The sequence below is a fragment of the Cynocephalus volans genome, chromosome 8, assembly GCF_027409185.1.
Source record: "Cynocephalus volans isolate mCynVol1 chromosome 8, mCynVol1.pri, whole genome shotgun sequence".
NCBI lineage: Eukaryota > Metazoa > Chordata > Mammalia > Dermoptera > Cynocephalidae > Cynocephalus > Cynocephalus volans.
In genome coordinates this window covers 86,499,901-86,571,989 of record NC_084467.1, presented here as the reverse complement: position 1 = coordinate 86,571,989, position 72,089 = coordinate 86,499,901, and positions in this window count along the sequence as shown.

The window sequence follows — 72,089 nt, the reverse complement described above, 5'->3', positions numbered from 1 at the left end:
TAAAATATGTACTGTTTTTATTCCCGTTTTACAAGTGAGGAAACTGAGGCACAATTGAGTTTAATAATTTGCCTCATGTCACACAGTCAGCAAGTGGTGGAGCTGGGATTTGTAGTCACTAGTGTGAGTATGAAGGCATGTGCTTAATCACTATCTTAAACTGATGGGCTTCGGAGACAGAGGCGAGGGCTAGTTTACTTAGCCTATACGTAAAACTCACCTTTAATGGGCAACTCGATTTTCCATGGAACATTTGGTCAAAGATGAAACCTTAAATACATCATTTTCCATATTGGGCAATGGTAGCTGATTCTTTAGTCTTGTGATTATTTTTAGTATAGAATGATTTTAAAAAAGCATAGTCTTGAATAAACAACCTATTTTTCGTTTGATACAGATGAGCCATCAACCAAACAATATCATTAATCCCTTTAATATATCTATCACCATCACTTTCTCTAGAATTGTTTTGTTCTTTGTCAATGAGAAACATGAAATAAAACAATTATGTCATAAGAAATCATGCAAAGAATTCACCGACATTTTCAGTTTTTATTTTAGGTCTTTTGTTGCTGCTGTTAAGATCTCCAATCATATAGATTTTAGTTAGATCCACAATTTCATTAAGCCACAATAGCTTACATAAGGGAGGATTTGAAAAGGAGTAGAAATAGTTGTAAAAAGACTCCTAAAGTAAAGGCAGTTTTAATAAGACATTTTTCATTAAAAACAAGACTATTTAAGAAAGTCAACCAAAGGGGAAAAATGATAGAAATTTGTGGATTAGACATTTTAGTTATTAACCTTCAAACTTCCAGACAATAAGGCAGAAAGCAAGTTATCTCTTGAAGAAACCGCTCTGGGAAAAGGAAAAACAGGATTTTGAGTTTGACGGTACAACCTTGTACCAGCACCGTTTTCTTCTCCTGCTGGTTCAAGGAGTTCTAAGCACCCTTCTGTAAATCATCATCCCACATCTATTTATTATCTTCCAGCTCAGTGCACAATACTATCTGTTACACATGGATACCAGCAGTAATTCCCTGGGGGGTGGGGGTGGGGGGCTCTTGTGTAAGAGACAGCGAGCTCTGCACTCATCTGTGTTCTGAGTTTCATCCTGCAAGGGAGTTTCTGTTCATGCTGTAGTCAACATCAGCATCCATTAACGCAAAGGTAGTATGTTTCTAGCATTTATTCCTCTGTACTTATGCAATGTGATGTTAGCCACCCAGTGCCATATGGATACAGAAAAGTGTCTGACTGCCTTAGAGCAGCATAAGGTTGAAGAGATTATTTTTACTTTTTTTCTTGCTGTTAGAATGGGCAATTTAATAGGACTTTGGTAACCTGTATAACAAGATACTTGCATACACAGTAGCACTGTTTCTGTTCAGTGGAGAGTTAAAATAAAATGAATCCCACATCCCTGCCAGAATGCTACAAAAATGTTGGCTTCTATTGCAGAAGAGGAAATCAGACCCTGTAGAACAAAAATTAAGAATTTTAAATGTATACTATATTGCAGTGATTCTCTACATAAACTCTAAGAATCTCTTAAAAAGCTTTAAAAAATACAGATGCCCCACCCCATCCTCTAGAGATTCTGATTAAATTATTCTGGGCAGGACCCAGGCGCTTTCATTTTTTTAAAAGCTCCTCAGATAATTCGAATTTGCAGATAGGATTGAGAACAACTGGTATGGGAGAAAACCCTCAGAGCCCAATTGTTCGTTTAGTCCTAGCACAATCATTAACTACTTATGAGACTTTGGTTAAGTGCATCATTTTTCATTTGCTCCATGGTTTCATCCATCATACAGAGTTGTCATAACGATTAATTAAACCTCATAAATGAAACTACTTTGATAAATATAAAATGCTACACAAATATAAAATGAAAAAGGAATGAAAAAAATCTCGGAAATCAAAGAATCCTGAGGTCTATTGCCAATTCTGACATGATTTTTTGACTTGGGGTATTTGTCTAATATCTAGTATATTCTTTTACTTTTTTTTTTTTTTGGCAGGTGGACGATACAGGGATTGAACCCCAGACCTCGGTGTTATCAGAACCACACTCTAACCAACTGAGCTAACTGGACTTCATTTAAAATCGTAATCTCAGTTTCCTTACCTGTAAAACGGAAACAATATATTCAACTTGTAGCTGGCAGAAGAGACATAAATGCCCCTATTTTATAGTAGTGTGAGGATTAAAAGACAGTGTTTTTCAGGTACAATTTCAATCCATTTTAGTTTTGTTCCCCTTCCTCCACGATCTCTGTGAGGATCAAATGAATTGATGTATGTGAAAACACATTATAGCTATAATTTATTATCATTATGCTGTTATTATTATGTTTTCATTATGCCTCATTTTATTCAGCTGTAAAGTGAGAGTATTGAAACATCCTTCAAGCACTAAAAATCTGTGATTCTTAAAAAATGAGAATTGGTTCAGGGTGCGTGTGCGTGTGTGTGTGTGGAATTCCAGAAAGCATTAATGCAAAGAAATTTCCAGGCTGTCTTAGCTAGTGTTCATGCTTCATGACTGCATTCTTTCCTCTGAGAGAACTCACAGAAGAATTCTGAAGAATTTACAAACAAGAATCCCTTTCTGTTCTGGAAGTGTAGGTGCACCTTGACTTCTGCTGGTTTTAACTGAGCTGGGTCAGAGATCTAACTCTGTTTCAAGCCAGAAGTCTACAGGAGCAAGCTTAGGGACTATACGCCGCTCTGTAGAATAGCCTGCAGATGCCCAATTCATATTTCTGTCCTGTCTGACTCACTTAGAAATAGTGAGCCTCCTCACACAGTCCCCATGGCCAAATTTCTGATGCTAGGTTTGGGGGAGGGAAACGCATTCCTGCATTGGTGATTGGGAAGTAGGAAAATACTACATTCTGTTAGTAGGCGTATACCTGTGTAGCTTCCGTATCTATTGTGTGAATCTTTAAACTTGTTGTTTCCTTTTAGGATATAAATATGCTCAGGTTTCTTCAATCTTAAAACAAAAACAAAATGAAAATAGAAATTAAAAATCCTTCCTTCCAACCAATGTTTTTTTCTAGCTGCTGTGCGACTTCTCTTCTTGCTTTCATAACCGGTACGCTTAAAGAACTGTCTGTGCCTGCTACCAACATTTCATCTTTCCTGATTCATTTTTAAATCCCCTGTATCTGGGCTTTGTCTCTACCTTTGGCCAAGGTCGGCAATGGCCTCCTAGGTGTTAATTTCAAATATCAGTTCTTCCTTTTTATGATATCTCTGACCACCATGGCACCTCTAATCCTATCAACCTCTCTTCTTATCTCACACTTTTTCCCCCATCGAGATTAAAATACTGTTCACTCCAGTTTTTCCTCTTCCTCTCTGCCCTGTCCTTGGCTTTCTTTCAGGCTCATTTTGTGCCATTTGGTTCTTATATGTTGATTTCCCAGGAGCCCTCCCTTTTCTTCTGATAACTCCACACACAATTTCTGGAGGGACTCACCCCCTTGCATGTTAGAAGCGACTACCTGTCCCCAGATTTCTAGAAAGCAGCCTGAGTGAGACAAATCTAAACATGTTACTTTCTTAGGAAGCACAATCTCAGAGAAGCATGGATAAGCAAAAAGAGAAATGAGCAAGGGAAGGAGTGAGAACAAATACAAGGGAATAGCTGGCTGCAGCTTTGTGAAAAACTCACCTGAGTTCTCACAGTTTACTTCAAAAAGGCTGTATAAAATCCTATATGTCAGAACAGTCTGTGAAGTGCAGGGAAGGGGAACTTAAACCCCGGCTCCCCTCTCACACTGGCCAAAGCCCCCACCACAGGGTGCCAGCATCTCCGCACTGCATTGTGCCAGCCAGCCGTTTTGGGTAGTTACCAGGTATCTTAGTTTTCTATGTTTGCTGAAACAAATTATTGCAAGTTTGGTGGCTTAAACAATACAAATTTCTCCTACAGTTCTGTAAGTTAGAAGTCTAACACATCTCACTGGATCAAAATCAGCACGTCATCAGGGCTGGATTCATTTCTGGAGGCTCTTGAGAAGAACCCATTTTATTGCCTTTTCCAGCTTCTAGAGGCTGCCCACATTCCTTGGCTTGTGGTTCCCTCTTCAAAGTCAGCTGCAGTGGGTCCTTCTCAATGTGAGTCCTTCTCACTCTGACCTCCTATCTGCCTCCCTCTTTTACCTCTATAGACTCTTGTGATTAGGTTGGGCTCATCCAGATAGTCCAGGATAATTAGCAACCTTAATTCCCCTTTGCCATGTAAGGTAACTTTCATAGTTCTGGGAATAGCGCATGAACCTCTTTGGAAGGGAGAAGCATTATTCTGCCTTCCAGACCAGAAAGCCAGATTTCAAGGTGTAGAGGCAGCCTCCACATTAGGAACCACAGGACCTGGATATGAACCAGGTACTCTCCCTTTCTTGGTCTGCAGCCCACATCCCAGGGAACCAGGTCAGAGGAGCCTATACCTGTTCATGGGCCCATGACATCCAGTTCTTTGCAGGCAATGTGGGAAATCTGATTAGGAGGGAAGAGTCACTATATGAGGAGTGAGGCACTGCTGGTCCTGCCTGTGAGTGACATAAGGGATGAAGAGCAGCCACTGTAGTAGATCCAGCTGCCTGATCAGGCAAAACACGATCATTGCCACGATGACCTGGTCTTTACCGTAATGTGGAGATCAATAATCTCTATGAAGTTTATGGAAACCTCTCTCTGCAGCTTATAACAATGTGGTTGATGCCAGATTGATTTTCCTGGGGCAGAGGGGTGGAGTTGGGGTCCAGAACCACAGATTCAGCAATCCTTGGGGGTACAGAAAGTGTGATTAGCACTTATTTAAATCCAGACAACTCCCAAATTTACGCTTACTGTTCAGCCTCTCTTCTGGGTTCCAAACTACCTACAGGATATTTTAAGGCAGATGTCTCATATTCTCTTCAAATTCAATATGTGCAACATTAAATTCAACATCTTCTCCACTCTTCCACCTGTTCCTCCTACAGTATTTCACTTTTCTGCAAGTGGCACTTTCATCAACCTAAGAACCCAAATTAGAAAACTAATAGTCACCCCTGACTCCTCCCTCTGCCCCATCACCTACCCATTCTTCACATCCTGAGGTTACCTGATTCCAACCCCTTTCATATTCTCACCATTCCTGCCTTCATTTGGTTTTTATTTTCTCTTAACTTTTCTCCATTCTTCCAGCCATCATCTTTCCAATCCATGCTTCTCTCAGTATCCAGAATTATCCTTCTTAAATAAAAATCTGATCAAGTAATCCCTTTGCATACAAATCCTTCAGTAACTTACTAATGCCTTCAGGATAAGGTTGGAAATCCCTAGCATGGCATTCAAGGCCCTTCATGATCTGGACTTGACTTCCACATCAGTTGTACCTGTTCATTCCTTTTAAACCTTGAGTTTTAGTCACATTGAGCTACTTGTACTTTCCCCAATGCGTTATGTTGTGTCATGGCATTTTTCCTCTGTACATGCTGTTTGCACTGCCTGGAATATTCCCCTGTCCCAACTTCTTCTTCTCCTGGTTTATGCCTAATCCTCTTTCAAGACTTGGATAATCTTTCCCAAGAAAAATTCCTCACTCAGCCCCCTTCCTGCAATATTGACTCAGCACCCTTGTTTGCTCTCTTTACATGCTAACATCGCACTTGCCACACACTCTGTTATGACTTTTTTCTTTGGGACTCATTTTCCTGCTAGATTATGAATAATTCTGAGAACAGAAACACCACAGATTATGTACCTTTGGTCCTCTAGTACCCAATGCAATGACTGGCATGTAGAAGATATTTCATGAACGTTTGCTAAATAAAAAATGATCTGGGTGGTAACAGCGTACACTACTGCTTTCAGTGTCAGACAGATCAAGTTACTTAATACATTGTTATTATTATATTAGAAGTCTAGAAAGGATTCTTTTATAGGTAAATGGCTCTTGGTTAGAGCTGTTACATATGTTGCAGGATGTATAAATCTCGTAGGCTAAGAGGAAATTATGTTGCCTAAGTTATAATTTATTTGAGGAATATTTGTTCATTTTTAAGGGGCTAGCAAGCAAGCAACCCATTATTAAAATTTTGAATGTGAAAGTCACTTTGCAGGTTTCAGAAGATGCTTCATCTATGTCAACTGGAAAGGAGGGAAGAAGATTTGTGGTGGCCCTATGGCCAGTGAAACAGTGGCTCTAAATGGATTCACAGAACGACAGACTACAGCAGTTAAGGGAGCCCCAAACCAAACTATCCAGGGGATGAATATATTGAGTGCATTATTTCACTATGCACGATATCTCTATTCTATAATATATAACTTTGAACTCAACACAAAAATGCTTACTGCATGAAACTGTTGGACACCAATATGGAAGGAGAAAGGGACTGGCAAAGGAAGGTGTGTGATGCCTCATCAGATTAGCAGGTATTAATTTGGCTTGGTAAAGTACATAAATAAGAGACTTCTCAGGTTTTATTAAGAAAGAATTAAGAAAATATGATTTTAAAAACCATAGGTGTGATGGTTAATTTTGTGTCAATTTGATGGTGCTGGAAGGGATGCCCAAATAGCTGGTAAAACATCATTTCTGGATGTGTCTGCGAGGGTGTTTCCAGAAGAGATTAGCATTTGAATTGGTAAACTGAGTAAAGAAGATATACTGTCACCAGTGTGGGTAGGCATCATTCACTCCACTGAGGAATTGAACAGAACCAAAAAGGGAGAGGAAGGGTAAACTTGCTCTCTCTGTTTCAGCTGGGACATCCATCTTCTCCTGCCTTCAGACAACAGAGTTCCTGCTTCCCAGGCCTTTAGAATCAAACACAGGTGTCCCTGTGACCAGGATCCCATTTCCTTTCCCGCATTTGCTGCTGCTGTTTCAGGACACTTCCTCCTACTAAGAACTAACATTTATTGTGCTATTATTATGTTGATCCAGGCAATGAGCTAAGCCTATTAATCTTCACAACAAGCAGATGTGATAGGGACTGTTTTACTCCTGTGGTGCAGATGAGGAAACTATATCCTCTGAGAGATTAAGTAACTTTACCACAATGAGATTTGCAGTAAGTAGCAGGGCTAGGACTTCATCACAGACCCTAAACTCCAGAACTCACATATGACCCAACATACGATTCCTGTAGCCAGATCACATTGTGGTTAAACGCAATCAGGGAACCTAGGTTCTAATCCCTGCTCATTTAGGTCAAGCTAAAGAACTTTGCTTTGGTCACTGGGACTCGGTTTCCCCATCTATTAAAAGGGTGGAGTTTAATTTTGTTGTTCACTGTAGTCCCTTCTGATTTGTGTTTTGGTGATTCTGTCATACGTGTCAAACTGAGCTTTACAAACTCAATGGGAAAAGGAATCATTGTATATTTTTGACAGGCAAAAACTCATTTGCGAAAGATAAAAGGAAAAAAAGAGCGAGAGAGAGCTATCTACCAGGGAAGTTACTGGGAAAGTACAAGGTCACACACCTTCTACTAAGAATCCAAATGACCCTTTGTATCAGAATATTTAGAATGAATTTGCTGTCACTTTTTAAACCAGTTCATTACGGAAACAGTTTATAAAATTATTCTTCTTTTGTTCACCCTCTTGGGTTTTGATCCTTTACTGCTTTTGCCAGTTAGATAAAAAAGTTACTTTCCAGAGCTACTCAGGCACATCTGTCTGAAGAAGCAGAGGGAATCCACTTTGTAGCTCATTTCTCTGAAGATGAGGGCTCCCCAGCTAAGGAAGATACTAAACACACTATATTTTCAGGAATACATTCAGGAAAAATATGATTTCGAGAGAAAGAAGCCTTTGTCACACAGTATGCTTCTTCCTGATCACCCTAGTTACAAGATCATGATTGTAAATATTATCCAGGCAACCTCCAGACGTAAAAATGTGTGTGTGTGTGTGTGTGTGTGTGTGTGCGCACATGTAAGGAAGAATTAAGTGTATCTGTAAAAGGGTCCCTTTCCAATGAAGGTCTCTTAATTTTGCAATTAATGAAAAGTAAGGAGCCCTGGCTTCAAGCTCTGACTTTCCGTCCGAGCTGAACTAACTCCACAGCCTCTGGTAAGACTCATCTTTCTGAGTCTCTGTTTTATTAACTACAAAATGAGTAGTGGGACAAAAATGATCTCTTAAGTTCCTCGTAGTGCTAACATTCTGTAATTCTGATTTTTGCTAAGGCTTCAGACTTTGAACTTATTCTGCTAACCACACATTGCCACAAATGTCTCTTTTGTTAAGTCAGTTTCAAAAGCTCAGAATTTCATGCTCAATGAAAAACATATGGAAGGAGGGGGAAAAAACCTTTTATTTCTTTCTCAAGTTTAAAGATGAGAAACTAGACTACAGATGGTTGTCTTGGGAAAACTGCAGTGCGCTCACACTGCTCTGGCTTGGAACCCTCTTCTCTAGGGTCAGAAGCAGACCAGCTTTGAGGGACTGTCAATTGCCTGCCTACATTTTATCTGAGTTAGATTTGAATGAAAAAATTGCCAATAAAACCCAGAAAGTTTTTTTTTTTTTTTAAGAAATCAGCAAATTGCTATAACTAAAAGATTGTTTGGGCTCTGAATCAACTTTATTTCTTGTCTTTTTGCTCTTTTGAAAATAAAAATATCTCATTTCCAGCTCATAAAGTAGCATTAGTTCTTATTATTCCATACATAACAAGTCAACTGGTAATTCATACAAATTAAATTAGTGATTTTACATTAAATTTACTGATGACAAACTATAGGATTCAGCAGTTTTGCTCAGATAACCTTTAAAATGTATTAATTTCACCCCATGATTTACATAAGGCTTTATTTCCCACTGCTATAACTTCATTCTCCAAAGCAGAAATGCTCCATGGCTTTTCAATTTGTTACCTAATCAGCACAATATATTCCTCTTTTTCTTCCTTTTATATTTTCTCCTAAATCTGAGACTTCAATATTTGAAGAAATTGTACCAAGAAATCTCACCTGACTTTTCTATTTCTGTGAACCTTTAAGGGAATAAACAGAGAAAAATTATTCCATTGAACTAGGGGTACTGCTTGCAAACACAGTGGTCTTAAGATGATTGCATTGAAATAATTTTTTTTTTCAGATCATTGTACTTGGACATTACAAAAACATTTCCACAAATCCACCTAAAGCTCCTAGTATCAATATGTCAAAATTTCTGGAAACTACACCAGTGACAAAGAATGGAGTGAAAAGCAGTTTCCTAAGGTGATTCCGATGAGGTGTACTGTGTGACAAAAGCTGCTCTCTACTTCCTAAATGCCCCCATCCTGACTCCAGAGTGAGGAAGTAAATTCTCTCCAGGCTTGCCTTCTTCATCAAAAATGCTTATCTCACAGGAAGAAAAAATGGTGGTGAGGATCTAGGAATTCCCAACGTACCCAATACAGGAGCCCAGTGTTCTCTGTTGGGGGTACAGAAGATTTGACTGAACCAAGGGGGTTGACATGGGGGTGCGGGGAAGAGTTTGAGAAGAAATGGAGGTGCACTTGAAGTTTTATACTGAGCAGAGAAGAACGCTGTAGAGGAAGTAAGAAGAGGTTTTGCTATGTGAGTAGAAATATCCCATTTCTAATGTGTATTGGAAATTTGACACAAAAGAACCCTACAGGGGAACTTTTCTTCGAGGGCTAACATGTTTTCTTTGGGGAAGCATGTTTTGATGTGTCAAAACAAAATGGAAGGACAAATATGACAGTAATAACAACAGCCTTAAGGAGACTCAGTAGTCTAGAAGGATGAAATAATATTTAATAAAAAGTCATTCACTTTAAGTCACCATATTCTTTTGATAGCATTGTATTCATTATATCTATGCTTTGCCATGTTTGAGTCCTTCTGACATTGAATCTGTACTACAAATTTCATTCATAACAAAATAGGATATACCATGATAGAAGCTATAAAACATTACCTATATATTACTAAACATTTCTCATTTATGTATGTTTCTTATCAAATGCAATTTCTTATGTAAATGTTTAAATTTTCCTTGTACACTGTTTTATAAACAATCTCCTTACCTTTACCTTAACATTTATTTTTATGATAGAGGCTCAGGTTTTATTTATTTGTTGATATTGTGTGACATTTAAGCTTGACTTCGTTTACTAAGTCTTTTTGTAGTTCACATTTTCTGGTTTGGTAGCTATTCTGAATAAATGTTAGAAACGATGCTTTTTCATTTCCCATTTTCCAAATAAACTCTCTTGGCTGATTATTAGCCTTTCCTCATTTATTCACATTGTATTTTGCCCTCTCACATTTCCATTATGACTAAACAGAGAAACAAAGATTGCAAATTTGTCTTAAGTTGACTAGAAGCTATATACTTCATGAAACCGGTGACTTTGTCCCCAGGTCCCCAATATCCTCACTGTATCCCTATTTCTAGAACTCTGTCTGGCACAGAGTAGACAGTTAAAAATATTTTTGAAGGAATTAATTATTAAAAACACTCTCAAGATGAGTTGACCATGAGTCTTCCCAAGGCTAGCTCAGGAATGGTGCCAGCCTAAATGGTCTTTACCCAGATAAACCTGGTGGGGTTTTTGCCAACCAGAGCTGAAAGCAGTCTGATTAATCCTATTCCAAAAGGGAAGCTAGAGATCAGAGTCATTGTAACATATAATTTTCCCAAGAGTGTGGATTGAGTGTTAGTTCTTAGCCTTTTCCTCTATGTTACATCCTGCTTTTATTAATTGGGAATGTACCATTAATTTCTCAGGCATGGAAACATTAGCAGCTGTATCCTATGGTTTCACTGATCACAATGTGAATAAAAAGAAAAATCTAAAGAGCAAGATCACAAGATCGTGCCTTATTTTTGAACCAAACAAGTAATTTTTAAATTTTTACTGAGAAAGCAGAAAATGCCAGGGAAGTACAGTATTTGTGAAAAGAATTAGAAATAAGCTACCAGATCATTACTTCAAGATTGCATGGTAGATTAGCCCAGGTGATCTGGATATTTATTGCACTGAAAAAACAACATATATATCAGTTGAACTGTACAACATCATTCTTTATACATATATATATGACTCATGTTCAGCATTTGAAATATTTGCTTTTTAAAGTTACATATTTTAATTTGATATTCAATTGCTCAATACAAATAAGGATATATGTACATCACTAAAGTATTTGCATTTTATTGAAACTCTCTTTTATGCAGTTCATGTGCGTTTGATCTCTAGAATGTCTGACTTACCTTTTGGAGCTATCTCTATGAGGTTGCATTAGTTTGTTATTATAATTGAAGCCAATGCTTAAATTTATTACATCATAAAGAAGCACTGTTTTTCTTTTCTTTTTTCTTTCCTTTTTTGGAGATTCAGACCACAGTCTAGTAGTGCTTAAGGAAATTGATTCACAAACAAGAATCCTACATATTGTTTCAGTCTCTTCCTTTGGCATTTTACATAGTGTTAGTTAACCACCTATGCAGTCTGTCCTTAGTACTTATATTTGGAGAATCTGTCTATTAAGTAAATTCCAGGAGTCAAGTCAGGGGAGTTTTGTGACAAGTTTCTTGTTGAAACCAGCACAACCAATTCTTACTATAACACAAAAAGTTTTCTAAAACGTACAGATTAACTGTACCCTACCAGTTTCAAATGTGCCAGGTAATTATCTGTATATTTATGAGTAGAAGCATTCCTTTCTGCACAATTTGCAATGTTCCAATCTCTAAAATCATGCTATTGACTTTTCTGTGATGGTCATATACAACTTTGAGTCAAAAACTATATGTTGGAGAAAGGACCATAGCCAGAAGAAAAGCACGAGCCCATTCTATACCACATTTCAGGGCATTCCAAATCATGGGAAAGATATTATAAGGATGGATCACATGTAATAACATTTATTTGTGTAAATTTTTGTCTCTGCTTTTAGACTGGTAGTTAGACCCAAGTCATTCATCTGTGTATCCCCATTATTTAGCACATGTCTGGCACATGGTAGGTACTTGATAAATGTTTGCCCAGTTGTCAAAAAGAATTGATTATTACCTGGGATTCAGAGCACTTGGAGACAGGTTATAAAGGGAGGGAGATAAGTAAGTGCTGATATATATATATATCAATGTGTTTTAGAAATAGAGCAAGTGTTGTTTCCCTTTGTTAAGCACTCCTACTTATCCTTCAAGGTCCAAATTGTTACCCTGGACCTGTTTTCTAAAGTAGAGGTCCCAGGAAGAAATAATAATTTCCTCTTTTATGATGTCCCTGTCATGTGTATTTTCCCTGATTATGGCCATTATGCAGCTACTTATTTCAGTCTTTCTCTCTTTCTCCACTGGTATTACTTAGGGTTTGGGATTATGTTATTCATTCACCTTCATGGTACTATTTTGCCAATCACACAGGAGACTTACAGAAAATTTGATTTACTTATTGAACAGGTCATGAAATTTGATTTCATCAGAATCAAATTTTGTTTTCTAGTCTGTATGCTGTAGTCCAAGGGTCAGCAAGCATTTTCTGTAAAAGGCCAAATAGTAAATATTTTAGCATTTGTGGGCCATATGGCCTCTTGCAATTACTCAACTCTGCCATTGTATCACAAAAGCATCCATAAACAATATCTAAATGGATGGGCTTGGCTTTGGGCCAATAAAACTGGGCAATAAAAACTTTGGGCAGTGGACTGGTTTAGTCTGTAGTTTGTCAATTCCTGCTGTAGTCTGTTCTCACTCTACTCTTTGTCCTCACTTTTCTTTCTTCCCATACTGTGTTTCCCTAATCTACAATGAGTACTGGTCCTCATTCTGCCCTTCTTTTTCATCTGAAAAATATCCATCTTAAGTATTAAGACTCAGCTCAATCAGAATCTTCTTATGACGTATGTCTTGATTTCCTTAAGAAGCATTGACCATTCTCTCGTTGGGCTCCCACCACAGTTTCATTATAGGATGGATCATATCTAATGACATTCATTTGTGTAAATTTCTGTCTCTGCTTTTAGATGGGTGGTTAGAATCAAGTTATTCATCTGGGTATCCCCATTACCTAGCACATGCTTGGCACACTGTAGGTACTTGATAGATATTTGCCAAATTGTCACAAATGATCGATTATTACCTGGGATTCAGAGCACTTAGAGACAAGGTATAAAGCACGAATCTGTGATTTCAAATAGGTGGTACACTTTTTCTTTTATATTTGCTTGCAAAGTCAACAACTTGCTCTTAATGTAACCAATTATGCCATGAAGCAGCCAGCATTTCAGTCTCTTCCATTAGGATAGAAATCACATACTTTCATTGAAAAAATATGCAATTGGGATAAAGTGAATTCCAAGTCTGAGGGATAGATAGCAATTAGCAAAATCAGTGTCTGGGGCACTGCCTGCGTGTAATTGGACTCATGGACTATTGCCTGTAACAACTGCAATAATGATACGTAGCACTTGCCTTGTTCAAGCTGCTTTGTGCAAAATAATCCATTAGAGCTTGCTTAGAGATCCAGCAGCAACACACTACACACCCCTAAGTCAACTGCGAGTTGTTGCCCATGCTGAATTGTATTGCTCTTGATAGACTGCATTTTTCGATATCCTTCTTCCCACATCTGTGGCCCTATCTCTTAACAACAGAAGGGCTATGCAGGGTTTATTTTCCTAGTCAGAAATGGTATTTTTTCAGCATAGTCAGGCCTGCAAATCTCAGGAAACTTGAGTCTGTGAAAAAGAGTTGAGTTTCTTCTCTCCATTAGCTTCTCCTTTCTATTAGGTTTTTCTTAAGTACTGATGAGAAATTATAGTGCAATTCTGGCTGGGCCTTTACCATGGTAATGGAATAGATTTTAAAAGCTATGCCAAGTACTAGCACTTTAGCACTGTTAGGCAAAGATCTGGAAGGATCTTTCAAGTCTGATTTAAGCTAACACCCACTTCTGAGCTCCTCAGAAATGGCGTTTATTTCTAGTTTCCACTACCACTTGCATTCAGGTGCCTCTTAATCTATGTCTACAGTCCTAATTACTCTCTCAACACCAGACCCCAAATTTGGACAATACCATAGAGAAACCAGTTCAGAGCTGGTTTTGTCTTCTCTGTCCAAAGCCAACCTACATCTTTAAGATGTTACTGTGGAAAAAGCCAACTCTGTCACTCACTAGCCAGAAAACACCTCCTATGTCCATTCATTTCTCCGTGAGACTTCCCATTCCTGCTTAAATAAACCCACTATCCTTCTAAGGGAGAGACAGTATCGTATTCATTAAGGGTGGACTCTCTGGAGCCAGCTGGATTGGATTGGGTTTGCCAGATAAAATACAGAATGCCCAGTTAAATTTGAGCTTTAGACAAGCAGTAAGTAATTTTTCATCTAAGTATGTCCCTAAAATTGCAGGAAACATACTTACACTAAGAAATTATTCACCATTTATCTGAAATTCAAATTTAACTAGGTGTCCTGTATTTTTACTTGCTAAATTTTACAATTCTAGATTCTGCCACTAATCATCTAACCTTGGCAAGTTTCTTAGCCCTTCTGTTGAACGGGTATTATAATAGTACCTTCCCAAGGTACTTAACAGTATAACATGTTAGAACAGTGCCTAGTGCATAGTGAGTGTTTAATAAGCACTAGCTAATTTTATTATTCTGATCACCTTGACAGGGAATCAGCATGCTTTTTCCTTAAAGGGAAAGATAGTAAACATTTTACACTTTGCAGGCCATATGGTCTCTGCTGCAGCTACTTGACCTTGATGTTATAGTGGGAACGCAGCCATTGATATACCTACACAAATGGACATTATCATGTTGCAATAAAAATTTATTTACTAAAATAGTCAGTGGGCTGGATTTGATTGGTGGGCTATAGTTTCCTTGGATCTAGATTAAAAGCCTGTGGTAATCTACTATTCCTTATGGCTTTCATCTACTTACATGAAAATATGATTGCACCCATCCCCTTTTATTGTAACAGGTCCCATTTAAAAGAAACTTCTGATGGGTTGCTATCACTGACCTATTTAATATTTCTAGAACTGCCTAATATTTATAGAGTATGCCTTATTTTTAAAGTGCCTCATATGAATATATATAGTGAGATTCTAATGATGTATGTATGTGTATGTATGATATATATATGTACATGTATGATATATATGTGCATATTGTGTATTTAATTTTCACAACAGTATCATGAAGTAAGTTAGTATAAATTTCTTCATGATATTCTCTGATTCTTTTTTTTTTATAGATTCTACTTTTCTTCTATGCATTATCTCTCACCTTCTCCCACAGTCCCCTGCAAGTCTCCTATGTTGGAATCTACTTCGAAATTTTGCTGTTCCTTGAACATTCCCCTACCTTTCATCTTTATGGTTTCTGTGTATTCTTCTTTTATCATGATATGCCTTCTTTCCCTCTCTCCTTGTCAACAGACTGCATATTTATATAATTAGTATAAACTTAGAAAGATCAAGTTGCTAAAAAAACCTAGAGGTTGTCTCTATCCTCATTTTATAATTGTGTGTGTGAGTGTATGTATATGCACGTATATTGTGTTTGTGTGTATATTCCAACTAGTTTGCATCTGTCTCTTTATCCACTTTGAAGTCACATCACTTCTTTGTCCAGTGCTTGGGAAATAAGACACCAATGTGCTCACGATCCAATTTGGCATCATGTTTCTCCATATCACTCTGATTGCTGTTGTCATTGAGTGATTGTGGCTCAGCACACTAATGGCTCTGCAGCAAAGAAAGCTTAAAACCAGAAAAGAAGTGGGTTCTTTAAAGAAAAATTTACAACAGTTGAGAAATTAGAAGCCCTCTCTTATTATTGTATTGCTCCCCTTTCATCTTTAGCCTTCTGATGTTTTCTTTTCATTTCCTTCTTGATGTCCTGAATGTTTTACCAGACATTTTAATGAGACATGGCTAGGTCCAGCCCTAGCCAATAATTAACTCCTTCCCCTCTGTCAGACTGTGAGCATATTCAGATATTACTAGCCTCTAGGAGTTTAAGTGTGGGACTTAAGAAAGTGTTTATCACCTGCACAATTTCTAGGGTAAGTTGCTTCTAAATCAGCAGTGAAGAATTCCACCTACGAAGTCAACTTCAGATAGATTGTGGGGGTGGGGAAAGAGAAAAGCCAGAAGATAGAGACTCAAATACAAAGAATTTTTTGGCAAGCTTGGAAGAAGTGCTATGTGACTTAAAAAGAAGACGTGGATGAGGAGAAGATTGCCACAACAATTACCACAAAGAGCAGGAGACATTTAGTTCCAAAGTCTCAAGTGAGACAAGGATTGAAAATATTAGTCTATAATCCTCTCCATCAGAAAGTAAATTTCATGAAGTGGAATATGGAGTAGATAAAGTTCAAACTTCCAATATAGAAATCCTATTTTTCCTCCAGAAATATATGTTAAGAATTTGACAGGTTTTGCCAAATGCGTATGCATGTTCTGTATCTCTGCTACAGCGCTCAGAAATCATTGATTACATGACATTTTGAAATGGTTCAATTAGGCAGCTCAAAATGTCTGCGACATGAATTATACAAATACTGCTGAGAGAGTCTCCATTTTGGTTTTAAAGCTTTGCCAACTATATTCCTCTTGCTTCTTTCAAATGGCTGTACTTTAGCTTGCAAAGTACATCACTCTTGCTCATAAACATACCTTAATGAAATCTTCAGAGCATTTTGCCATTACCTACAATTTGTAATACTAGGGTCTCAGAATACTTAAGCAGCAAAGAAGCCAATTGCCTTCCTCTGCTCAAGAGAAAGTTTAGAAGGAGAGAAGCCATCATAGGGCCAGATTCCACCACTTCACCCATATTCTAAGGCCCTTTTCTGCAAGGGAATAGCTGAGAAAGGTTCCACTGAATATAACAGATTACTAAGCCAAAGGGCTCAGAGCAACAGAACAAGAAGCTTAACAGTTCCCAAGGGTCTAAAATCAAAGGCATCCCTACAAGTCACAAGCACCCTACTGCAGCAGCTTGCCCTGGCAACAGGAACGGCAGCATTGAAGACACGTGGTTCCCTGAGGGGGGCTCGGCCCCTGCCTCCTGCTACTCCTCTTCCTTCTCAGCCCAGTGTGTTGGAACTTTATTGATGTTTAGTTTCCCAGCTTCCCTTTCCCCTTCCTATCAGCACTTCCATTTCTTTGGTGGGTAGTATCCTCTTTCTATTGGACAAATTCCAGTGTAACTGAAATCAGGTGTCCTGTCCAGTCGTGCCTTAACCTGAAGGCAGCCACTTGACCCAGTCAATGGTCCTGTCTTACACTGTGAAACATGAGTGCACAACACATGCATGAAAGCGGTAGTGGAGTCCGTTCATCACACACCTGAGCAGCAGTCCTTGGTCATGATCTGCTATGAGAACAATGTCAGCTTCACAGCCTCCGGAAACACTATGGTGCCTGCAATCCATTCCCAAGCCTGGTTTCTAGCCTTCCTATAGATTCCGTTAACTTCCAATATCCCTCAAAAATATTCCCATTTGCTTGAGTTAGGCAGAATCAGTTTCTCCTGCTGCAACCAAAGAAACCAACTGGCAAGTTCAAGTTGGTGGTAAGAAATTGCTGAGAAGTGTTTACCATACTCTCAGGAAAACTGTGTGTGTGCGTATGTGCCTATGTGCATGTGTACATGATGAAGAAAAAACTGGGTACAGGGTCATTTTCACCTGGAAGTTACAGAAACTGATACACGGAGGTGAAAGGTTTTTTTCATGCTATGCGCCACCTGTGCGTTTCTATGCTTCCTCAGTAAATTAGAAGAAAAAAGTCATCGGAGTTGTGCTTCATCATGTGATGTCGCCTCCTCTCTCTTTGAAGCACCACCAGAGGCTGGTAGCAGAATATTCCTGGTTCTTACTTTGTTCTTAGGACAAAGTAATAGTAACTAGAAGCATAGTCGGAGCTTGTAACTTGCCACTAACTAAGGCTAAGGAAGATGAACCCTTGTCAGTGGTTGCTGCTGTATCCTCAGGCACCTGCATTTCAATACTCTCCTTCCTTATGCCCGTCGTCCACACATCTCCCCAGCGTTGGAGTGCTGGGGTTCCACTGGGGAGGTGCTTTCATTAAAAATTCACTTTCACAGGCCAAACTAAAATTCAAAAGAAAATGAATTTCTGAATTTAAGCACCTTCTTTTAATTGTTTTCTACATCTCTTCCTCTCTAACAGTGTGATTATAGAAGTTTTCTACTTTACATGGCATTCTTTTTTCTGGAAGAAAAGAAATTGCTTAAGAAAGGAAAATATTTAGGAACTTTAAATTTCTTTTATTTCTTTTCTTTTTTTAATTGAAATATAATTGATTATACATATTTGTTGGCTACACATTTGACTATCGGTATTTGTGTACAATATGTAATGATCAAATCAGGATAGTTGGCATATTCATCATTACGAAATATATTCATTACCACTAATTGCTGTATAATTCTCAGCATAATTCAATACTTCTAGAAATGAGGGTGAAAATATTAAAAATAAATGAAAGCTCCCTAATGTGGCATTTGATTGCAATTCAAAGAACACTTGGAAAATTCTTGCCTGTGTTAGATTTAAAGTGAAAAATGGGAGGTGGGGGAGGAGCTAATCATGAATTTTTTAATGTAAAAGTGAAACAAATCTCTGCTCAGTTAGAATTAAAAGAACAGCTTAAGAAATGACCTTAATATAACTTGCAGAAACATACAACAAATACATTATTCCTCAGGAAATTACTTAGAAAATATTGGTTCTTCTCACTGAGCCCCATTTTCAAAGATTTCTATAGTTATTTCAAGGAAGAAAGAGTAATAGGTTACTCACTGCACCAAATGGATCCCTAAACACATGCCCATGCTAGACTTTGGCATATGAATTATTTCAGTACCATTCTGAATTCTTTAACATGGGGCATGGTGTTGTATGAGGGTATTTCAAAAAGCTTGTGGAAAAATAGAATTAAGAGATAATATGAATCTTTCCATGAACTTTTTGAAGTACCTTCAATTATGTTTATATATCAAATATAATAATGATTTTAAATATACAAGAGCAAACTGGTGTACATAAATACTTTTCTTAAAATGAAATTTTCTGAAGTTTTTCTACCATGTGCCCTATTATTTTTTTGTTGTTTGGAGGTTTCACCCAAACTCCCGGGGAACCCTAAACTTTAACCTATGTGAGATGTGATAGTAGGCATAAGAAACGGGGAGAAAAAAGTTCACTGAACATGAATAGAGAGGTGACCACTGTCTAGATCACTCTTGCTCTGGCCCCAGCTAGTGGGAAGAAACAAGCTGCTGTGTTAAGGTGACAGTGGCTAACCTGTCAAGACAAGAGGAAGTTATGCTTACATGAGCCTCAGTTCAACAATGATTACTATTTCTAAGGGAAAAGAAGAGCAATTATACAGGCAAAATATTTTCTATGATGTTTTCCTCATAAGCTCATCAGGGAATGCATTTTGAGCATTAATTACTCTATTAACCATTTTCATTTGAAAGTTCCTAAAAATGAATTTCACCCTATATTTACAGAAGGTGGAAGCTAAAAAGGAACAACACCTTACTCTTATTTTGGAGATTTAATTTACATGCACACACACACACACACACAGAGCGCACCAGGTTCTAATAAATAGTCCTCTCTCACCCATTCCTCCTTCTTCCTCCCCATTTCTTGTCCTCCTCCTTTTCCTCTTTCTCCTCCTTCTTTCTATTACTCTTTGATTCTCTCTCCATACCTGAATGCTGGATAATTGACAAATAAGTATACAGGTGGGGTATGAAAAAGGGAGCAAGTCAATTGATAAAAGACAGAGTTCATGGAGAAAGACAGCAGCCCTTTCACTTGTGTCTCGTGAGGATCGTTGTGTATACAGTGAGTTCCACACCTTTTACACACAACATTGTTCTTAAATTACCTTTTTTGGTTAGTCTAGGTTGCCAGGTTAAATTGTAAATTAATTATGCTAGTAAATCACTACATAGGCACCTTCTATATATTTTAAAACATCTAATTGGTGATAACTAACTAGCACATACTGACCGCATACTCAATGGTTGATTGATGATTGATAGTCCTATCAATGGACCAGGAGAAAGACTAATAGATTTATGGGTTAAAAAAGAAACTTTATGATAGAAGGTCAAAGTTCAAGAATATTGCATTTTAGGAGAACAAGCTTTTTATTCATTCATTCATTCATACAACAAAGAGCTATTGAACTTACTACATTTCATTTTAAATATTGGATCCTAGAGTAAGATAGTGGTGAAGAAACATCCATTATCTGTATTAGGGTAAATCCTGGAAATTTACCCTCTGTGGTTGTATTAAAAGGACTCCTGACTTAGAACATGCCTTATCCAGGACAGTGTGAACCCAGAAGCAAGAAACTGTCAGGTGTATTATCCGAGACAGTCATTCACTAGCTAGACTGGGGACAGCTAGCCACAGGAGAAGCATTGTACATCTCAAGAGAGTCACGATTGGAAAGGACACCATGGCAACCCCCATCGAAATCACAAAAATTTCCATAAGAGAGTTAATAACAAAACATCAGCCAAGTCCAGAGAATATGAAGTCATCTTAGGAAGATTCCTCTGTCAAAGGAAAAACAGAGCTGGACAATAGGTAAAGTGGTAAAAACAGGTTGTATTCAGGACTATTGCAATAAGAGAAAAGAGACCTCAATATAGAATTGGTCTTAATTCCACTGGATAAGTGAGAATTTATAGCCAAGGAACAGGGTGGGGGTCAGTGGATGGAAAATTACTAAGGGGAAACATAGGGGTAAGGGGAGATTCTGGCTAAACTGACCTAACAGGATTCTTATTGAAGACAGTCCAGGGTGAACAGACTCCACCTGGAGGATGATGAGGATGAGGAACCCAATTAGATATTGAGGGTTATCAGATATGGAGATGGGGGCTTCTGGCTAAAATGACTTAGAAGGTTCTTGCTAAAACTGGATTTTACAAGGAAATGCACAGATGGACCTAGGAGAAGTTTCAGACAGGAGCCTGACTAAAGTTGGGTCAAGCAAAGAATCTTTGTCATCTCTCAATAATATGGTATTTTCCTGCTCCCCACTCCAGATCCATGCTAGAGGAGAGCCAGCTAGTGACAAGGGGCTGGGGTGAGTGAGAACCAGTGAGAAGGCCAACTCTCTTCCCAGAAGGCCTGCAACCTACCTTAGCTGTCCCGGCTGGAAGATAGAGGGGTTAAGACTGAAGTGTTAAGTATATTGGAGAGATAATCTGGCTGGGGAAGTTGAATGATGGAACAGGGCATATGCAGCTTAGCCTTTTCCACAAAATTTTGTGATCAGCATGCCTGCAGAAAGCATGTCCCCTGGTCTGCTTGATGCCCCTGCCTCTGCAGATGTAGGAAGGCCTGAAGTTTTCTAGAGCCAACTGTGACTAGTTGAGATATCAGCCTTATTCTGAGATTGGCTATTGGGAGGTTTTTTGTTGCCTTGAATTTGAGCTACATTCTCCAGTATCTGCTTTATCAGTGATAAAGCTGATAATTTTATTTCTGCCTGCTTTCCCCTCTGTCTACCTCAGAACGCTATTAAATAGAAGGTAGTTTATGTATTAGCTCACTAAAAATTCAATAGAAAGAAAGAAAAAGCAATCATTTTCTCTATAGACTGACTTTTTGCTGCTGTATAAAAGGTGAGGAAATTATACGTGGTCACCTTATTTTTATTCTTATCATAGCTATAATTCATTCTTATCAGAGCTATAATTGCCTGTTCCAGGTACTGTGTTAAGCACTTTAAGAACAATATTTGACCTATTCCTATAATAGACTTGAAAAGTTTGTAGATAAGCAAGCTCAGGCTTATGTCTAAACATTCATTCATTCATTCACTCAACATGTATTTACTGAGTACTGGTACAAAATAAAAAAGGAAACAGGATCTGCCCTCATGTAGTGCAGAGTTTATTTGAGAGACATACATTAATCAATTATTCATATAAAAAATTTAAAATTGTGACTGTAATTAGAGGCATACCAGAGATAGTGTACGATACGTACAATGAGAAAATGGCAACTAAACTGGGCTCTTAAGCATGCATGATAATTATTAAAGGAGGTATATGCATATTGTGGTTAGCTATGAGTGTGGGAGTTTCAGGAGAGGCTAGAATTCCAGAAAGAGTTAACAGCATGTACAAAGGCCCTGTGGTATAAGGAAGTGTGGAGAGGACAAAAGATACTTTAAAATGGCCAGTATGGCTGGAGGAAAGAGGGAGAATAGAAGCAAGGCTAGACACATTCAGAGGCCATACAGTGTTTTCAGGTTCATTAAAGCATTTTTACTTCATTAAAAGGAATCAAAGTTTCAGAGGTTGGGAGGTCCAAAGTTCGGAGAACACATTTGGTAAAGACTTCGTGGTGGTGACAGTAACCCAGGCGTCTCACTTGGCAGAAAATAGTGGAGCAGGGAGAGACTAACCTCTCATGTGTTCTCCTTTTAAAGCCCTTAGAACCACACCCCAACCACCATTATTAATCCATTCACTAGGCATGGTCCTACAGTCTAATTACCTCTTCAAAGCCCCTCCTTTCAATTATTGTAATAGGATTTCCCATGTTCAGCAATTGCAGTGGGGTTTAAGCTTCAATGAAGTTGGCAGGAGGGTGAGGGAGCATCTAGTCTACAGCAGAAGGTTTCGGAGTGTTGGTACAATGATACTTGGTTTGACTGAACCTGGGACAGTGGATCAGAGATAAATCAGAATGGGTGCTTTTTATCAGTCAAGGAACTGTTGTCAGCATCCAGGTGAGAGGAACTGGTGAATATAGTAGAAAGATGTGTATAAATTTGAAAGCTATGTAGGAGATAGAATGGATTAGATATGAAGTGTGAGGGAGACCAAGCCATGAAGGATGGCACTTACATATCAGGATAGGGTGACTGTCTAAGAGTCAAGAGACTGGTGTGTCTCTTTACAAGTCCAAATTCTTTTTCATTATAAGACAACAGAACAGAGTTTCACTTAGAAAGAATCCAGTAATCTGTTTGACCAGGTTTACAACAGATTCTTTCCTTCATGTTTAGAATAAATGTCCACCTTTAAAAATTACAGCCAGAGCATTTCCTTTAAGAATTTCCCAAAATATGTGTTGCTGAAAAATCAATACAAAATTGTCCTGAGGTACAGTTAGACACCTCGTCAAAATCATATGATTTCTCTGAGTTGCAGACATTTGTTCCCATGATAATTAAATATTTCTATGATAGCTACATATATTTTTGAAGTTGGTGGACAGAGCTATTTAATGTGGCTATAATTTTGAATATTTGATGGGTTTTTTCACATTAACCAAAGTTCTAGAAGCTTATTATTGACTGTGAAAGGTAAGAAACAAAGAAAAGGTGTAATTAGCCAAAGGCTGGTTTTTATTTGGTGGATCCTATTTTTGCATCTTCTTTTCTCACATTGCAGATCCCTAAGACAGATATAACTCTACCAAAATACCTATTGTGCTTTGCAGCTGTGTGATGGACGCTTTCCTAGTTATGGATTCACAAATACCATGTCTTAGCTTAGCTAACAAGGCTTTTTTTCTTAAATGAGGCAGAATAGTTAAGTGAAAGCCCGTTAATTTGAGCATGAGCACTCCATTTCAATTAAGCTTGAAGAATCAAAGAAAAGAGAGTTGATTTCACTTTTTTGTGAAGTGAAAAGTAGGCAGCACACTAAAAGATGAAAATGGTACAGTGACATCTGCAAATCACACATTTTTATTTAGATCTTAGGTCAAATGTAAAAAACTCCAGACTCTGGTATGAAAAAAATAAAACTAACACAAAGCTTATTAATGCATTGAGAGGTAGATGAGAGAATCATTAGCTAATGCTTGTTTTATTTACCTTAAAATTGCAAATGCTCCAATCAATGGTATCGTTTCATGCTTGACAATACTGTGCATGCATGGCAGCAAATACCTGAAAGTTGTGTATGATTTCTATCATTTTTTATCATTTTTATTAATGTTTTCTCTCACTCTGTTGATAGCAAAGGCACCATTTCTAGAAATAATTTCACTGTTTGAGAAATGGAGGTCTATAGCCAGCTATTCTATACTGCCACCTGTACCATTGGCTTAGTCCTGTTGAGTTAATTACTACTGGGTCTAATTAAGCAAGGATATTAGTCAAGATAGGCTGGGATATGCTGGGATAAAAATATATTTACTCAGAGATTTCAGATGCTTTACACAGCAAGCCTATATTTCTCATTCATGCTGTATGTCCAGCTCTGGTTGAGGGTAGGTGGGCAGGGGGCCACTAAGTGACGCAGACTGACATTGGTGTAACTATCTGCTGACACTCTCATCCCAGCATGTGGTACCTCAGACCTAAGTCATTTCCACTCCCACTGCCAGCCAGAACTCATCATCCAACTTCAACCTAATTACAAGGGATGCCGGGAAAAGTAGTGGAGCACATGGAATACTTAGTGAGCACTACTGTATTTGATACACTACATTAGTCAGTTCTGTACAATATAAGATTGACCAGGTGGCAAGCTTTGATTGAAATCTCCTAAAAAAGAATTTGAGAATGATTTCCTCGGAGGGATGTTGTGAAGACTGAGCATTAAAAAGAGATTCTGTCTGGGCTGGAGAGGGGGCGCCATGAGCATGTTTATTACAGAAGATTGATGTAAAGGAGTAGAAGATGATATAGTTAAGGGAAGAAAGAAGAATAACAGTCTAAGATTCCATACTAATGGAAGCAAGCTAAATAAACTAATTAACCAAGATGACCTTGAAAGAATAAAGCAAAAATGAAAACTAAATATAACATCTTGAGAGCCTTAGTGTCCTCAATAAGTTTTGACTTCACATCATGAATCACTGGATAATTTTGAATAAAGGAACGATACATCTGCAGGGAACCTAAGCCAATTCCAACTATGGTATTTTTAACTGAGTAAAATCAAGATAGTATCAAGAAGATGCAGTAATCTGAAAATGTGCTAAGGACTTGAGAATAGAGCAGGTACATATTAAAAAGATAAAATAATTTTGGTAACTTAATGGAGGAGTCTGTAATTCAAAGAGCAGAAATGAGCTGTGATGACCATTACAGCTGTGTTATCATAAGGTTTGAGAGTCTGGGGGGAAAGAGTGAGTGATGAATGCATAGAACACAGGAGGGAAGAGTGTGGAGGAAAGAGCGTTCTGCTTCTTGTCTCCCTACATTTGATAACATGCATCTCTATATGAATGGGCGCAAAGTATCCTTCTCTCTCTGTTTTACTTTTTACCACATTAATAATGAAAATAGCAATAATTAAAATTGATTGCAAAGCTCTATAACTTAACATACAAGGAATCTTGTACTTAACTTACAAGGAATCTTCAAAAAGTTCATAGAAAGATTAGTATTATCTTCTAATTCTATTTTTCCACAAACTTTCAGAAGTACCCATGTGCAGTATATAATTTTTTATTCACAATATATTATCATCCAGGTCATTATGACAAATTATGGCTTACAGATGACAAGTAATTTATCAAGATCTATCAGCTGATAAACTGGACATGAGTCCAGGTTTATCTGAAATCAGATTGTTACTGAAACCTTGCCTCTCAATCTCTTTTCTTTTCTATTTTTTATTTTCCCTTATTTCTTTTTTTCCAATTTTTCCCCATCCACATATGCCATACTCCACAGTTTTGAAAGCACTGCCCCCCCCCCAAAAAAATCAGGACGTATTGTACAAACTTGAGGGAGGATAATCAGACTATCTACAGAGTAAAATATTCAGTCCTAATTTTTCCTAATTCAAATTCTGTAAAGCTACCTGATGTTTAGTAGGAAAATGAAACAAAGAATGAATGGAGGACACAAAGGCCTCCAGACTTAATTTAGACATCAAATTGTGTCTTCACAATTACTAAACAACTAGTTGAATAACAAAAATGGCAACCTATCAATGAAAAAGAAATGGCACAATCTCTACATGTTATCAATTCTGGGAAATAAAAATAATAAGTCATCTTGGTATTGTAATTGCTGAGAAATCACATAGTCTTCTCTTTTTTTTTTCTGATGTTACCAGGCTTTCATATTTTCAATCATTTGACTTGCATCTTAAGTTTTCATTTCATAAATTAAGCTCTATGGAAAAATATTTCATTTCATTTTCTTACTATGCAATGTAATATTACCTGGAGTATTTCAACTATTTAATCAATTTCTGCTTGGATTCTCCTAGATATTACTTTAAAATTATTAAAACTGACTTACAGACTTAATTGAAACCTTTCTCCGCACTCCCCAAACCCCAACTCTTGCTTTTCCCTTCTTATTTCTTGAACTTCAAGATCAATAATAACCTTGACCTATATTATCACATATACAGTGGACACAGTCAGATGAAGATGGGAGAAACATTATTGTCAGCGCACTTCATAATGCCTATGAGTACAGCAAGATATTTGGAAGCCCCAGAGAGGAACAGTGATTTTTACAAGTAGGTTACAATTTTTATTGACCTCCATCCTGAGTCCAATATCTTTGTTCTAAAGAGTGGAACTAGCCCTTATAAAAGAAAATCTCTTCATGTTAGGAATCCCAGCTGCCTTGTTTTCCCCAACTAAGTTATGTGTAAAACATAAAGAGAATTCTTAGATCTGCCGGGATATAGGGTTGCTAGGGTGACTGTTAAAGAAAGTGAGCCTGAGACTATCAGAGATCAATAAGAAAAGGAAGGCACTAGGGGCTAAAGTTAGAAATATTAAATCTTTGGACAAGACCTTTTTCTCTAAAGCTCAGAGATCTAATTGGTTTTCTTGGTTTTATCTTTCAGCAATGGTTACCTAATACCCGGATACTTCTTTTCAGATCATATACTTGTTATCTCTCTTCTTTCTTTGTACTTCTTCAAGACAGATGTGAGATGAGTAAAAATTCATAAGTAGGAAACATGTGCTGCTTTTGGTGGTCATATTCCATGCCTCCCATTATCTCATTATTGGTCCTAAAATTTTTCTTCTTTGATTATTTTTCCACTACCCCTTCAAGAAGAAGATACATGCCTCTGAGCATCAAACTAAAACCTTTTCACACTGTACGGAGCCATCCCTTCCTACCTAAATAATAATGAACTGAAACTGAAAACATAATAACATAGCAAAAGTATATTTCTCACTCTATGCAGTAGTCTCAGGTAGGAAGAAGGAATAAGGGGAAAAGAAAGAGGAGAAGGCATGCTTGCCCCTTAAAATCTCTGACCTAGAGATGACATATAAATTTCCTTGATAACTTACTATTTGCCCATACACAGAATCAAGTAGAGTTGGAGATTATAATCCCTGGTCGGGCAGCTGCATTTCAGCAACACTACACAGTATAGAGTCTATGATATAAACTCTATGCAATGAACAGGAAAACAGAAATTTTGATGGATAGTTTGCTAACTACAACATACTTAAATGTTAGCACCAATAAAATACAATAAACTTGCAATGAAATCTATGATGTTATGCTACTGTTTGGTTGATTTAGCTCTCTTGGTTGATTAAACCAACAGCTTATTGATTGTATGCTTATGATGTGGCCAGACACTATCCTATGTATTGGAGACATAGCAGTAAATAAAAGAGACAAAAATTGCACCCCTCATGAAACTTATATTTTGGGAAGGGTAAGTAAGAGTCTAAGCAAAATCTATACTAAATCCTGTACTGTGATTAAAGGAGACAAGTGCCACAAAGAAAAATAAAGTGGGGGAAAGGGATAGGAAATACAAGAAGTGGGATTTCAATAGGACAGTCTGGGAGGAGTGTTGAAAAGGAACAGAGCCAGGCAAGAGCATTTCAGGTAGAGGCAGAAGTGCAGTTGGCATGTACAAGGAGCAGAAACTTGTGTGGTTAGAGCAAATAAGAAGGAGGGTATTAGAATGAAAGTGCATGAAGGTAATGAAAGAAGGGCAGGTCATACAGTCATTGGATTTCACTCTGGAGTAAGAAGTTTATTTGAAGGTTTTGAGCAGAAAAGCGGCATGTTCTGCCTTACATTTTAACAGAAGCACTCTGGCTGCAGAGTTGAAAACAGACTAAAGCAAGGCAAGAGTAGAAGCCTGTAGACCAGTTAGGAAGCTATTAAAATAATTCAGTCAGGCAATAATTGTAGCTTAGATCAGGTTGCTAGCACAGGTGGTAGAGAGATGTGGTTATATTCTGGATACATTTTACAAGGAGGGCTAGAACAATTTGCTGAGAGATTAGATATGGGAATGAAGGAGACAGAAGGGTCAAAATGACTCTAAGATTTTTGGTCTTAACAGCAGGAAGGAGGTTGTTACCATTAAGAGGTGGAGGGAAATTGTTTCAATCAGGTTTGAGGAGGAATATAAAGAGTTCTATTTGGAACATATTGGGTTGAGATGCTTATTCATCATCAAAGTGGAGATGTAGGCTGAGAAATTGATTATACAAATCTAAAGCTCAGGAGGGAATAACTGAAGATGTAAATTTGGGAATTTCCAGCCTTTACAAGGTATTTAAATCCATGAGACTGGATGAGATTACCAAAGGCATGAGCATTAAAGAGGAGGTCTCAGGACTAAGTAAAGGAGCACACCAGTGTTAACAGATTGGGAGCAAATGAAGAGATACTTGTCTTATCTCATTTTTCATATTTGGAAAAGTGGACTGAGAATCAACTACTGTTTTCAACATCATGGCGGATAGGCCCATACTTGAAAAGAGTACTCAAAACAATCTGCATTAAGAAAAATAAAAGGATTGTATTCATTATTTTAGCAAACCTGTAAGGTTTGAATGCATGCAATTAATTATAGATACATGTTTATTTGGACTCCATTTTACTTAAGGTATTCAGAGTTCCAACAAATTATGATTTTCAATGTGCTTAAATGTTGATTCATTTTTATAGGAGGAAATAGAGAGTTCCGCAACATTAGCTGTCTACCATAAAATTGGCAAATTTCCACAAGACAGAAGCTAAAGCACAATCATTTTCTAGGATGCCATAATTTGGATCAAGAAGAGAATGGAAAGAGAATACAGTTTCCAGACAGAGATATAAGCATAAAATCTCTGTAAAATTTAGTGAATTTCAGTTTAAAAACTTTAAGCTTAAAGAGTTCATTTAACTTTTTGGCCTACCAAATTCCATTTTCCCTTCCTAAATATCAAATTCTATTTTCCACCATACCTCTAATTAATGGAATTTTAAAGCAGTAATACCCATGTGGAAATGCAGTCACCAAGAAGAGTACTCATGATCACAAAACAAAATTTTAAAAAGGGACTGGAAAGAGTATGCAATAATAATAGTATGATCATAGCTAGTACTTATGTAGTGCTTTCTACGTACTTTTCATAGCCCTTTTTATCTATTTGGTATAATTATCATCATAATCTCACAAGCAGATATGATTACAATCTTCATTTTACAGTTGAAGAAGTTCAAGCACAGAAAGGTTTAGTAAACTGCCTAAGGTCTCACAGCTAGTAAAAAGAAAAGAAAATCAGGATCTGGATCGAGCCAATCTTGCTCCCAAATCTCAGCATTTATCCACCATGCTATCTTTACATCATTACCTTTATATTTTTTATTATTTCATTTACTGATCAACTTTTATGCTATTCTTTGACCTATTACTTCTATCTGTTGATTAAACCAAGGATGTCTTTGAAGAATTCTGGCATTTTTGTCATTCCTTGTCACAACAAATAGGCCCACTCCCCATGATTGTTTAACTTCATTCATTAATTTAAAAATACTGAATATAAAATTTATGTCAAAAATTAAATTAGGTATCAGGTTTTGCAAGTCAAAAGAGTGAAAGGGGGTATTAATCATGTAAGTTTGATTAGAATTTAATTTGATAAGTGATATAGATATGCACCGGATAGTATGGGAGCAAAGAGACAAGAAACAGGAACAAATTATTTCAACCTCAGGCCTAGAACGGGGCTAGGAGTCAGTCTGCTGATGGGGAAAGAAGCATGACATACAGGCAGATGCAATGGTGTGAGCAGAGATACGGAGGCATAAATGAGTACAGCAAATTGGAGAAATCCTGAGTAGTCTGGCTTTTATTCATATTTCAAAATTATTGAGCACCCACCAGGTGCCATACGTTGTGCTAAACACTGGAGAATCAAAGATGAATAAGACACAATCACCATCCTCAAGAAATTTTGAATCAAGTCATGAGTAACACTTTCAAAGGGGCAAAATATTTTTAGCATTAGTTGCTAAAGACCTTTTTGATCGTCCCTATGTAATTCCAGCTTCTTATGAGTAGCAAAAATCAGTACATTATAACACTTAGGGATTATAGTTCCTGTTTAGAGGATATTCCTATTTCCACTTGGTAGTCTTTCCATCTCAAGAAGGATACAGGAACTTTACTTGCAGGGCCCCGTATCCCTGGCTACAGAGCTCCAATCCTATCCTATTGGCAAGGGAGACTTTGAAAGACTAAACCTGGGACTGACGTGAGATGAAAATGTCTCATGCTTTATGTGTTTCAGTGTGCTGCTTCTTCAGCTATAATGTCTCTTTTAAAAAGAGTTTAAATCCTGCAAAATGGATAACAGAGTCATAAAACAGTAAACCTCATGTAGCAATTTACTATAAAGTAGAAGCTTAGGTATAAAATGATGAGAGAAAGATAAAGCAGGCATATAAGTTACCCTTAACATCTGTGCTGAAAAATCCAAAATATTAGAATTTCAGATGCTGAGAATAACGATTGTGTTTGCTAGTCAGAGTGTGCTTTGGTCCATTTGAGAAAAGCATGTCAGTTATTCTTAATGGTCTCTGCAAAATCCTAACCATGTCTTCGCCAAGACTCTCATATAATAGTTACATGATAAGCCCCACTGTGCTTCACAGTAAATCAGGGAGTTCCACAGCTAAGTTACACGATAAGCCTTGCTATATTGAACAGTAAATCATGGAATTCCTCAATAAAGTTACACACTAAAACTCCCTGGCTTATTTATTTATTTTTCCTTTATGGTATTATCTCCCAGTGGTGGATAAAGGTCAGCAATATGGCTTCTGCTCAGCTGTATCCCTTTAGCCCTTCTGCATACACATACCGGAGAGTGCTTCAGTTTCCTCCTATTGCAGCTAGAGAATGGTGAAAATCAAGCTTGATGGAAACTCAAAAAGATCTCAGAACTGGAATCTGTATTGGCATCCTGGTGAGAATGCAGGGTGCAGTAGGGGGACATGAGGTGAGAACTCCATTAGAGAAAAGGAACAAAAATTATAAAACCTTAATATATACCATTCGTTCATGTAGAATTAATGGAACATAGGTAACAGTAACTTCAGTAATATTTCTCTGATAATTTAATGATTACAAGCTATTATATCACTGAGATGAAGTTGTGTTCCCTAAAGGCACTATGAATATCATTTAATGCATACCTGAAGACACCCAGTACTTTATCCACCCACCGTAGGGTTCTTACGGAGCCTGGTAGCAAAGAGTAATCATAGACTGTCCTCTCCCACCACCTCCTCCCCAGGATACAGAGTGATACATAGAAGTAATAAACTATGCTACTAAGTGACAGGAAATATGAGGACCAACGTGAATCTATGGACTAGTAAGGCCTTTTATCACTAGTCTGTGTACATCTTGAGATAGATTTCATTTTATTCAAGTTTAGTTATACATAATTCACATGCACAAATATGGCAGCATAAAATAAATACAGCATATTGAGATATGAAAGTGGCAAACTAGTGTACACTCAAACCTTGCTAGGTCTCAAATACAATTATCGATTTAAAAAATTAGATATGACATCTTGTTTCTCAGAAAAGATTTGCAAGCAGAGTAATGCATTGGCTGCTCATATTACTAAAACTTTATTACTGTAGAAAATGGCCTACAGTACATTTGTAAGGATACTATTATCATAAATAATTAAACTCAAACAATGCTGGTCAAAATAAATAACCACAGTACACTTTGTACTTTAATAATCTTGTTTTGACTATGATTGTTTCAGGATCTATTTGCGGGGGGGGGGTTGTTTGATTCTTATTTACTTAATTGCTAATTCCCTCAAATTGGTAACCCATATTTTTTTCTCTCAGTTGTCAATTAAATTTAATAAGGACATATTGTGTGCACGAATGATCTTATGTAAAATACTGTTAGCACAGCAGTGCAAGAAAGAAACTAAACAGGAATTGCAAGTTTGAAAAATTCAATTTTAAGCACATTTTACCTAGTATAAATGTATGTATGTATTTTTTTTCTATTATTTATCAACGTGCCTCAAAAATTCAGTCAATTTAAGTGCAGGTCCTAAGGCTTATTGCCAAGCTTCAAAAAGCTTACACTGTAATTTTCTTCTAGAAAAATATCTTTAATTCCAATGATCCATATATAGAAAACATTGTGACTAGGAGACCTGTATCAGCATAAAAATTCAGCATTAAAATTATATGTCTCTCTGATTTCCTGGATGGATGGATGGATGGATGGATGGATGGAAGGATGGATGGATGGATGCTCATAATTGAAAAAAAAATGCACAAAAAGAAATATGTGCCATTTGTTGGACATTTAATGGGTCAAGACTGAGCTATATATGTTTAATATACATCATTTTTGATCCTCATAACTACATTTCGGTCACATTTTTGCACATGGTCAAATTGAGGTTCAGGTAATTAATTTTCCTACTTTCACATAGTTTATAAGAATCAGAGCCAGAATTTAAACTGAGATTTACCTAGCAACCAAGCCTGTGTCTTTCCCCTACACTATACTTTCAATAAGATGTGAGAAAGTAGTCCCATGGTCACTCTGGTTTTTGTTTGTTTGTTTTTGGTGGCTGGTATGGGGATCTGAACCCTTGACCTTGGGGTTGCAACATCACACTCTAACAACCAACTGAGCTAACCAGTCAGCCCCCCATGGTCACTCTGAACAGGTTAGATTACACAGATTGTCCAGGGCCTCCCATTACCTGTCAATAGACATGAGTAGAAATACGGATTCATTTGCTTTCCTTTATGTAGTGAGCTGGTCGCTTCAAATTATATCAAAATGAGGGTGGAGTCAGAGGAGTGGTTACTTAGTGCTACTACTTAATAGTTCTCCTCCAAACAGGGAGCTTGTGGTGGGTAAGAAAAACAAAACACAAAACACAAAAAAAGCAACAAATCTTATTAAATTTCCTAATTTGTAAAAAGACTTTCTAATTAGAGAATCTATTGGGAGAGGGGTACTAAGCGTATTTAACTTATCTGTATTCAGACTGTTTTCTTAACCATGTGACTAGGAAAGAATAGGGAAGGAAAGGTGAAATATGTAGAACTTGTTTCATTAGAAATTCAAATTTTTATGTACTGAGTTGTTTACTCATCCACATTCAAAGCAGACTTTTCCTTGCATGCACCACTAGTTCAAAAATAGCCTCATCAGGACACTCGTGGGACTGGCCTAGAATGCAATGGGGTGTTTTTTTCAAGGCTCTTAGCCATCCCTGGAACTTGAAAAAGAAGACTAGTAGATGTCTTTTTATTTTAAATCTAATTATTTTCCTCACTGAAACCTCATAAGCTTAGTGAAAGTCTCATAGCCTCTGATGATGTCTGGCTACCAGGGAATCGTTATACTGCTTACAAGTCTTGGCAATGCAATGAGAGTCCCTTCTAGCAGGAAAGGTAACATCAGGTGAAGGAAAGATATGACCCTCCTCTTCCCCAACTTTAGGAATTAAGTCCTAGGAGTAGCATTTGGAGGTTTGTGCTTCAAAATGAGCAATGTCTCAAAGGGTAGATTGTTTCATTAAGTAAATTGGAAAATTTTCTCTGACAATGCCAAATGGAATGTTCCTTTTATTGAAGAACGCAGGCTTGATGCTATCAGGGGAAGGAAGACAATTGTGCAATGATCCTGAGCTGGGCGCAGGAGGCAGAAAGGAAAGCCAGTGGTGTCCCTGTCGGGTGAGGGGAGTTACTGCTTTAAAGGATGAGGTCAGTGCAGACAAGCACTCTTTGGGCAGCATATGTGGAGAGTGCTGAATATCCAGAGACAATCAGGTTTTCTGGTAGGTATGCATTCCCCAGAATGCTTTTAGAAGTACATTAGCTAGAAAGTTTCAAATGCTAAAATTTCCCTTTCAAGGCAAACTCCTTGCACACACTGCCAGATTATTTAACCAGAAACATTAACTCTTTTATGCCACTTTCCTGCCCTAAGAATCTTTAATAGCTGCCATTTACTTGATGAAATAAAGCACACATGCTTCAGTCTGGGGTGCAAAGCGTTGTACTTTCTGGTCTCAAACTACATGCGTGGTTTTGTGCTGCTCAAACTGATCCACTACAATCATATTAATCTATTCACTGTACCTTGAAAATACTCACTTTTTCTCCTCTTCATGCCTTTGCTTATGCCATTTCCTTCTCCTAATCTGTTCTTCTCCCTCTTTGTTGTTTCATTCAAGGTTGCAGAAACTGCTGAAAGTCTTATTTGAACTCACTTCCCTGACAGTGACTTCTCAAACTTCTGAGCTCCTGCAGTATTCAATGTTTGGGACTCCCATTTGGTATTTGTCACCTGCTGTCTTCTATTGTTTATCTTTGTGTAAATGGTTATTTTCTTTTCTAAGATTTTTGTAAGTGCTTTTTTACTTACAACCATGACTGATTCGTTTTCTTTATCTTCTTCCTTTTTTTAATTCCACCTTCAGCACCTAGAAGAGTGTCTTCCATTCAATAGATGCTCCATAAATCCTCATGCCTTAAAACTTTAGGCTGAAAAATAAATGCACACTAAGGAAGGAAGTTAATCTAAACATTTAATAATTATTAGGCTCAGCTTTCACAAAATTTTTATCATGTAATTTTTCAAAACAGCTCTAAGAGGTGTGTAATATTATCTCAATTTTATACACGAGGAAAGGGAAGCTCAGAGAGACTAACAGACATGCTAATATTCACACAATCCACTTGATTATTACATGAGAAAAGAGGCTCTGTGTGTCTTGTTCACCTTTAGATTCCAACACTCAACACATTTCCTTGTACATAAATAATTTCTTTGCGATTAGTTTGCAATAATCAATTTTTAAAACAAACTAATGAATTCATGTTAGAGTGAAGTTTGCCTCTAAATCCCAAGCTCCGTTTTTATGATATCATAAAGTTTATGGGTTTGATAAGTTCTGACATTTGTATCATGCAGAAGTAGCTTAACGCTGATTTGCTTCTCATGAAATTTGAAAGAAGTATTTACTCTAAACAGAAGAATTTCCTGTCCCAACAGGGTTACAGTATAAGACAAATACATTTAGCTTCAATAATGATTTAGGTTTCCCAAAATTCAATTCATAAACTTCCACAGGATATTATTAGATGTTCTATTTCTTTTCTTTCTTCCATTCTTTCTTTGTTGTGTTTGTGTGGTTGTGATATTCTGTGATCAAATGTGTGGGAAATGCTGGTTTAAACAAAGTCTCTTTACTGTGACTTTGAATATGCTAAGATATGTCATTATTCTCTAGGGATGAACATAACATGGCACACTTTCTAACAGAATTTAGCCACAGAACTCTTTTTGTCACATCATCTCATAAGACTGGAAATCCACAAAACAAGCTTTGGGAAACACTCTTAAAGAGTATTCTTACATATGAGATATTTCGTATAGGTTCCTAAAGGAGACACGGATGTGTGTGATAATCTCTAAAATTAAGAGTATTGTCAAGAATAGATCCTCTCCAAAAGCTCTTTAATATGTTGAAGGGGTTGGGCAGTATGACCATGGGTATGATAATGTTTCTTTTTTAAAATTTTTATGAGTATGTCATCATGTTTATTTGAAATATGCAGAATATAATGGTAATAATAAAAATATTTATATTTTTAGTATGGACCATGTTTCAAACAATGTTCAAAGTGATTTACAGGTATTAATTAATCAGTTTCTCAAAAGAAACCTGTGAGAGCTACTATCAATGTCCCAACTTTACATACACAAAAACTGAGGCATACAGATGTTAAGCAAATTACTTGAGGTTGTTCAGCTAATAAGTGGCAAAACCAGAACATAGGCAAAACTATTGGGCTCCAGTGTCAGTGCTCTAAGCCTCTCAAAAAGGTAAACAATGACTGAAACAGCTGGAGACAGCCACCTATTTTCTTAAACATAATTTAAAACTATATTGTTTTTCTAATATTTTACCAGTGGCAAATTCCAGTTCCATTAATTCTTTGAAAAGGAACCGTTTTTCCCTCACAATGAATAAACTGGGCATAATGAAGATAATTAGGCAACTGATGCTGGGAACTGAAAAAAACATAAAGGAAGAAAATAGAGTCCCTGACACTGATGACTTGAGAGGTCTTCATAAGTCCATGTTATGAAAAAGATGAAATTAGGAGCAGAAGGTAGGACACAAAGAAAACCTGTCTAGTAGAAAATCGACACCTCCCAGAAATGGGAAAGGAAGATGGACATTATTGTATGAATGTACAATTCATAGGAGAGAAATGTACGTGGAAGTTTCTTCCAGTGTTTTTGACCCATGCACATTTCAAAAAGTGAATAGGTATTGTACTATAAAGAATATCTCCTAACTTGTTTTGTAATATAATAATAGATTTATTTTTCCCCTTTAGCAAAACTTGGATGTTTGTTGGAGAAACATAAAAAGTAGAGTAAAGGACCACCTTGTGATCAGAGCCAGCCCTACAGTCTGAATATCATCGAGCAGAAAGCCTGGGGCAGAGAGAAATAGGGTACATCTTAATTAATGGTAGAACTAACTTTGAACCTCTTGAGATTGAGGTGAGAACATCCAGGGGGAAAGTTCCACTAGAGAACTACATGAAAGCTTGTAGAGCCAGAGAGAGGTTTGGACTAGAGATGAGGAACTGGGTGTCTTCAATCCTAGGACTAGTGACAACTGCAGAAGTGGATAAGATCAGCCAAGCAGAATATGGAGCCTGAGAAAAGAGAAGTCTTGCAATATTTAGGGAAGCAATATAGCTTAGGCCATAAGAGTTCAGTTGCCAGAACCTGTCAGAATGAGTTGGGTCCAGATCTCCACTCTCTCTCTCTCACAATTCCAACTAAAAGTAAAAAAAAATGTAAAACTATAAGATAGTCATAAGAGATTCACATTTTTTTTAAAAAAGATGACCGGTAAGGGGATCTTAACACTTGGCTTGGTGTTGTCAGCACCACACTCAACCAGTGAGCTAACCGGCCATCCCTGTATAGGGATCTGAACCCTTGGCCTTGATGTTATCAGCACCACACTCTCCCGAGTGAGCCATGGGCCGGCCCAAAAGATTCATATTTTATAAGAATAGAGAAAGGGTAAACATAAGAGAATGTTGAAAGTTATATTATGCAAACTATATCTATAGGAAAGCTGGTATTGCTTTCTAAATGTTAGACAAGATAGAATTTAAGACAATGGGTATTTATATAGATAAGTAGAAACATTTAATAAAGAAAAATGATCAATCCACCAGTATATTATCATAATCCCTTATTTATATGCACCTAATGACAAAGCAAAAGATAAAAATTTTTAAAAAGATGAGTAGAATAATCAATAACCATAGTGAGAAAGAATAACAGATTCTGATAGCTAATAGTATAATCAGAAAAAATATCAGTAGTAATATCAAAGATTTTACAAATCTATTAACATATTTTATCTTATTAACATGTATAGATCACAGCAAATAACAACTGCTGAAAAAAAATTTCTTTAAAACGTATCTGGACTATTTTCCAAAATTGGCCCTTTAAGCTGGGCCTTTCTACTCATATGCTAGAGCTTAAAGTTTTGTGCTTCATTGTCAACTTCTCTTCCATTCATTTGGCAATCCGGATTGCAAGTGAGATAGCCCAGTAAGTTTTTATTGTGTTTTTCTAACCATAGCCCCTTCCCCATTCTTCGGGTTACGGCAGCCACGTTCTTTAGGGAACTGTCTTTCCTCATGCCTGTGTGGTTCTAGTGGACCTGCCCCATACACAACCAAGGGGCTGGGCAGCTAACACAGAACTGGTAAATCAGAGTTCACATCCCCCTTGCCAGTGATGAGTCCACTGGAGGGCATGTGGCCCAAGCCACACAAATCAGAGTCCTTTCCAAAGCTCTTTTGATTTGGACGTGAAGGGGAAGAAGGACTCCCATGTCATGCTCTAGAAGCTAGAAGAATGCATCTTTGGAGCTACCAGGGATCACATTTCCCACAAATAAAGCAAGTCAGCTTGCAATGACAGAGACTAAAGCTGTTCAAAGACAAATGGGAATGAGAGAGAAGGAGAAAGAGTAAGGAGAGAGAGGACAACATTTTCTGAGTTCCTGCTTTTGGTCATATCTGAAGAATACAGCACCTTGGACTACCCAGTTACATGAGTCAGTGCATCCTTTTTTTTTTCCGCTTAACTAGTTTGAGTCTCTGGAGCTAACAATATAAACAAAGCCAGTCACTACAGTGCCAAGGTGGTTTTCATAGTGTGCCAAGAAAAACATGTTCTCTTATTGATTTGGTAGGTGGCTGTGGCTGAAGGCCAGTGTGAGTGACAAGAGACAATAAGTTTTTAAATTTATAAAATATTACTGTTAAGATAACACCTTGAGAAGAGATAAAATCCAAGGTCCTGACTGTCTGTGCAAGTGAAGAAACTGAGGCATAGAAGGTTAAAGTGACTTGCCTGAAAATTTAACATCAACTTAGTAAATTTAAATCAACTTAGTAAACTTAGGACTAAATTCAAGTCCGGGTTTTTTTCTATAACATATATACCAGTTTTATCCCCACTGTTTTTCCAGAATGAAGAAAGAAGTAGTATATGGTACTGTGTACTGGGAGGCAGTTTATGTCGGTGGAGAGAATACTGGAATTAGAGTAGGAAGTCTGGATTTGAATGGCGGGTCTGTCATTTCCTTAGGCAAGTTACTTAAATTCACTGAACCTAAGTTTCCATGCACAGAAAACGAGGCCAGGAATACATATCTTGCATACTTCAAATGATGATTTCTGTAAAAGCATTTTGCAAACTCTTCAACACTATTCAAGAGATATTATAAAAATTATTCTGCCATAATACATATACTTTATTTTCCTATTTTCTAAAGTGAAGTTTTAATAACTCATTTCAGGGGCAGTTACCCTTCATCCATATAGGGTAATGACCTTATATTTTGCAGCAACTATTTCATCTTATTCTCAAACTGGGAAATACTATCTATCCTAATACCCACAGGGCATATTTATCTCTAAATGCACATTTCAGGATGGCAGTATAAACATATTCTACAATTAGTATGACTTATCTAAGCTTTTTGATCCGTATTATTGACGGCAGGGTCAGTTGAAATAATTCTGTTTTCTTAGCAACCCCAGTATACGAATTGAGACGTAATTTTTTTTAAACTTAAAAATAGTCATTTTCTTTGAATACTTTTCAGTGATAAAATCAGCATGATAATTTTCCTTGTAAGTTTATCAGAGGGAGGATAGATGCTATTTGCCAATTTAAATTCTCTCAAAAAACATGTCCATATATCTCAAATGGTATAATTACAGAAAAACTTCAGGATTTGTGTTTGTGGAGGGGAAGTAAATTTTATTATCCTTTCTGAAATTGGTTGCCTTCTCTATGGTAGATTGTTCCTCTCCATCTCATTAACATCAGAATTGACCTTGTGACTTGCTTAGATCAATTAGATTTGATCGGAAATGACATATGCCACTTTCAAGCAGAGGTTTTAAGAACAATCAAGAGACTCTTCCCTCTTTCTTTTTCCTTCTGCCATGGTGCTAGCAATATCCTGGATTGGAATGCTCCTTCAGCCTCAGCCTTAGAATGAAGAGCCAAAGCCAGCACTTACTGAATATGTGACAGGGAAGAGAAATATACCTTCATTGACGTGAGCCTCTATATTTTGAGGTCTTTTGTTACTGTAGCACAACTTGGCCTAAACTGGCTGACATAATGTGTGATGATACATTAAATACACTGATCTTCCATACATCAATGATAATATTTCCTTCATAATACTGATGGAGGAACTGGGGAATAAGAAAGAAACCCACCCATGAAAAAATTAAAGAAACATGCACTAGGGAAACTACATTTTTTTCAGTAATTCATTGTTGGTCCTTTTCATCCTCAAGATGATTTTTAAAAAGATAAATACAAAGATTTTTAATGATGCTTCTAAATATTTTTACAATTTCTGGCCATGTAATAAGGAGATCCAAACCCTGCTAAATTGAGAACACTGATGCCAATCCATAGACATTCTTTAAAGTGAAAATAAATCATAATCGCACAGTGGCACTAATGACTTTTACTGTATTTTACCAGAAAGAATAACTAGAATTGCCCTTTGAATTCCCCACCATAAATTCCTTCACTGCTCCATGTTTCCTCTCTTTTCAAAAGTGTACTTGTTCCATGTCAATTGGCCATCAAGAATTTCCTTCAGAGTTTTATTCACCAAACAGTATGACTATTCTAGTGGACAGTAGATTTAAAATCCAATCTGAATAGTTATCAATTTCACATAGAAACCTGTGTAACACGTATTTGATCACACTATCATCTGTTGTTTGTCTCTCATTAAAAGACAAAGGATGAGCAGGTTTGCCCGATCCCCAGAAGAAGATTGATTTAAAAGATAAAGAACAAAGTTGGCTTCAAAATACCTTTTAAATTGTGTCTCCAAGAAAATCTTCAAATTAAAATAATGAGGAATATGTAAAACCATTTGCAATATAACCTAACATTTCTTAACCTCCTTGGCCAGCGGCATAATATCAGCACACCACAAACTACGCCTGGTTTATGTAATTTAGGTATATTCAACTCTAATTTGTTTATAGATTATATCCAGGAAAAAAAACATGGACTCATGAAAGATAAAGAAGCACCAACTCTCTGAGCTCCTTTGTTGTATTTATATCTTAAGAAATTGTCTTTAGTTGCAATTTAAAAATGAGTTGTCAGGTTCCCTTAATAATTAATGTTGAAATGAACAACTGTTTCAAGTACAACACATTCTATTTAATGTTAAACAGTGTTATATTTACTGTAATTCCACCTTTCATCCTAATGTCAACCTTTAAATCTTTAATGCTTTAATCACACTTCTTTTTCTGATATCCCTTGCGAATTCCGCAGACCAATGCCCATTCTTTTGTGATAAGGTGGGCATTTTATGTTGCAAGGGTTAGTCAGCAGCAATTGTTAATTATTAAGGAAAACAAAATGCAGCTGCTGGAAAATCGTGTTTGTTCCCAGCAGGGCATGTTACCTTTAATCTCTACTGACACTGAGGCAAGTGAAGTCATAAAAGCGAGATAATGCCTTTCAAGAACATGGCCCCATAGAAAATTAAAGAATTTCCTATAAAACTAATGAGCCTAATTACCAGATAATGTCTGCATTTGCCTTTCAGTAAGTTATCTGCCTTTCTGATAGAGAGCTGGAAAGAGGGGAATGTAAGAGGTGGAGCCCCTAGCAGCAGCCTTGCCACTGGTTGGGTGAAGCCAGGAGAAACAGAAAGTCTAACTGTGTGCCACAGTGATTCTCCTTCTGCTGGAAACAGAGAAGATGAAGGGCTCACACTTGCTAAGAACACTGTGTGTGTAAAGCGTTGGGTGGTACCCTGGGCCATTACTTCACCTGAGTCTTCATTTGTTAGAGGATTTACTTGAGGTATTTTATTTAAAGCTCTTAGCACAATGCTTGAAACTAAATTTAAAAAAAATTACTCATTAAATATTACCAAATAGTCATTTAATAGCTACTGCAATCCTAAGAATTGCCTACTGTTATCTCCATTACCTCCCAGTTCAAACTGCTAGTGTGGGGAAGACACACAATGTGAACTTGGGTCCCTCTGATTACAAAAATTGAACTAAGATTATCTCTTAGATGTGTAAAATGGGCTATTTATCCCCATCCCAAAACAGATGAATAACAAATAATAAGTGAATAAAGATTTACCCCCTTTCTTCAATAGGTAAATTTTGTTTCTAACTTAATATTTATGTAAATTCAAGTGGGAAAGATGGCTGTATGACAATTTCAAGAAGAAAGAGGTTGGATGAACAGCCCCTCATAAAAACCTGAATCTCCACATTCTTAATGCCTGCTTTGTATTATTTGAACCCTGTAGTATCATTCAGGAGTTAAAAGCCACAATTACTATCCTAAAAATGAATGGCAAGTAGTAAGACCAGATAAAGGCAATTGTCCAAAGCCCAGAATGCTTTGAAAAGTTTTTAGGGTTAACTGAGCTTGTACACCCTCCAGGGAGAAGGGAATCTTATTTGGCCAGATTCCTGTGATCCCAAAATTGATAGGGATCCCCAGAATAGTCCTAAGATAAAAAATTTCTAACCATTATTGGTTCATAAACCACTTTGAAAATCTATTGAATCCTATGGATATTCTACTGAGAAAAAAATTGCTCATGTGTGCTTAGGTTAGGAATTCCATGTGGATTTTTCTTTTGACCCAGTGATTTTTAAGAGTTTAAAGTCTAAGTTTAAACTCTTTGAAACTTAAATTCAAGACAGCTGTAAGCCAGACAAGTCTTTTTATACTATCCTCAGCCTGTGAGGCTTCCCTGAGGATTAGGAATGGCCCTGATGTGCTCAGTGGACCACAGTGAGCTGCTGCTGATCACTGGGGGGCAGGGGATGCCCAGAGCACAGTGTGAGTCAGAACTGGTGAATGGGCACTGACTGGCCCAGGATATCTGGCCAAGCCCAATGTTCAGGACTCCTAAGAAGCTGTATTTTCTCAGCCCTCCATACATGCTGGTCAGATGAACTACTACTACTACTATTACTACTACTACTAATATATCTTACATATAATGTATATTATAAGTAATATTATACTTACATGAAATCAATTGTTTATACATTATAAGGCACTATAGGCATGCCATAGTTCAAGAGAAGGATGGAGAAAAGACAAAGAAATTAACATTTCCCATTTTTTCATTAATCCTTTTACAGCAGCCTTCAATAATAACTTTGTTTTACACTTAAGGAAATACCCATCATAAATGTTAAAGAAAAAAGTTTCTCCCTAATATCCTAAAGCTGTTTACCACACTTCTTCATAATGTAAAGATTGAATAAATTGCTGAGGTATGAAACTTGAGCAGAATATTCCTTAATGAAGATCTTCTTTACTGACTTTAGATTGATGTTGTATCAATAAAGCAAAAACTGCATTCAGCAGCTGCACTTTCTCAGCTGTAGAAGAATGCTCAAATGATCAGACCCTGTGCCACACAACAAGGCAAATCGTAGTTGTTAAATCCATGATCAGATGCAGACACTCCTGGGTTCGAATCCCATTTCTACCACTTACTAAGTGAGTGACCTTGGACAATTTATTCAATGTCTCAGAGCCCCATTTGCTTCAGTAATAAAAGGGAAACACATTTGTCATAAGCTGTTGTGTAGATTAAATGAGAGATTCAGCTTAAGTGTGCTTAGCATAAGTATGGTGCATCATAAGCCATCTGTGTATCTTACCTTTTGTTCTGTCATTTATCATGTGTTTATTACATGCCTCCTATGCATCCCTTTACTATTTATGGAAAATTGAAGTTCCAGGAGAGTTAAAGTAACCCTTTAGGACTGGCCTGTCTTTCTGGAGCTTTATTCCCTTTGCTCTACTTCCACTCACACTGTGCCTTTCTCCTTTTGTTTCTGCAATCAGGGCAAGCTTTCTGCTCAGCACTGGGGGAACAGAGACGAATGCGACACCTTCCTGCTCTAACGACTCCAACGTTTACTGAGACAGAGCAGACAACACCAGTGACTACCCACACAAGCTGCTACCAGGCCCAGAGAAGGAACAAAGAATAGAGAATTACCTTAGCTGGGGTGGGTGAAGGACAGGGATTGATGCAGGAAGCAAAGAATCCTGTGTAGATGTGGTTGCAGGTGAGGCTAGCGAGGTACCCGAAGGGCAAATTATGAAGGCATAATAAACCTCAAGAATCTGGACTTCACCCTGAAAAAAGTGAAGAATTAATGATGTGGGGAAGGAGAGAGAATGTGAGGGAAAGGCAGGAGCAGAAGAGGACTCTCAAGGGTGAGGCTGGAGTCACAGACGGTAGGGTTCTCAGGCCTTGAGCTCTAGATACACAGGCAAGAGCTGAGCAGGTTTAGAGAAAGAGAATGACTTCAGTCAGGAACACACCAAGTTGGAGATTTGTAAGGATGTTGAGTGGTACTTGCTTTTTCTTAGTTCACCTAGAGAGGAAATTTGGGGAGTGGACCCCTTTATCAGTTTCCCAGGGCTGTTGTAACAAGGACTACAAGCTCTATGGCTTTAAATAACAGAAATTTATTCTCTTACAATTTTGGAGGCTAGAAGTCCAAAATCAAGATGGTGGCAGGGCTATGCTCCCTCTGAAGGCTCTAGGGGAGAATCCTTCCTGGCCTTTTCCTAACTTCTAGTAACTGCCAGAAATCTTTGGCATTCCTAGGCTTGTAGATTCATCACTGTAATCTTTGCCTCTATCTTCACTTGGCTTTATCCTGCCCTGAACCTTTGTGTCCCAATTTATCTCTTCTTATAAAGACTCTAGTCATTGCATTAGGGCCCACCCTAATTCAATATTTCATCTTAACTCTATTTCCACAGGTTGCAGTGGATGTGAATTTGGTGGGGGGCGGGCACAATTACACCTAGTACAACCTCTAACAAGGGTAAAAGAGAGGCAGCATCCCATTTATAAAGGGAATGGTCATCAGTGGTCGATAGGCTTTGGAAGAGCCTAACACTGACCTGAGGAAACCATGCACACCACCTGTGCAAGACCAGCCCTTGGTGAAAACCACCAGAAACCAGAATGAGCAAGAATTTTCTCCATAGCTTAAGAAAATCTCAGCCTTCTCCATCCATCCTCCTTGCCCCTACTGGGTAGTGCTTAGGGAAAGAGATGTCCCAAGGGTCTACATAAACCCCTGGAGCAGAAGAGGAGGTAAGCGGCTGACCAAAACCACCCCCTCCACTTAAACTGTAGAGAGGAGAACTTTAAAATAAATATGGTATTAAGGTTATAAACTAAATTAGACTAAATTTTAATAATTGACAGTGGCTTTAAAAGTTTTGGAATCTTCCCAGAAGTCATGTGGGGACAAAAAACATGAAACTCAACATAGTAAGGTGGAAGACAGTTATTGGAAAATAAAATTCACATCTATACCCCACTATATGGATAGAGGGTCACTCAATCATTGGATAACAGACCTTTGTGAGATGTCTAATTAGGCTGAGATGTCACAGTGAAGGTGTAGCCAAAGGTGTTAACAGAACTCATAGGAATAGAGGAAGATGCTTCAACAAAGTGATCTAGTCCAACATGTCTTTTGGACAGCACCACACCTAAATGTAGTAACAGAGAGAATTTCACACAGAATAAAAATAAGAAAAGTTCTTGTGTTCTGGAAGTCAAAGCAAGCCCCAGAGGACTTGTATTACACTGACCTCTTTCTCTAGGTCTGCCTTTTCCTTGACTTTTTACCATCTACAAAGGAATTTAAGTTTTACACAATAATATTCCCTTTTCTTCCTCAAAGCGTTCTCTTTCACCAATCCAATCATGGTAGTTTCTGGCAGAGACCGTTCATCCTTTTTAAATCACCCAGTGTCACTTTTCAAATAGCTCCCCCACCCCACTGCCAACCAATCACATCCCCCGAAGATACCCACTATATGGAGAGAAGGGTACTAAAAGCAGAACAAGACAACTGAAAATTGAAAATAGAATACTGAACCTGATTAAAATGAGGAAACTTTACTTAGCCATAGTCTCAATCCCCTCTGGTCTTCTGAGTAGGTATTCCAAGCATACTGTTTGAACTGGGGTTCACCATGCGGCACATTTTTAAAAGTCTGCTTTTCCAGTATTAACATGCCAGCTGGAGTTACTTATTTCATTCCAGCTCAGTAGGAATCCAGAGGCTGCACAAAAATACATTAAGGAATATTTATAAGATAGCAAACAGGACCAAATGTATGGGAAAGAATAATACTGTGCATTGCTCATTACAAACATGATTATTTTGTGTATGTAACGGATGTGTTGTTAAAGCACAGTGGGTTGTTTGAAGTTTACAAGTTTGTTATGGATTGATTTATTCATGAAATGCTTTGTTTCTATGACAACTTTATTGGTTTGCCTGTGGTCTAAATACATATAGGCATGGCAGGAATTCCATGGTACAAAACAAATTACACACTCCCCCCTGAATCACTTGCTGCCTTTAGGGAGTGTAGCAAAAGGATTTCCAACCGGGGCAGACATCACCATACACAGAGCCAGCATTAGAGAGATCACATAATAAAGGGGAAAAAGCCTTTTTTAAAAGAACAACTTGAAAGTCTCCAACGGCCTCCAATTCTGTAATATAGGGAAAGATGGAAATGAGCAACAAAATGCCCAATGTAAGATAAGAGAAACACAATCTACCCACAATGCATGAGGTTTTTATTTTTTTAAAAAAATTGATCAAAGACCCATATTTCCTGCTATAAATAATGTCCCTTGAAGAATACCATTAATATTCACAACAGTTGTGTAACTACAAAAGAAACTGAGAATTGTTGTTTAGAGAAAATAGTAATGGGTTTTGGAAGATAAAAGGAAAAGGTGAAGGAGAAAAAAAGGAGAGAGAGAGAAAGATATTTATTGTGGACCAAGGATAATCAAGGAGGGAATGGCCCTTAGTTATCCAGAAAAATGTAAATCAGAAAATCATGCCTGAGGGGACTCAGACCTTGTGAAAGCTAGAAAAGAGAAGGCAGAATCCAAATGATATTCTTCATATTACCCCAGAAATGCATACCCATGTATACATGGAGGGAAAAAATTAAAAGAAAAATATTATTTAGAATAAATTGTTGCTTTTTATAAATGCAAAGAATGTCATGCTATGCAGTGAAAGCAGTCTTAAATATAGTGAAATAGAATTTCGGTGAAAAATATATATGAAGCAAGATACATTTTCCCCAAATGAATATTTTATATTTTTGTGAAAGCTACTTCAGTTTTTATGTTCTTATTTCATTGCTGCAGACACTTGTGTGTATGTGTGCTGGTAAATGTAGAAGATTGATTATAAGGCATATGACTAAACACACAACCATCTCTTGGAATCAGTCTCTCTCTCTCGAGTCCTGCTGAGGGGCTGGATTAGAAAACCATGGGTCCACCATGTGACCCTGCCATCACATCCAGAGTAGATTAAGTCAGAGCTGAACATCTGACCTAGGAGTACCAAACCATTCTTGTGACAGCAACTGATCAGTTTCATTCAATAAATTACATATTCAAAAAGTAATGGGGAGAGGGGTACAAAATGAAAGGTCATGTCAAGTAAGGTTTGGGCAATCATTATCACCAGTGGTGCACCAATGCCATTCTCTACAGAGAAGTAGAAACAAAGGAACAGATCTTCTAGAGAACACAGATCTTATAGGCCACCAAAAAGGTGGGGAGAAATGGAGCAAGTAGATTCCTCGGCCCCTGGTGGCTCTAGTTGCCAAGAGTCTTGGTTACAACTCATTTCTCTGAGGATATCATGCCTTTTCAATAAATTGTTTATATGAGCTAACTTGGCAGAATTTTTCTCCCCTGCAGCTAAAGAGTCTTTATTAAACTATATAATCTTGTCATTTCTAACAATGGTTAACTCATCTTTTCAATTGAAATATGTTGCTTGTGGAAAGCTATATCAACTATTGCCATGGTATAGTTAGAGAGTTCTGGTAACTAACATGAAGAAAAAACCCTGAAGCATGCCCAGACATTATCAGTGCATTGCTTGGATATAATTAGCTGAATGTCTTGGTAGTCCAGTCAGTATAAGCACCAATCAGTGGTAAAATTACAGACCAATATAGGTGGCAGAAATCTCTGTGGCAGCAGTCATGCTGTATACATTTTATATACTACACAGTACATAATAGTCTTCATTTGCTGCATTTGATAGTGTCCATGATAGAGTTTGGACGTGTTGCCTCCCCCCACCCCGAAACTCATGTGGAAATCTGATCCCCAATGTGACAGTGTTGGGAGCTGTTTGAGTCATGGGGGCGGATCCCTCATGAATGGATTAATGCTCTCCCTGGGCGGGAGGCCAGTGAGTGAGATTTCGCTCTGTTAGTTCCCATGAGAGTTGGTAGTTTAAAAAACCCTGGCACCTCCCCTCTCTCTCTCTCTTGCTTCCCCCCATCATGTGATCTGCTTGTACCCACGGCTGCCTGCCACTTTCCTCCATGAGTAGAAGCAGCTTGAGGCCCACACCAGATGCAGCTGGCCCAGAATCTTAAGCCAAACAAACCTCTGTTCTTTATAAATTACCCAGTCTCAGGTATTCTATTATAGCAATCAAAATGGACTAATACAGTCCAGTTCAATGACTTTGGAAGGTGAAATACCTAGAAACCATCTCTTCCTAAAAAATTTATCAGGAACATTTATCAGCACCACACTCTACACAACTGAACTAACAGCCAGCATATATATACTCATAGAGTTTACACAAATTGCACTTGTGTGATTAAATCAAGAATGTGTTCACATACAATATTGAATGTTCCCTATTTTGTCTTTAGGCTTCAGGTGTTTACTGTGATGCCATGAGGAGCTTGCATGCCAGAGCCCCATGAGGTTCCCACCACACAAGCACCACAGTATAATGAGGAAATAACCACTTACATACTGCCACGTTTTTCTTGAATTCAAATCTCTCCCAAATTTGAAAAGAAATCAGTAAATATGTTAATAACTGTATCCCACCAGAATGAGTTTCACAATTTGACTCAAAAACACAGGAAAAGAATAAGTAGATTTTCAGGTGAACTGAATACTGAATTTTTCTTGGGCAAATTAAGGTGCTATGGTCACTTGGTTATTCATGCAGTCTTTTAACAAAGATTTTTTGAAGTCTCACCATGTGAAATACCATCCCCTTCTTGAGGGTTACCTATCATCAGGTAAACCAGACAATGCATAAGTAAATAAACAAATCAAAAGGCTGCTGACAAATGGTATGAGTGCTATGTGGGAAACCAATGTGGTGCTGAGATAGGTAAAAACAGAGAAACGGGAGAGAAATTACTTTGGATAGAACAATTAGGGAGTAATTTTTAAGCTGAGCCCTTAAGAGTAAGAAACATTTAGCCATAGGGGTAAGAAAGTGGAGAAGGGTGGAAACATTCTAAAACAGAGGGAAACAGTGAAAAAAGGTCTTGAGGACTTCATAGCTAACACTATTCTAAGGGCTTTACTTCTGTTAAGTCACTTAACTGAGAGAAGACCAGTGTGGCTGGCACATGGAAAGTTCTTGGTGTATATTTATTGAATAAATGGATTTTTCAAATAATTGCCTACATCCTATAGAATTCTAATTACTTATCCATGTGATGCAAAAGGTAGGATAGGAAAGGGTCCTGGCAGGTGAACACCGAAAAAGATACTCAGATGATACTGATATGCACTCCTGCTAAATAAATACCACTGTTCTAAGTCATGAGTCTATTTTCAAGGTGCAGTTCCTGTAATATATTTTTTTTTTTACTTCATGATCGCAAGATGGAAATTCATCCTGATGAAAGGTCACTGCATTGCACAGCTCCTGATTTGCGCAACCCCACAGACACCATTCATATCATAGTCTTTGTGAATGGTGCCACCCGGAATTCTGTAATGCAGGAGCCCTGCTGATTAAGCTATATTTCCACAGAGGCCACTGGGAAACAAAGTAGATGAGTCTGGCTTAATAATCATGCTTACCTCCAAAGGTAAAAACGAAAAGAGAAGAAAAGTTGAATCTCCTTAGAAGAAGCTCTCCGAGAATCCTTCTGGGAGCACATACCACATGAACATTTTATCTAACACTTTAGTGCCTGAGCCATTTTGCTAATTTGACATGGGAAGCGCTAATAAGATAAAAAGCTCAGGCGTCCTTATCCCATCAGCACTTCCTCTACAGTTTCTCTGACCCACATTCTGACCTGATCTCTCCCCTATTCCCCACGGCTTGTATTGTACTGATTAAAACTTTCATCCTTTTGAAAAGATGTTGGGGGAATTGTCTGGATTTAACTAAAATTTCTAGCTTAAATTACTGTGTGATTTTTAGCTGATCAGAACCCATTTAGCATAGACGGTAGTGGCCAAGTCTGGGGATAGGTGACAGAGCAGAGGGAGAATGTAAACAGAAGGAGCCAGTTAATAGGCAATTAAAGCTTCATCGCTTTCCCCCCACCACAAAGCTCCTTATCTAGACTCACAAGCGCAAGGAAGACAGCCAGCCAGTCGAAACTGCTGCGTTGAAAGCCAGCCGGTTGAAATTTCACTTGGCCATTTCAGAGTTTTCCTTTAGTTTAGTTTTGTGTTTTCTGTTTATTTTTTTCTCAGATTCATCTGTGTTCATTCAGAACTCATATGTTTCAACCTCCTACCCTCATCCCGGAGGGAGCATTTATGGAATTTCTTTTTTATTAGAAACATTTCAATTTCTCTTTATTAGAAACATGCCAGTTTATTTTAAAGGAAAATAATTAAGGGATACAGTTGTATTCATCCCTGTCATTCGAAGTGAAAAATATAATCCCTCCTTGCTCTTCCCCCTGCCAGGGTACATATCCAGGCTTCAGTTATTTCCATTTTTAATTACCACAACCGCCTACTTCCTGGCCTTTGTTTCCCATATTTTCTCCTCCTGGTTCTGTTTAGATTATTACTGCCAAGTCAATTTTCCTTTCACGCTAGGGACCGTGTCGATGTACTCCTTGGATTTGACACAAGCTTCTCTAATATTTATGCTTTAACTTCTGACTCTGTCACCTTCAAAGCTCCTTTCCTTTCCTGGCACCTCGTTTCCTGCCTTTCCCACTCAACTCAGGCACCCAGTCTTTTCTCTACTCCTGTACTCCAATTGGACAGCATTTTTGTAGGGAGGAGGCCAGCCCAACTTTATTCTATTCGTCAAGGGCAGGTCAGTACCACCAGACAAGAGACCCAGTGACCATCTGGCTCGAGTGTTTATTTTACAGAGGAGTAAACCAGGGCCAGGAAGTTCAGGTCGCTGGTCCATGGTCATACTGTTGGTCAGTAGCAGAGGCCAGGGGGGAATCCTGATTCTTGTCCAAGGCTTTTGCACTCCACCATTGGTCCTCAATGTTTCCAAGCATAAGGATCTCTTCTCGATGTTAAAATTTTTGAAAAGAGACTTCTGGTTAAAAATGGTAGCTTCAGGACATTTGTTTATCCTTTTTCCCTAACAAAAATCTGCCTAAAATTATTGTAAAGAATGCAAAGATATAAATCCGTAATAACTCCAGGAGAGATAGAAGCCATCAGTGGATGAGAGAATTTTGCCAAATTCTAGAAAACAGGTTGTGGTTTGAGGAATGATTGCTGATACATCAGGGGCAAAAAAATAATTTAGCCTAGAGCTGGGGTCTCCAAACTTTTTTGATTATAGGCCTTATCATTAAGAATATTTTAAATAAACTCTCTCTTGCTCTCTCTCCATGTATATAAAATTATCTTTTTATTACTAAGCTTTCTAAGCAATAACATGTATTGTTTTCATAAAAAAGAAAGACTATATTAGAAGAAAAGGCAGCATTTTAAAAACTGAGCAGTCTTGTATAATGGAAATTGCATTTTTACTTTTGAGTTACTAAATGCTCAAAAGTTTAGTTTGAATTTTGAAATATTTTAAAATAAATTTCTAATTTATTGATCAAATAGTGCCTACATTCTTGTAAAACACAGTACATATGTATTACACATCCTTTTTTTCAATCTATAGGCACTGTTTGGTGTCTACATGGATGACGAAACACCTTGCAATAACTGCTTAGCTGCAGTGTTTTGGGAACTGCAGCTCCAGACTATTCTTTCAATCTTATAGGAAGTTTAATGACTAACTGTTTGAATCCAGATAAGATTAGAAAACACCAGAACAGTCATATTCTTCTTGGCAAAACATGACACCTCTGCAAAAGACTATTTCTTTGGGGGAACCAATGCCAACTGGAGACTTACTTAGGCTAGAGAATATTTGAGCATTTGAGGAAGAATGAAGAAATGACGGAGCCAGTGAGCAGAGAGGTTGTCCACCTATGGAAAGAGAAGTAGAATCAACTAACAAATTGATGTATTTGAACAATGTAAAAGGCTTGCCAGGTCATATTTAGGGGTTTGGGCTCAAGTGGTGCCAAGTCAGACCTGATTCCTTTAAACAAATAAAATAATGCAAAACATAATTCAAATAATTTACTTTTTACTTTTATTTGCATATATAACATAATTTTAGTTATTTAAGTAATTTCAGAATAACTTTTGCTGAATAACTTAGATTGTTGTCTTCATCCTCCATTTGATTGTGAGAGAGAACAGCAGAGCTTTTCCACCCATGAGTAGCACCATAGGCAGCAATTTTCTCCTGACACTTGGTGAGGCCCAGCCTTTCTCCACACCTAGTGCAGAAGAGACATTTATCCAGCCCTCCAGCTCCAGTTCAGGTTCCCCTGAACTCATGCTTTGAGATTCTTTTATTTTCACTATCTTTGTAAAGATGTTAAGTCTATCTTGATAGCCTTCAAAAAGTAAAAGTCTTAGTTCAAGAATATTGACTAAAATGGCTTGACTCTGTTTCCAAGCCAAATTCAAGAATATTTTTTCAAAAGCAGAATATTTTTCTAAAAGGGAAAAAAATTGTATTCCTTTTTTTCTGAAGCAATTCAGAGTTACTATTACTCTTAACTTCTTTAAAAACATTTTTTTCTCTCTCTGTCTCTGTCACTCTCTCTCCTCTTTCTATCTGAATGTCCATCTGTCTGTCTCTGTCTCTCTCTCACTGTCCTAATTTTGTGGCCCTCAAAATTTTGACATGAGGTATGAGCATGATCATGTTGGAACTTTGAAAATGTTTTTGACAGTGGTGACTTTATCTGTCTTAACCAGTAATCACTTAATGAGCAGATAGTTTTATATAAATAGGTACAGCCAACATCCATGTGTTAGATTTAAAAAATAAATTGCTTACACTCAGACCAATAGGTAAAGAGAGACCATTTGAAGAAACAACCTGGTTAGATAAAGTTAAAGAAGAATAGAATTTTTAGAAAAAACGTTCAACATCACTTAGCATCAGGGAAATGCAAATCAAAACCACATTAAGATATCACCTCACCCCAGTTAGACTGGCCAGTATCAAAAAGACGGAGAATAACAAATGCTGGTGACAATGCAGAGAAAGGGGAATGCTCCTACACTGTGGGTGGGACTGTACATTAGTGCATCCATTATGGAACACAGCATGGAGGTTCCTTAAGCAACTACTGATAGAACTAACATACGATCCAGTAATTTCACTTCTGGGCATATATCCAAAGGAATGGAAATCATCATATTGAAGGGATACCTGCACTCCCACATTCATTGCAAATCTATTGACAATAGCCAAAATATGGAACCAACCTAAATGTGCATCAACGGATGACTGGACAAGGAAAATGTGGCTTATATACACAATGCAATACTACTCTGCCATAAAAAAGAATGAAATTCTGCCATTCACAGCAATATGGATGAGTTTGGAGAAAATTACATTAAGTGAAATAAGCCAGGCACAGGATGGGAAATACTGCATGTCCTCACTCATAAGTGGGAGCTAAAAAAATAAACAAATGAGGAAAAAAAGAAAGATACAACAATCACAATAATTCATTGAACTTGAAAGGGGAGAACAGAATTGAGACTACCAGAGATGGGAAAGAGGGAGACAGAGGGAGGATCAGCAAAACATTGGTAAAGGGCCACAAAAAATGATTACACTGTGTAATGTTGAATATACTAATTGATCTGGAAATAAATAAATAAAATAAAAAATAAATTTTAAAAAAGTATTGTAGCAAAAATTTTCTCCTTGTAAATGTCAATTACTAACAAAGCTGTGTAGTATGGAACACAAGCCATTTGTGGGCACAGCAACGGGTGTTATACTATTAAAATGGTACTGTCTTTCTGCAAAGTGTTGGAAATGCTGTACTATTGTTTTTGGTGAGTCAAGTCTGTAACATACGAGTGTATTACGGGATTTGACCTTATGCAATTGTGGGAGCTGGTTAAGCACTCTCTGTAAGCCTTCTGCCTTTGTGTCTGCTGCTCAGGCTTGAAGTCCACAGGGTGGCAGATAGGAAAAGAAGGTGGACATAATATTTGGATATCAAGAAAAAGGTGGAACCCACAGGCATGATCTGGAGCCCCTCAAAACAGTGTGAAACCATATATCATTTGTTGTTACCTTTGACTTTGGTGACAGAGTGGCCTGCAGAAGCCAAGGCCCTTCATCATAATGCTGTAGCTGTGGTGTAAGAGTTGAAGAAGCTTAATGGGTATCTAGAGGAAGGCTGAACAGTTGCAGGCTCAACCAATGCCTCAACCAAAGAGGTGAATCAGCAGATCAGTGACAATGTGTGTGAGCCACAAAAAAGCTGCTGCTTCCTTTTTGCCTTCCACATCTCACAAGACTCTCTGTGGCTTACCTTAACCAGAAACACTTGAAGAAACACCTGGGAAAGGTAATTCCACCTACCCAAGCTGACACAGTACTAAGCCACCACAGTTTGTATATGAGTCATTCTTGCAATCACCCTTTCTTTTATCCCTACATCCAAGTTCTATCAATTCTACTTCCAAAACATATTTTGAATTTATCTTTTCTTGTCTATTTCCATTTCCACTTTCTAGAAAAATCCACCATTTTCTCTCAACTGGACTTCTGCATTCAGTTTAATTGCTCTGCCCTCATTCACTCTTGAAGGTCTCCAACCATTCTTCTCAAAAGCAGCCAGACAAAGCAGGGCATGCCTCTGCCCTTTTTAAAACCTATCAAATCTTCTCATTACTTACAAAATAAAAGCCAAATTCCATGACAACACAAAGCCCAATAAAATCGTGTCCCGGCCTCATCTCAGGCACTTCTTCTTCACTGTGCTCCAGTCACAATGATTTTCTTTTGCTTCATTCCTTAACCCCTTTAAGCACACTTCTTCTTCAGGCCTTGGCACATACAATTCTATCTATCTGGAATGGTATTTTATCAGATTTCCATTATTCTGGCTACTTTTAATTCTTTGAAAATGCCACATTCTCAGAAAAGTGTTCCCTGAACAGACAATTTAAAATGAGCATCCCTCTCCAATTCCCCAAATGTTTCTTCTCAGGAACTGTGCTTTTGCACTTATAACATTATTATAATTTGTCATTATATAATTATTTATATCCACTTTTTAGATATCTGTCTCTGCCTTTTTCCACTAAACCATACATTTTTATAAGGCCAGGGTCAATAAAGTTTTTGTCTGCCACTATATGTCTAGAGTCTAACTCAGTACCTGGCAGCACGTAGTCAACAGTGTATGTAAAGCACTTGAATGAATGTGGCATTTCTGGATTGAATGAATTGGTACAAACAACCAGCTTAATTTCATAAGCAAGAAAAAAACAAAGAAGACATATATTTACAATTGTAAAAGGAACAGCGGGGACTGTTTCAGAGATTTATATCCACTAAATGATTTTGTTTTATTAAAATGATGGTTTTAAAAAAAATATGTGGAAAGATAGAGAAACTTTATGATATAATGATAAATTAAAAAACAGGGTAAAATATATTAATATGATTATAACCAGTGTGTAAAGAGATACACGGGAAAGCAAGGGAAAGTAAATGCATCAATATGTTAGTATGGCCTTATCAGGATTGCAAGATAATGATTGTCCCTTTCCCTTGTTTTCTAAATTTTCTGTGACAATAAAAAGCAAAAGTAAAAATGTCTAATATTCTTTTAATATTTAAAGGCTTTACTTTTTAAAAGTAGTTTCAGGTTCACAGTAAAATTGAGAGGAAGATACAGAGTTCCCATACAACCCCTGCTCCCACACATGCATAGCCTGCCCACTACCAACCTCCCCCACATTTGTTACAACCAATGAACCTACATTGACACATCATAATCACCTAAAGGCCATAGCTTACATTAGGGTTCACTCTTGGTGTTGTACATTCTATGGCTTTGGACAAATGTATAATGCCATGTATCTATCATTATAGTATCATACAGACACTATATTTTCACTGCCCTGAAATTCTGTTCTCAGCCGATTCACCGCTCCCACGCAAAACCCCACTACTAGAAACCAGTGGTCTTTTTACTGTCTTCATAGTTTTGCCTTTTCCAGAATGTCTATAATTGGAATCATACAATGTGTAACCTTTTAATTTTATCTTCTCTCACTTAGTAATATGCATTCAAGCTTCCTCCATGATTTTTCACGGCTCGATAGCTTCTTTTTAGTACTGAATAATATTGTATTGTACAGATGTACCACAGTTTATCGATTTACCTACTGAAGAACTTCTTGGTTGCTTCCAAAATGTCTCTTGACATTGTCTTTCACAGAGCAGAAGCTTTTAATTTTAATGAAATCCATCTTATCAATTCTTTCTTTTATGGATCATGCCTTTGGTATTGTTTCTAAAAGGTCATCACCCACCCAAGGTCATCTAGGTTTCTCCTGTGTTATCTTCTAGGTGTTCTATAGTTTTGTGTTATACATTTAGGTATATAATCCACTATTTTGAGTTAATTTTTGTGTAAGGTATAAGGTCTGTGTGTACATTCTTTTTTTTTTGCATTCGATGTCCAATCATTCCAGCACTACTTGTTGAAAACACTATCTTTACTCCTTTGGCAAAGATCAGTTAATTATATTTATGTGGGTCTATTTCTGGTCCCTTTTTTCTGTTCCATTGATCTATTTGTCTGTTTTTTTTAATCAGTACAACACTTCCTTGATTACTGAAGCTTTTCAATTGTTTTAAAGCTGGTAGTGTCAGTCCTCCAACTTTGTTCTTCAATATTGTGCTAGCTATTCTGGGCCTTTTGCATCTCCATATAAACTTTAGAATCAGTTTGTTGATATCCATGGAATAACTTGCTGAGGTTTTGATTGGAGGTTCCTTGTATCTATAGATCAGTTTGGAAAGAACTGACATCTTGACAATATTGGATCTTCTTTTCTACAAACATGGGCTATCTGTCTAATTATGTAGTTCTTCTTTGACTTCATTCATCACAGTTTAGTAGTTTTCCTCATATAAATCTTATATATATTTTATTAAATTTATATCTTAGTATTTCAATTCTGGGTGTTCTAATGTAAACGGTATTCTGGTTTTAATTTCAAATTCCACTTGTTCATTGTTGGTAAATAGGAAAGCAATTGAATTTTGTATACTAACTTTGTATCCTGCAAACTTGTTATTACTGTTTATTAGTTCCAGGAGTTTTTTGTCAATCATGATCATGTCATCTGTGAACAAAAACAGTTATATTTCTCTCTCCACACTCTGTATCTTTTATTTCCTTTTCTTGTTGCATTATCTAGGACATCCTGTATGATGTTTAAAAGGAGTGATGAGAGGGGACATCCTTGCCTTGTTCCTGATCTGAGTGGAAAAACTTCTAGTTTCTTACCATTAAGTATGAGGTTACATGTACGGTGTTTTTTAATCCAGCTGAGAAAGTTCCCCTCCATTACTAGTTTGTTGAGAGTTTTTTATCATGAATGAGGGCTGAATGTTTCAAATGTCTTTTCTGCATCTATTGATATGATTGTGTGAGTGTTCGTTTTTAACCTTTTGATATGATGCCCGATATTTTATGTTATCAATTTACAGAATAGTTTCACAAATATTATTTATAACTAATGCTCCTTTATTTTAAATAAGATTGCCCATGCTTTCATGAAATTTCCATTTTACAACTAGGAAACTGAAGAGCACAGAAATTGTTAGCTGCCAAAGTCTTGCAATGGCAGTGGTAGAGTTGGCACTCTAAACAAGCCAGACTTTAATGATTGTAGCTCCAATTTTTATGATTGTAGTTTCTATTTTTCCTACAGCCTTTTAGATAGTACTAGGGCAGAAGAACACTGCAAGCCATAGCCTGGTATAGGAGCAGCAATTAAGGTGCCATCTCCCACCTCCACACTGGACAAGAAACTGCTCATCTACTGTGACAACCTTTCTGAGCTCAAAGATAACTTCAGAATCCTTCCTAACACAGAACTTCAGCAGTCACTACTGTTGTCATACACATTGACTATTGAGAATTCAAGCCCACATAAAAGAGAAGAAAAGCAGTGCAATTGCATGGAGGGCTATGACTGAGGATAAAAATATGGTCAAATGTGTTGGAATGAAAACAAGTAAACCTGGTGACCAAGAGATTTATGAAACAATCTTTTGGGCTCTGGATGATGGGAATAATAACAAAGCAGTATTAAAATACTGAAACATAATAATCAAGATATATTAAGGAATTGCCAAAATATTAGTGATTATAAACTATGTACAGTAGGAAATATATGAAATATCTTTCATACATGTTAAAGTAGAGACAGAGGTTGAAAATCAATGATAAGAAAAATAAGAGCTATAGAATATGGTGAAGTTCAGGAAATGGGAGTTTATGTGGTAATCTGGGGAGCTTTTATATAGAGATACTAGAACTTGAGACAGACCCTAAAAGAGGAGCATTATTCAAAGACAAAATAAAATGTTCTAGGTGAAGACAGTGGCAGGTACTACGGTGTAGTGTGATTTCTACCCTATAAAGAGATTCTTTGAATAAGGGATAGAACTCCAGATCCTACGATCATAGGATTTAAGACTGAGGAGGAATTTCATGTGCTATAATCATTATTATTGGTTCCATCCTCTCATATTTTGAATAAGTTTGACTATCAGAGGGATTATATTGTTTGACAATGATTACATAGCCAGTTAGAAACCAAGTAAATAATATAATCCAGTTTTCTTAACTCCCACTCTAATGCTTTTTTCACTCTTGTACATGACTTTCACATTTAGTTGGACATGAAGAATGGTGGAAGAAGAGGGAGCAAAGTTAGGAGCCACATTACTTAAGCAGATAAGGTGTTTGGATTTTTTTCTTTAGGTAATGGAGAACCATTGAAAATTTTAGAGCACCACAGTGATATGATGAAAATTTTATGTTAGAAAGATTAATCTGAAAGTAATGTACTGGGCATTAAGAATCAGAGAGAACACCTTGGAGGTTTTTCAGCTGTCCAGGTCTGAAATGGTAAGGGCCTTAATGAGAGTGGTAGTTGTAAACATGGGGAAAAGAAGAGATACACTACAAGGAATGCCTCTACAAGACATGGTAATTCGTTGGATATCAGAAGTTATCAGAAAGGAAAATTTGAATTTAAACCAGAGCATATGCATACATATATCATATACTAGTGTGTGTGTGTATATATATATATATATATGATATATGATATATATAAGAAAACAGGTCAAAAGTAGTAAGGGTCTACTTGGGTATGAGCAGTCGGGAAAAGGGTACATTTGTTTGTGACATGTTTTGTTTGGGGTAAATCTGTGACACTCAAATGTAAACACCCTCAGATACTAAGAAATGCTGGCTATGTTAAAAGAATAACAAGGTTGAAGATAGATTTGAGATTAAATGAGATCTCTAAAGCAAAATCTAGGAAGACATTATTAGTGGACCATATAAAACACTTTGGGGACAAACTTACATTGAAAGAGCATGGGGGCTCCTAAGTAAAAAAAAGGACGAATGCTATAAAATATTTGGGAGCTCGAAAAATTTTTATTTGTTTTTTGGCCCCTTCCTGGGATAGAAAAACTATATTATCTTGAGGTAAAACTACAACATTCAATGGCTCTGCTCTTCATACAGACATTCTACAATTCCAAATGTCTCTTCCATCTGTCACAAAAATGGGTGGAATATACTGAACCATCTTAGAGATTTGAGGGCATTTATATAAAAAGCACTTGGGCAAACAGCAATTTTTATCACAGTAGAAGCATATGTAAAATTGTATAGTATTCTGTGAGGCTCACAGAATTTTTCTTTATAGTAAGTTCACTAGATCAGTAGTCACAATATGAAAGAAGCAAAGGCGTGTCTGACTCATATTTATGGTAAAGGACATAAATGCTCTATTGCATTTTCATCCAGAGGAATGCAAAGAGTTGGCAGTGAGAAAAGGAAAAGACCACGCAAAGCTGTTTCCAGCCTGAGAATTTGGGGACTGAGGAGGGAAAACTAAGTCATGGATTGCCTTTCTTCGAGGGGTTGAGATGGAGGGAGCTGCAAGGTCAGCACATTGACTCAGGGCAGACAGGACCCTGACACGGGGAGACCCATCCAGTCTCTCTCTTTGCTTTGCCAGATGACAGCGTAGCTGATAGACTTCTATATCTTTCCCTAAATCTAGAGTTTCTACTCAAATCTTTTACCAGCATTGAATTCACCTTAGAATTCTAGGGTAATACAAATCAATACATATGAGGAGAAAAGAGAAAAAAATAAATATTTTATTTCTGGTGTATACTTCTTCTTGATCCATATTTGGTAGTTTATAAATTTACATATTACTTCTGCCAGTTTTGTTTAATTCCTCTCGCATTTCAAAAACATTTCTTATGGAGCTTTTTTTTTTCAAATTAACTTAGAAAATTTGACCCACTTTTAAGTTAAGTTTTCGTTTTATTTTTCCCTGGAAACTAAAATTAGATGTTTGGATTTCTTTTTAATAAACACAAACATTCAGGAGTGTGGTTTGTGCATGAACAACAACTTCTGTTTTGTAGTTGGCATTTTTCCCTTTTCTGATGAATCATATTTGAACAGCTGAATTTAGAAACACTTTACTAGAAACATTGCCAATCTTAATATTACATTTTTAATATTTTTTAAAACTACTGATTTAAAATAGTAGAAAGAAAAAAGTCATGATGACTAAAAATGACACAGGTGAAATTCTGGAATCGCCTCACTTTTCTCTTAAGCAGTCAGCAAAATGACAGTCGGGTGATAGAGAAGGCTCATTCACATTTGATAAGCTCTACATCTTAAAAAATGTTATAATGCATTTCCATTTATTTCAGATGGAATGATACCTATCCAGTAGGTGTTCAACCTTGTAGAATAAAAGGAAGGGAGAAGGGAATCAATATCTATTACATTTTTTAAAGTGGAAATATACAGATTGAGTTTTCCCTTTAAAGACATGAAACTCAAAAGATTAAAATGGAAGCTTTGTCAGGTGTAAACCCTACAATGAAATGTTTTGCTCTATGCCAAATCTAATGTGCTGCCAAATTCACTTATCTGTGTTAGCAACTGTATGTTTTTAAGGAAAAACAAAAACAAAAACTCCTTTTAAATACTTTCTTCTATTCATTCATTTGTCCTTAAAATGAGACCATGAGGATTGATGAGTGATGGGCAGCTCTGTGACAAACTAGAAATCTGAGATTTCCACTTGTGTCTCATTATGTACCCAAAGCACCACATCCTGCCACGTAGCCACACAGCCACAATTGGCCATAGCACAGGCACACTGCTGAGCTCTGATATGGTAGCAGGTGGCTGCTAGCTGAAACCAAGGGCTGAAATCATCTTGACAATTGTGCCTGGACCCTGTGCCTACAAATATGAGACAGCGATTGTGTACGTGGGGTGTGAAAAGGTATTTCTGGGCTCAAATTCACTTTTGCAATCGGTGTAGTATATGTATATATAAGCATGAGTGTCTGCAGGCCTTGTTTTGATACACACACACGTATATTTAAACTTAAGAAAAGGTTTTACACATTATTTGTCTTTGGTTTACAGTATCAGTTTGGTTTCTAAAACTGGGCTGCTGTCTGTGTCAGTTGTTTTTCCAATTTATAGCAACAGTAATAGAACGAGCTTTCAGATTCTCACACAGGGAGGGTCTCCCAAATCAGGAGCCTCAAGTCCAGGAACTTTTTGTGCTGCCTGTAAAATGTAGACCTAGTGTTTCAGCAACTGTGGAGCTGTCATCAGCAAGAAAGGAAGGCCTAGAAGGAAAAAGAATGAATATTCATACAACAAATGCCGCCTAGAGAAGCTGGGAAAATAACTGATAAACCAATATATTTGGCTGAGGTAGTATACATGATTGAAAGAAAAAGACATTAAAATATGGATGGGTGGAAGGCATTTCAGGAGGAACTAGTCACCAGATGGTAAGTAATTATAAAGCTCTCGTTCTTTGTATATATAACTTAGAAAAATGGTCAGAGTAAAATGATCTCTGAGAGAGGTAGATTTCTTAGGGACTCCTCAAATAAAGAGTAAGTTTACATTGATGCCAAACAAAAGATTAAGCAGCACATTTTTTTTATCTAAGTTACCAAATTCTTTAAAAATTAGGAAATAGAAAGAGCTATTTCTATGAAAATGTCAGCCGCACGTATTGTTTATGGAGTGAAATAGCACAATACAAAAGAGACATAAACCAAGACTTTACCCAGTGATTTCAGAAGCTTGTTTCCCACAGAGTTTTGGCCCAAGGCATTTTAAAATTAACTGACTGGGTCAAGGGAAAGGTAGCTTTATAGCCTGCACTGGCTAAAACTGATCATAAACATGTCGGCGATGGCTTAATAAACTTTCACTCAAAGCCACTAGGCCAAGTAACTAGATTGTGAAGGTTACATTATACTTGGGCCTAGAGTTCACAAGCAAGTAACATACTGTGGACTTTATTCCCCAGAGAGTTTAATCTCAACTCTAGGTCCATAAGAATTTGAGAAGAGTGTGCATTATAGGCTTCCAGGTTCATATTATGCCAGTTTGAGGCAATCAAGTCACAGTCAAAGATGGCAAATTTACTTCTGAAAATGATAATAGTGAATAGCATTGCTACATTAATTATTTAATATATAGCCCAAGCTACTATGCATGCAGTCTAAGTTCAGAGGGTATAGCATGCCCCTACCACTCAACCTTGTCACGTTTTCAGAAAAAGGCACTATTTATTTCTAGAAGAGTGTCATGTGCTAATACACAGGAGATAAGTACCTGTGGTGGTGTGCACATTTTTTCACGGGTGAAGACAGTCTGGAGGAAGGAAAGGAGTTTGGGATCTTGCCACTGCTGCCTATTCTTTCCCTACACAGGCTGGCCAAGAGTAGGGCCTGGACTCTAGTACCTGGAGTCAAGAAAATTTAGCTCTGTTCAGTTTCTGTATTCTGGAGACCCTCCCAGTGGTTGGTTGAGAGCACCTTCTAGTAGTAATTACTACCAGGATCGTGCAATTGCCTGCTGCTCCCGTGCCTTTGGTGCCTAGGGTTGCATAGAGCCTTGATGTCCCTGGATTATTTGGCTGTGGTAACTAAACTAATATCCATTACATTTCTTTGGTCATCTAACACCTCCTGTGAGGCCTCTACTATTTGGTAATTAAACCAATCCATGCAAGAATAGAAACCTGGTGTTGGCTCCTTTTCTCATCTGGCATTTGCTTCTGGTCCTTGTAGTAATTCCAGCATCAATGTGATGCTGAAATCTGCCATCTACCTGAATTCTAACTATCGTGCCCTGCCCTCCCTCCTCAGGTTAGGCTCCTATGGAGAACAACTATAACTTGTAATTTATAAATTGGCCTTGGTATTGGCCTTGGCCCTGATGACTTGGACTGCTGGTGTCTAGAAAGGTCTATCTATCTGTTCAAAGTATCTTTTAAATTCTTAATGAGACAATTATCAACTTTCTGTATCCACTCACTTGGAACTCTCAAAACATTTTGGAGTCAGAGTCAGCCCAGCTATACCAAATTGAAAGTCAGTAGAACTGGGTTTTGATCCTAACCCTGCTACCAACTGTGTAGCCTAAAGCAAGTTTTATAAAATTCTTAGGCTTCAATTTCCTCATCCACATAGCACTAAATTCCCACTGAGGTTCCTCCACATTTCCAAAGTTCTTTGATTTTGTGATTACGTACCAAAGGTTAAGAAGAGCCATAAGAACCAAGCCATTAGAAAAGGTTTATTTATGTAGATGCTCCTCAGAGGTGAATGGAAACACCATAGGAGGTTTCCTTTGAGTGTGTACAGCTGAATAAATCCAAGCATGACCTGAAATTTTTAGAAACATGATTACAGACAATACTGTCCTTTGTAGGTGAAGATAGTGCTACTGACAGTGATTGCTATGTCTGTGGATATAAAACTGGAAACATCTAAATGTTTTAGAAAATCCTATTCAAATACACAGAAAAGGTAACCTAATTTGCAGAGCTTATGACTGAAGGAAACTTTTGCTAACAGAATGATAGAAACCTCTATTACTGACCATCAAGTAAATCTGTCTGAAACTATTATTTGCAATTGCCTGAAGTTACCACATTTTCGAAAATAGTTTTTCAATGTGTCCCAAAGTGATTTTAAAATATATTTTATTAATCTTGTTATTTATGGTATTATCACTATTAGTATTCAACTGTCTTGCTTTTGGTCATCAATAATTTTAATTCGAACTAAGCCAAAGGTTTAAGTTTAAGTAAAGAAGAGAGTAGAAATGCTTGAAATATTCCAGCTTCACAAATACCACTGAACAAAGCATTCTATAATATTTTTGGAGTAATTTAGAAAATTATTATAGTTGAAGTGTTGAGTTTACAGCTGCCATAGAATTAGCAACAATTCTTCCATTTTCATAGATCCAAAAACATTGAAATCCGTAGCAAAGGCATATCCATCAGTTAAGCCCCACTAACACATTTAATCTTCCTATCAACTGTCATTTAGCAATGAGATAACTGAGTTTCTGATAGATTAAGGAATTTGCTCCAAATCACACAGCTAACAATGCCAGAGTTTTTGTTATAGTGAAGTCTACCTAATCCAAAGTCTCAATTACAACCAGCCTGTAATTTTGTCATTCATTCTTTCACATATTCATTTATAGAAATGAATTGAATTATAGGGATGAAATTTAATTATATAATTGAATAACTGAATTATAGGAATGAATTATATACAATTGAATTATAGGAATGGAACTACACTGGATTATGAGAATATGAAGATCAGCAGGACATAATCTCTACCCTTTAGGAGATCACAGCCTAGAGGGGGAGACATTTGGGAAAACAATCTTCACCACAATGTGGTGAGTGCTGTAAAAGAAGGCAGCACAGCAACCAGGGGAGCACCTACCTCAGATAGGGGGATGCAGACTTAGCTAAGTCTTCAAAGGCGGAGAAAATGGAAAAACAGAAAAAGAGCATGGAGGTGTGGAGGACTTACAGAGCATGGTGCTTGTAATCAGTTTGGTGTAAGAAGAGCATAGGGCACAGACTGGGAAAATGATTGGAAGAGATAAGCTAAAGCCAAATCACAAAGTAGATCTACACATTGGTGATATCTTTGGATCTTATTTTGAAGGCAATGATGAGGTACTGGTGGATTTTTATCAGTTATAACAGTATGGAAAGTAGTTTTCAGAAGAAAGAAAGTGAAAACAAGATCAATTAAGAGCTTATAGAAGTAAGTCAGTTAATTAAATAATTAGACCCTGAAGTCAGAAAGTGGCAATGAAGGTCTAAGATCACAGGGTAAGAGAGTGGATGGATATTAAGAGTTTGCAATGCCCAGGATTTGGATACTGAGTGGATATTGATGGAGGAACGGAGGAGATAGAAGAGAGATATTTATGAACATTTTCAGGTTTCTAATCAAGTGAGGTAGAGCCTAAGTAGACAAGCAGATTGGAGGTGGTGGTAGCATTTTCCATTGTGAACAAGTTAATTTTGAGATACTTGTGAGACCCCAAAGAGATCTAAATATCTACAGGCATAGGAAAAAAATCTATTAAGAATTTAAATGTTACACTTTTGCATAAATATAGTTATAAGAATCATTGCTATATAGGTGTAAAAGAAGTAGATAACAATCCAGACAGAACTTATTAATGAGAAATGAGCCATATACACAGTCCTGGTAATAGAAATACATGTTTGTTGGAGAAAAGTGGGTTGTTAAAGGAGAAAGAGAACTATTGACAAGAGCAGACCTGCCACTAACATTTGCAGGGCCCAGGACAAGAGTACAAAATGGGTCTGTTTAAAACCCCACCCCCTTCTCTTGCCATCCCTAGCTCCACCCTGCTGTTTGTTCATGTGTGTGGATAGTGAACACCCTAGCTGGCAAACCCAAGATCCATCACAGCCTCTCCCCTGCAAATGCCACTCTGTGCCACTGTATGGGTCTAGGGGATGTGTATTCTGGTAGCACAGTCCCTTGGGGAGGCCAGTTTAGTCCTAGAAGGAGGCTCACAGATATTTGGGCAAAGAAACATGGTGGCCCGGGTACCCAGAGCATATTCTCAGTGTAGGGATAAAACTCCAAATAGGTGTGTCCCTTTGGTCCCGAGACTCCTCACCTTTTGAGAGGGACACATCAAAGCGAGACCAAAAGAGGATCCTTTAATGCACAAAGGCAAGTCACAGTCACCAGCATCACCACCACCTAGCCCCAGAGCACTGCTGCCACAGCCACCCTATTCCCCACACAGCAGTCCATCCCACTCCCCACCAACGAAGACAAGGGCAAGGTGCCCCAAATAACCTGATCTAAGGCTAGTATGGGCAGAACATGCAGGATAAAAGATAAGAAATTTTTTACAGAACCAAGCAAAGTGAAGGTTTCAAGATATTCTTGTAAATTGCTACAGAGATGCCAAGTAAAAGATAAGGGTTAAAAAGTGTTCATTAAGTAAATGGATATTTGATAATATTAAGAACAAAACAGGAGAAAGGTGGGGCAAGGTGGTAGACTAGAGGTTCTCAGGGCACATTTCTCCCACAGAAAAGGACCAAAACAACAAACAGCCAGCCAAATATTGACAGGAATCGGTGGAATAAGTGGAAGAGTGGTGCGATTGCTATGGAGCATGAAAACCTAGGATGGTAGCATAGAGAGGAGCGAGAGGCACAGGGCCTCAGCCACCACACCTCCAAACACCAGGATTGGTGCAGCTCCTTTGGTAGGAAAAGCCTGGAGTCAAGTGTAGGGAGCTCCATAGTAAACATAGTACATTTCTCCAGAACACTAGCACAAATGGTGCACTCCCTACCCCCTACTCTTGGGACCCAAGCCAATGCAGGACTGTGTCATCTTGAAATTGGAGCTGTTACAGGAGTGCACCCTGCCCTGGAGCCTGCAGCCATGGTGGTTTCCTAGACTTAAGGCCCTCCCTTCCACCCAGTATGCTCATGAGAGAGGCTATAATGTCCTGATCCCTGCATGAAGCCTTAGTTCATAGTAGCTGCGACTCTTTTCTGCAGTCTGGGAAGCCAACCCTAGTCCTGCTGTCCTGATGCACCCCCACATCTCTAGCCAGATACCAGACAGGCAGACCCTACTCAGTTGGACCACATGACATTCCTCCCCCTACCCCCTACCCTGCCATATGACTTACTTAGGTGCACCTGAGCCCATAAGCCAGAAAATCAGCTCACGGGTTTCTAACCTAACAAATATGCCCTTGGGCCAGTGGAAATAAAGTGCATCCACCCCACCCAGAGAAGTGATCAGATGGCTCCATCCTGAATGGTCCCACCTAGCAGCCTTGCCAACAGTCCCAGAAGCAGCTACATCAGACCCTTCACTGCAGGACTGCCTAGTGGCCCTGCCCACTGCCCAAAGGCAGCAGGGTAGGCCACTTCACTACAGGCTTGCCTTGGAGTCCCACTTACCACCCAGAAGCATCTGGACAGGTCATTTCACTGCAGGCCTGACTACTGGCCCCACCCACCACTCAGTAAGTGTGGCTATACAGGGCCCCACCTAGTAGCCTTGCCCATTTCCTGAGAAGAGGCTGAGCAGTTCTGCCTTTGGCAGCCCAGCTCCTGAACTGCAGAGGAAAGCAGGACATTGCAGTCCCCAGCATCACTACCACCTGGCACCAGAGCACTGCTGCCACTGCAACTCTATTCCCTACACAGCAGTCCATCCCATTCCCCACCAGTACCCAGCCTGGGCACCACAAGCTCCATCTAATCCAGATCCAGGTGTTCCTGCATTTTATCAAGAAAGAGGAAAAAGGAAATAGGAAGAAGCAAGGATCCAGGAGGAGCCTCTGCCTGCAGAAAAGAAGAAAGAGAAACCCCACCTAAGGTCATCCATTCAAGCTGAGAAGCTTCAGTACACCCCAGTGCACCAATCAGCATCACACAATACTACCAGGGGTGCCAGCAAGTCGACCCAAGGTTAACTACCTCAGCTAAAGAGCAACGGGGAACCCAGGCACTTCTCCTAAGAACACAAGATCTCACCTACATCCTCAATGACTCAACACTGTGTCACTCACTTCAGCAAGGAACCACTGAATGCCCCAGTGCCTAGGCCATGGAGGCACTCACAGACGATTCCAATGGTTGAATATAGTCAAAGTAACCACATGGAGACTATATTACTGCATCTACCTAAAACAAAAACTAAAACACCATACCCAACAGTCAATGTAAAATAACTCTTCAGGAGGGAGTCTCTCTCCTCAAAAGCCACTGCAGAATAACAGAAGAAGCAACTTCCCTGCCAGATGACCAGACACTAAAGTATGGATGTTAGAAATATGAAAAGATAAGAAAATATGACACCACAAAAGTAGTACAATAATTCTCAAACAATAAGATATTTTGAAATGACTGAAAAGGAATTCTGAGCAACAATTTTAAGGAAACTGAATGACTCATATAGAAGACACAGTGAAATAAGAACAACTATCCAGGATATGAAAGAGGAAACTTACAAAGAGATACCTTAAAAAGAATGTAGCAGAACTCCTGAAACTAAATGATTCATTTAATGAAATAAAAATACAATCAAGAACTTAATCAGCAGGATAGAGCAACTGGAAGGAACAATTTCTGATCTTGAAATAACCCAGGTGGACAAAAAAAGAAATAAAGAAATAAAATATTTTTTTAAATGCAGAAAATATATGAGAGCTATCAGACAACCTTAAGCACACAAACATCAAAATCATGGGCATTCCAGAAAGGGAGAAGAAAGGGAAAGGCATTGAAAAATCTATTCAATAAAGTAATAGAAAACTTCCCAAGTATTGGGAGAGATATGAACTTTCAGATCCAAGAGGCTCAAAGATCTCCAATCAGATTCAATCCCAAAAGTTCTCTCTGAGACACATTGTAGTAAAACTATCAAAAGTCAATGACAAAAAAAGAATCCTAAAAACAGCAAGAGAAAAATATCAAGTCACCCATAAAGGAGACACCATCAGACTAACAGCAGACTTCTCAACCTTAGAGGCTAGAAGAGAATGGGATGATATATTCAAAGTACTAAGAGAAAAAAACTACTAACCAATAATACTATACCCAGCAGACCTATCTTTCAAAAATGAAGGAGAAATAGTTTATTTCCCAGACAAACAAAACTACAGGAGTCCACCACCACATGACCAGTCCTATGAGAAATTCTCAAGGCAGTCATTTATTTAAAATCTAAAAACTGATAATCACCACCATGGATACACAAGAAAGCACAAAACCCATTGGTAAAGCAGAAATGCAAAGGAGAAAGAGAAATAACCTATATCTTACCATGTCAAAACACTAACAAATACCAAAGACAAACAATAAAAGGGAAAGAAAGGAACAAAAGACTTTTGAAACAATGATATAAAAATCAATAAAATGACAGGAGTAAGATATTACCTTTCAATAAACACAATAATTGTGAATGGATTTAACTCCCCTCTCAAAAGACATAGGCTAGCTTAAAGGGTTAAAAAACTAGACCTACTTACATACTGCCTACAAGAAACTAAAGACTCACACAGAATAATAGTGAAGGGATGGAAAAAGACATACCACACAAATGGAAACCAAAAATGAGGAGGAGCATCTATTCTTATATCAGATCAAATACACTGTAAACCAAAAACTATAAAAAGAAGAAGGTTAATGTATAATGATAAATGGATCTATCCAGCAAGAGGATGTAACAATCATAAATATATATGCACCTATCATCGGAGTATCTGGATATACAAAGCAAACACTTTCAGACCAAGTGGAAAGACATACCCCAATATAATAGTAGCTGGGGACATCAACACCCCTCTCTCAACATTGGACAGATCATCTAGGCAACAAATCAACAAAGAAACACAGGATTTAAGCAACACTTTAGACCAATTGCACTTGGCAGACATCTGCAGAACATTTCATCCAATAACTACAGTATACATTCTTTTCATCAGCACATGGAACATTCTCCAGGATAGACCATATGTTATGTCACAAATCAAGTCTCTACAAATTTTTAAAAATTGAAATTATTTCAAGTATCTTTTCAGGACACAATGGTTTAAAACTATAAATCAACAATAAGCAAAACTTTGTAGCTATAGAAATGCATAGAAATTAAACTACATGCTACTGAACGATCTATGGGTCTAAGAAGAAATTAAATAGGTAATCAAAAAAATACTTGAAACTAATGAAAATAAAGACACATTATATCAAAACCTATGGGATACATCAAAAGCAGTACTAAAAGGGAAGTCTATTGTAATAAATGCTTACATCAAAAGAATAAAAAGACTCCAAATTAAAAACCCAAATTGCACCTCAAAGAACTAGAAAAATCCAATCCCAAATTGAGTTGACAGAAAGAAATAATTAAGATCAAAGAAGAACTAAATGAAAGAGACAAAAAAAGATACAAAAGGATAAAAAAGATCAATGAAACAAAAAGTTAGTTTTTTGAGAAGATGAAATAGACAAACCATTACCTAGACTAACTAAGAAAAGAGAAAAAACTCAAATAACAAAAATCAGAAATGAAAAGGAGAGATAAAAACTGATAAGATGAGAAAATAAAGAGTTATTAGAGACTATTATGAACAACTATAAGCCAACAAATTTGAAAATCTGAAGGAAATGGATAAATTTCTGAACATATACAAACTACAAACACCCAACTGAGAAGAAAGAGAAAACTTGATCAGACCAAAAACAAGCAAAGAGACTGAAGCAGTAATCAGGAGTCTCCCCAAAAGGAAAAGCCCAGAACTGTGTGCCTTCACTGCTGAATACTACCAAACCTTCAAAGAGGAAAAAATACCAATCCATTTCAAAGTATTCCAAAAAATTGAAACGGAGGCCATTCTTCAAACTCATTTTATGAGGCCAGCATCACCCTGATACCAAAACCAGACAAAGATACAATGTAAAAAGAAAACTACAGGACAATATCCTTGAAGAACATAGACACAAAAATCTTCAAGAAAATATTAGCAAACAGAATACAGCAGCACATCAAAAAGATTATGCACCATGATCAAGTGAGATTTATCTCAGGGATGCAAGGATGGTTCAACATATGCAAATGAATAAATGTGATACACTACATCAACAAATTAAGGACAAACACCATGCAATTATCTCAAGAGACATAGAAAAAGCATTTTAAAAAATTCAACGTCCTTTCATGATAAAGACTGTCAACAAATTATGTAAAGAAGGAAATTATCTCAACACCATAAAGCCATATATGATGAACCCACCACCAACATTATCCTGAATGGGGAAAAGCTTTCAGCTATCAACCAGAACCGGACAAGGATGCCCACTCTCACCACTCCTATTTAACATAGTATTGGAAGTACTAGCCAGAGCAATACAACAAGAGAAAGAAAGAAAGGGCATCCAAATTGGAAAAGACAAATTCAAATTATCCTTGTTTGCAGATGATATGATCTTATATCTAGAAAAACCTAAAGACTCTACCAAAAACTCTTAGAACTGATAAACCAATTCCATAAAGTTGCAGAATATGAAATTAATATACAAAAATCAGTAGCATTTTCATATCCAACAGCAAACTAGCAGAAAGAGAAATTAAGAAAGCAAGCCCATTTACAACAGCTAACAAAAATATGAAATACCTAGGAATAAGATTAACCAAGGAGGTGAAAGATCTTTGCCATGAGAACTAAAAATCCCTGCTTAAAGAAATTTAAAAGGACAGAAAAAGATGGAAAGAAAACCCATGTTCATGGATTGGAAGAATTAATGTTGTG